Source organism: Oryctolagus cuniculus, chromosome 4 (assembly GCF_051225735.1).
Source record: "Oryctolagus cuniculus isolate XC-2025 breed Fujian yellow rabbit chromosome 4, ASM5122573v1, whole genome shotgun sequence".
NCBI lineage: Eukaryota > Metazoa > Chordata > Mammalia > Lagomorpha > Leporidae > Oryctolagus > Oryctolagus cuniculus.
This window is the reverse complement of record NC_142870.1, coordinates 8,889,318-8,953,182: the sequence shown is the minus strand read 5'-3', so window position 1 is coordinate 8,953,182 and position 63,865 is coordinate 8,889,318. Positions and strand designations below refer to the sequence as shown.

At 49.2% G+C, this 63,865-nt stretch overlaps 2 protein-coding genes and 3 pseudogenes across 4 annotated transcripts; 3 read left to right on the top strand and 2 right to left on the bottom strand.

Moving 5' to 3' along the window:
• Positions 1 to 21,634: 21,634 nt before the first annotated feature.
• Positions 21,635 to 22,674, top strand: LOC149126894 (transmembrane protein 19-like; annotated as a pseudogene).
• A 1,725-nt stretch (positions 22,675 to 24,399) lies between these two features.
• On the bottom strand, positions 24,400 to 27,792 carry LOC100344949 (carbonyl reductase [NADPH] 1). Its single transcript, XM_008274853.5, has 3 exons — positions 27,368 to 27,792; positions 26,720 to 26,827; positions 24,400 to 25,109 (listed from the first exon to the last, which is right to left on the bottom strand). Exons 1-3 carry the CDS (start codon positions 27,654 to 27,656, stop codon positions 24,673 to 24,675), a joined length of 834 nt encoding a protein of 277 aa, XP_008273075.3. The 5' UTR covers positions 27,657 to 27,792; the 3' UTR covers positions 24,400 to 24,672.
• A 6,504-nt stretch (positions 27,793 to 34,296) lies between these two features.
• Positions 34,297 to 37,348, top strand: LOC100345202 (carbonyl reductase [NADPH] 1). Of its 3 annotated transcripts, none has more exons than XM_070071853.2 (3): positions 34,297 to 34,747; positions 35,208 to 35,315; positions 36,632 to 37,348. In XM_070071853.2, exons 1-3 carry the CDS (start codon positions 34,459 to 34,461, stop codon positions 37,066 to 37,068), a joined length of 834 nt encoding a protein of 277 aa, XP_069927954.2. In that variant the 5' UTR covers positions 34,297 to 34,458; the 3' UTR covers positions 37,069 to 37,348. The 3 variants fall into 3 exon arrangements, with proteins under 3 accessions (XP_069927954.2, XP_089187562.1, XP_069927956.2); XM_089331436.1 differs by having other exon boundaries at positions 36,156 to 37,348; XM_070071855.2 differs by having other exon boundaries at positions 35,786 to 37,348.
• A 2,799-nt stretch (positions 37,349 to 40,147) lies between these two features.
• Positions 40,148 to 42,528, bottom strand: LOC127487583 (alcohol dehydrogenase class-3 pseudogene; annotated as a pseudogene).
• A 42-nt stretch (positions 42,529 to 42,570) lies between these two features.
• LOC138849441 (carbonyl reductase [NADPH] 3 pseudogene) lies at positions 42,571 to 43,203 on the top strand (annotated as a pseudogene).
• The last annotated feature ends 20,662 nt before the right edge of the window (positions 43,204 to 63,865 follow it).

Here is a 63,865-nt window from a genome sequence, read left to right as displayed (position 1 = left end):
AGGACTCCAGGTAAAGGACGCCCAAGGTCCCCTCCTTCCAAAATATCTACTGCTTAAAAATGTGACCAAAAGGATTTTTGGCACTGACTCTTGGCTGTCAATAATGTACCCTTGAGTAGGGGACAAAATCAGACCAACAACCAGGACAATTCTGTCCTGACAACAAGGGATAAACAAAACTAGCTACAGGAGGACTGATCAGTTTTGATTAAAGACAGTAAGTGAGCAGAGGGGATAAAGGGTTAAGATGAAGTCACTAGTGTCACCCCTAAAATAAAACACATAAGACTGATGTTACAGGAATTTGGGGTTGATTCTGTATCTCGTGCTGATGAAGAATTAGGATGAGGACACAAATGGGGAAGAGAAAAGCAAGGAAAGTAGATTTTACTGGGAGACAGAGACTCTTGCATACCAGAGGGGTACTCCAGAGGGGGAGCCATCAAGGGCTGGATATTAGGAGCTTATATAGGAAGAGCTTATGAGGTAATCAATTCTTCTACATGCTTCTGATACATCAGGAGTCATTTTGTTTTTTTATGATTTATTTATTGATTTGAATGTAATGAAGAGAGAGCTTCCATCTGGTCACAACAGACTGGGCTGGGCCAGGCCAATGCCAGAAGCTTCATCTGGGTCTCCCACATGGGTGCAGGGGCCCAAGGAACTGGGCCATCTCACTGCTTTCCTGGCACATTAGTTGGGATTGAGATTGGTAGTGGAGCAGCCAGAGCTTGTGAACTCGTGCCCAGATGGGCTTCTGGTGTTGCAGGTGGCAGCTTACCTGACTGTGCCACAATTCTGGAACCTGCTGTGTTATTTCTGTGCCTTTTGTGTAGCAGTGATGGTTCCTGGCCAGCTAACAAACATTACCATGTCCACCCCTTGGAAGATGTGACTAATTAGAAACACTGTTGACCTGAACAGTGAAGGCAGGTTATACCTAGCTCATCAGTTGCTAAGCACTTGAGACATGTTGCTTATTGGTGTGCTCTGTTATGAAGCCAGAGTCCAGTTTCTCATTGGGTTATCTATGAGTGTGGGACCCATCATGTTCCCTATCAGTCTTTCATTTTCAATGGGCAATGTCTTCTGTTTAATCAGTGAATGGCAGCTTTCACACGAACACCTGATTCCTTATTCCCACAGGGGTTCTTCCTAACTGTCTGTTAACCCTTCTAACTCCTGACACCAAGAGGTTGCAAAAAAGGACATTCATGATTGTTTGATAATGCAAATCACAACACTCTGCCAGGGACACAACTCTACAGAAGCCATCATTGGAAAAAAAGAAACAATTAGTAGATATGACATCTATTTCCTAACAGCCTATTCTTCCTGGTGTGTTTATGTTAATGTTTTATCCCAGATGAAAATAAGGATTGATAAAATTCAGAGATAGTCCACCAGGCTCCAACTATCTTTGGAACATCAGAAACCGCTACTCTCAAGGAGAAAAAATGTTTTCCAAATATATTCACCTGAGAAATTTTTTCAAAGGAAATTTGATATATATATATGAACACTTCTAGTAAAGTAGTAAGAATAGATAGGGCTTAAATTCATTATATATTTTTATACATAAACTTATGAACACACAACTCAACCAACAGGTGAACAAATGCCTTTGACCTGCTCTCCTCAAGGGGAAAATGAATTCACACCAAAGCTTTCATTCCTAAAGCCTTCTCTTCAGGTCCACCCTGAACAGGAGTGTACAACAGGAGGGGAACCACATGATTATGACCCACAATGGAAATGCTCTCGCTCCCTTCAAAATGAGGCAGGAAACCATATTTGGCCAAAGGTGCCAGTAGCCAGGGTGTTGCAGTAACATCCTATAGGAAGTTGGAATGCAGAGGGGCAGCCAGCCAGGTATTACTGGAACTAAAGTTGTTCTTCTAACACTCAGAAAATGCTGAGTTGTTTACCATATCTTTCTTTTTTATGATTTTATTTATTTATTTGAAAGTCAGAGTTACACAGAGAGAGAAGGAGAGGCAGGGAGAGAGAGAGAGAGAGAGAGAGAGAGAGAGAGAAAGAGAGAGAGATGTTCCATCCACTGGTTCACTCCCCAATTTGCCACGATGGCTAGAGCCTCACTTATCCAAAGCCAGGAGCCAGGAGCTTCTTCCAAGTCTTCCCATTTGGGTGCAGGGGTCCAACACTTGGGCCATCTTCCACTGCTTTCCCAGGCCATAGCAGAGAGCTGGATCAGAAGAGGAACAGCCAGGTCTTGAACTGGTACCCATATGGGATGCTGGCACTGCAGGAAGAGGTTTTACCTGCTACGCCACAATGCAGGCCCCTATCATATCTTTCAACACATCACTCCACTTGGGCACATACACAGATGGCTCTTGCTACACATTCTGCTTCCTGCTAGTGAGCAAAGGTTTGTTATGGACAGAACAAAAAGAGAGGCACCAACTCCTCAATGATGAGACCCCAGGCCCACTCTCAATCACGCAGCTTCCAGCCCAACCCTACAGCCTGGTTGGGACCCTACTGTAGATGCAGACAGTGGCAGAATCAGTAACCACAGGAGATGCTTCCCGGCTGGCCTTGGACATGGGGATCATTTGTCACCAGCAGGACGATTGGGCAAATGCCAGGCTGTCCCTCAGATAATCTAAAGGTGAAGCTCCAGGCTGTGTCCACTCTGAGTCCTGCCACTCTCCTGCCTATCCATGAAAATGCGTTCATTCATCTGGACTGTCTGCAAATATTCGAGGCTGTTTCTCCAGCAAACTGGACCTGTGGGAGCAGCCCCTGCCAAGATGACCGGGCCCTCTTCCCCCAACGGAGCAGGTGTATTGGTAATGGGCAATGGAGGGCTGGGTGAGAGGCACCCAGGACTGCAGCCCGGACGGCTGAGCTGCTCATTCTGACAAGAGCTCTCCAGCTCCCAAAAGGAAAGAAGGTAAATATTGGCACAGACACCAGACAAGGTAAATATTGGCACAGACACCAGACGTGTCTCCAGTTGCGCAGGCTCCTGGTGCTATCGGGAAGGAAAGGGGGCTCCTGACAGCAGGGATAAGGATGCTAAGTATACAGCTGAGATGCTGACCCTGTGGAGGCAGTGGCAGAGCCAGAACAGGTGGCTACAAGCCATTGTCCTAGTCACCAGTTGGTGGACACTTAACGTTTCTGCAGGAAACCAGGCTGCCCTATTGACTGCCAAAGCCACAACTCAAGGCAAGGCTCTTCCTGGGGGCCTTGATACCTTCGGCTGATTGAGAACACTGGAAACCTCCTCACAGCGAGAAAGATGTGGAAAGAGCAAAGGACTGGGTATTGACACTGGGGTGACACCAGCTGATGAATAGAGAGCTCCCATGGACTCATTCTCGAGTCCCTGGCCCTGGTCCACCCACCACAAAGCACTTGGGTGAGAATCCAGATAAAGGCTCAAGGCCTTCATGAGCTCTGCACAGCTTCATTCATGAGGACCTCCTCTTCATGTAGTTACAGTAATAAATAATGCAGGGTTGTCTTTAATGAGCTTGAGACAACCCCCAAACAGCAAAGGCTTCCAGCAGAAAGGGACATCCAACATGTGGGGGCACCCACCTCTCTGATGACTGAGAAGTAGGCTTTGCTCTGATGCCTAGGACAACCGAGAACTTCAGATATTTACTGGTATGAACGGACTTCCTTCTTCTATGCAAGTAATAGTGAGCACTGCTCCATATGGGAAGTACCTGAGAAATATGTAAATCTCTTAATTTAAAATGAAATCTAAGTGTGTCTTAAGATCTCAATCTACTAAAAAACCCAAAAGAGAAATCACATCTTTAAAAAGGTGATTGCCAAATTATACCAAGAACATAGCCTAACTTGGTATAAAGTACCACCACTTAAAGTCCTCCATATAGGTGTGGCTCCTCGAAGCAGACATAATCGAGCCACTATAAAGTAATACATGGGAGATTCTGCCTGGTGCATGTCACAGATTCTGGTTCTGAGTCATAGTCATGTCTTCTAGAGATCCAGTATTCAATCTACTAGAGTTCCCAAGCATGGGTGCTTTCACTGAGGATGTAGTTTAAGTTGAACAATTATGGTGATTTTGGAAATCTAGGAACTTATTTCTACAGAAATAAGTGTGACCCCAAATCTTCTTTAATTGCTCTTTCACATCAGGACCACCACTTCTGAATCTTTCCCAATCCTTGTGAGGGGTTCTCCTTCCTGGTATGACGTGATGTCCATTGTTTTCCATAACTGGACTTCACAGGGTAGAGGTAGAGCACACATGTGCTACAAGTAGCACACCAATAGCCACTGTAGGTGCAGACCTGTGTGTGACAACTCCTCTTTGTGCTGGGACCCCACACACCTCATCCAGACACCACTGCAGTGGAAACCTAGACATCCTCTTCAATGTTCCGCAGACTGACACTCCTGCACAGGGCGAGTAGTGTTGAAATTTGTCTGCACAGAGACCCTTCTTCTGGAAACGACATGACCTGGTAATTCTGAGTGAGACTGAGCTCCCAATCAATCCATCTTTGATTATTCAGGGCCTGTCCCTGGGGGAAGCACTTACTCAACATTTATGTGAACAATGAGAGCAGTGCCCAAAGTGCCGCAAGCCTCAACTGCCTGGCCCGGCCACTGTCTGTCTCTATCACGACAGAGCCTCTCCCCTTGATCCAATGTTTGTTGAGCTCTTCTGATCCCCTCTGCTCAATCAGGGCCAGCCTGTGGCTTCTCCTGAGCAAGAATGTAATTTTGGACCTAATCTGTGGTCATGGAAACCCTGGCTATTGCCCCTCCTTGGCCCTATAGCTTCCTTCCTCTTGCTGTTTCTCTCTGAACCGTGTGTCTTTTAATACTCTCACCCATTTGGTCTCTAGCAGAGTATCAGCTGTCCAGCTCCAGATGATCATGAGACATGGCATCCAGCCTATCACTTTGGACGATGTGGCCAGTCCTCTGGACCACACAAGACAATCATTCCCAGGCCCCCTCTGAACACTCTCGACAGACAGCAAGAGAAGAATGCCCATCACCACTCTATGCCCATAGGTCAGCTCTAATAAAGCACAGGAGATGGACCTTACTCCATGTTTTCCCCGTAAGATTATGGGTTGTTTCTCTTGGGGGGGGGGGTGTTATGGTAGCTCGGTAGACATGAACCTATGTGTTTGAGGGGCTGAAGAAAAATGGGACTTTCTGGGTGATGGAACCAGGAAGCAGCCAGCATTTACTTATCAAAGTCTGGCCATTGTCCAATAACCTGGTCGAGGGGCCCGAGCCCTCTCCTAGGGGGTGCTCAGGGGACTGTCTTCTATCCTTCACCATGGGGACTATTATGAAGTTCTGGGAGGGATTCCACACCCAGAAAGCCCTCCACCCAGCTGTATTCCAGACAGGGTGTAGGGGCAGGAGGAAGAAGGCCCACAGCAAACAGCCATAAATACTCCAAGTAAAGCAGACTGGGCTCTCCGTTCTTCACTGAGATGCCCACCGACCTCTCGGCTGTGTTCTCCTCATTATTTCCCTTCATCATACCTTGCTAGCCTGCTGACCACCAAAAAAAAAAAAAATCCTCTTAGATCAGGTTTGCAAAGAGTGACCCTGCCCCCGTGACAACCCTCCTCCCTCCAGCCTTCCCCTTGGGTATCAATTCCCTGGGAGGTCTGTTCTGGACCACACAGGCTCCCCCCATAGGCTCTGCCCATCCCAGCTGCAGGAATCTGGGGAGGTCTCTCCCACGGTGCACGAACTCCTTACGCTGGAAGGCGATGCCCGCGTTGTTGACCAGCACGTCCAGGCCCCCGTACTCCCGGCTCAGGAAGTCGCGCAGGGCGCGGATGCTCTGCAGGTCTGTGATGTCCAGCTGGTGGAAGCGCGGGCTCAGGCCCTCGGCCTGCAGCTGCTGCACGGCCACCCGGCCCCGCGCCTCGTCCTGCGCTGTGAGCATCACAACCCCAGAGAAGTGCCAACACAGGCAATGTCGTCGAGATACTCCTTTCTAGCCCCATGGTTAATGAAGAAACAGGTCTCTTCCCAGAGACTTCATCCATGGCCTTGTGGTGGGAAATCAATGTTCCTCACTGCTCACTATTGTGACGAAGTATATTCCTGAGGACGTTATAGGTAAGGGGCTGGTGACTACAGGTTAGGTTTCATTTCTGTGTCATCCAGTAGGTTGCCACTACACACAACTGGCTGCTTCCATGTCGATTTCAAGAAACTAAATGAATGCAAGAGAAAATTCATTTCTCAGCTGCAGTAGCCACAGACCCAGTGTTCAGTCTCTGTGGCCACAGTGTTGGGCTGTGCAGACACAGGGCGTAACTGATGAACCATGATGCTTTATAAGGATTCCATTAGGTTGCCGCAAGGTGGGTTTCCAACCAGTGGCTTAACAGAAGGTTGATCACTGGGAAAGACTCTTGCTGTTTTTGAAGTGAAATTGTTATTGAGATAATTGTAGATTCACAGGCAATTGTTAGAAATAATACAGATTCCGGGCTGGCGCCGCGGCTCACTAGGCTAATCCTCCGCCTAGCGGCGCCGGCACACCGGGTTCTAGTCCCGGTCGGGGTGCTGGATTCTGTCCCGGTTGCCCCTCTTCCAGGCCAGCTCTCTGCTGTGGCCAGGGAGTGCAGTGGAGGATGGCCCAAGTGCTTGGGCCCTGCACCCCATGGGAGACCAGGAGAAGCACCTGGCTCCTGGCTCCTGCCATCGGATCAGCGCGGTGCGCCGGCCGCGGCGGCCATTGGAGGGTGAACCAACGGCAAAAGGAAGACCTTTCTCTCTGTCTCTCTCTCACTGTCCACTCTGCCTGTCAAAAAAAAAAAAAAAAAAAAAAGAAATAATACAGATTCCTTATACTTTGCCCATTTTCCATCATTGGTAACAGTTTGCAAAACTATGGTGCTGGGGCACAGTGGGATAAGCTGTCACCTGTGGTGCTGGCATCCAATATTAAAGCACCTGTTCAGGTACAATGGCTCTGTTTCTGATCCAGTTCCTTGCTAATGAGCCTGGGAAAGCAGTGGAAGACAGTGCAAGTACTTGAGACCCTGCCACTCACTTGGGAAACCTGGATGCCTCCTGGCTCCTGTCTTTGGCTTGACTATTGTGGCCACCTTTGGGGTGAATCAACAATTGGAAGGTCTTACTCTCTCTTGCTCTTCCTATCTCTCTCTCTCTCTCTGTAACTCTACCTTTCAAATAAATATAATAAATTTAAAACAAAGAAAAATCTAGAACCTGTGCACCTGCAAGAAGATCCCAACAGTTGCTCCTGTAGAACCAAACACTCTTGCCCCCAAACTTCATTCTGTCCCTGGAAACCATGAATCTCTTCACCGTCCATCCTTTTGTCCATCAGAAATGTTGTACAGGGACAGGTCTTGTGGTACAGCCAGTTATGTTACCACTTGGGATGCCTGCATCCCATACCACAGTGCCAGTTCCAGAACTGGGTACTCTTCTGCTGATCCAGATTTATGGGCGCTGATCCTACTAGCAGATGGTGGCTGGAGTATTTGCTGCCCTGCCATGCACATAGGAGAGCTGGATGGAGTTCTTGGCTCGTGGCTTCAGCCTGGACAAAGCCCAGCTCTTGTGGACATTTTGGAAGTTAACCAATGGATGGAAGGTCTCTATCTCTTTCCGTTGCTTCTGATTTTAGTAAATAAAAATAAACACTGAAAAAGTTGTATAGATGATCTCAAACAATGTGTGTGTGTGTGTGTGTGTGTGTGAGAGAGAGAGAGAGAGAGAGAGAGAGAGAGAGAGAGAGAGAGAATGAACCACCCAGTGGTCACTCCTCATGCCCAGAAAGAAAGGACACAAGCTAGAGCCAAAATGTCAATCTGTGTTTCCCATGTGGATGTCACAGACACAATTACTTGAGTACTACTTGTTCTATCTCATGTCACCCATTAGCAGGAAGCTGCTATCAGGAGCCAGAGGAGGGAATCTAACCCACCTATTCAGTGTGGGCTACAGGCATTTTAACTGCTAGGCCAAATGCCCATCCCCTTAGAGGACTTTTTTAAGTTACCTCAAATATACAAAGGATGGGAAAAGGGCTGCCACGTGTCCCAGCAGGGCCTGACAAGGCAGGACGAGCAGGTGGTGATGCCCAGTCCTGACACCAGCAGGGTGGCTGCCCTAGGTGTCCTGGAATTAGTTCCTGGCCTCTATGTTCAAAGTAGCCCAGGAAAGAGAGATTCTTATTGTTATGTCTAGTAACTGGAGGAAGCCAGTCTCCCTGCCAACGTGGCTTGTGCTAGGTGGAGCAGGGGCCCCAGGACACTGGGGATCCTTGTCACCCATCAGCCTGGGATGCACCTGAGCTGGGAAATGTGGGTCCATCAGCATTCAGCCCTGAACTTTGAGCCCTCTTCACTGCTTCTTCTAAAGCCTGTTATCAGTTTTTTTTAGAAATAATCTCAATTTGGAAAATACTGCTTAGGTTTAGTAAAAACAGCCATCCGTGCATTCCTGCTGAGAGTACAGTGCTACAGCCCACTTAGGGGCACTTGGCCTTGTGTGTGTCTTCCTCCCGTGGGAATTGCTAGGGCAGCTTTTCCTGCAGACTCCTCCCCCTCTGTGTGAGATGACAGCAGAACAAGGATGTTCTCTAAAGGTGGCTCCTGACAGGCTGTTGTAGAGCTCAGAAATCAATGTGCAAGATGAGAATGGCTGTACATTTAAAGTGAGGTTTATAACTTGTTTGCCATCATTAAAACACTGTTTGTGTGGTTTTCTCTTAGAGCTCAGTGATTCTTTGGCCCCTAGTCTGCATCTGCAGGAGCAGTGTTTGCTGCTCGACACTGCCCTCTTGTGGTCTTGTGGCCACTGCACTGCCTGGCAGGTGCATCAGTGCCCTGGCTTCCACAGCCAAATGCCTCACAGTGGCTGGCCTCAAACAGCAGAGATCTATTCTCTCACAATTCTGAAATAAGATCAAGGCATTGACAGCGTCTGCAAGAATTTGCTTTAAGGCTCTCCCTATCCCAGTTGGCCTCATCTTAGGTAATTATATGTACAAGCAGTTACAGAGCAAGACGGTAGTTCTGTAAGATGGACCAGTGATCCTCCTCCTAGAGACACCCAGTTCATCAGCTATGCACACACCAGGCCACCTTCAAAAGAGCTAAGGAAGCCAGTAAATTTCTGATGGAACAGCATAGACACTTGGTAAGACGTAGAGAGACAGGACAATCTTGCTGCCATTGCTGGTGCGACACCTGCAACTTCTACCTTACCTGCTCCTGGCTCAGGTGTCATCTTATTGGAAAAAGCTAAGAGGACACTGTGGCCCCCACCAGCTATACAGACCACCAACTTGGGCTGTGGGGGATTCCACTGTGCTCACTGGCTTCAGTTCCGGTTTAGAAAGACATGCCTGCATCTTGGCAGGGTGGACTGAGCCCCCTGGGTCCTGTGGGGCCCAACAGGGCAGTAGTGGCCCAGATTCCAGGGCCACACAGCACTGCTCACTGCAGTAGATTGTGGGGACAGTGCAGTCTGGATAGAGACCCCCTGGGATTCTGGAAATAAGAAGGCCGGCCCGGTCAGAATTGGGGACCATACTCTTCCCCGTCGCCTCTCCTCTTCTACCTCGTGGAGAATTTCAGAATACAGCTGGGTCCCCATGCACCTGCTCGTCTGACCTCAGAGGCTCGAGCTCCCCGTACACTGGGGCTGGATCTCACAGTGGGGTTGAGGTCACAATAGGGAGTGAGTCATGTGCAGAGACACTGTGAACTCTGCACACATATGGGTGGGTAAAGGGAGTCTGAACACACACGAGGCAGTGCCAACATCCTCTCCCCACACTGAGAGTGGCCAGGGGCGCTCACCCACCCACCTCAGGGATTACTTGGACTCCTGGCTGCACCACTGAGTGAATGGTGACTGGAACTCCTTGTGCCTACTCAGCACATGCTCCATAGGTGCTCCACCTAGCCCAGGAGCACCTTGCTCACTGGGAATTGTCACGGAGCTCTTTGTGTGGAACCTAACATGGGACAACACCTTAGCTTGCTGGGATCTCTGGCCCACAGGGTCAGTGCTGGCCCAGGCCTAGTATAGGGCTCAGGGCTCTGAGCTCCAGTGTCTCCTGCAGAAACTGCCAGAATTTAGGTTCTGCTGCTCACTGGATGCTGGGGCCTGAGGTAGCTGTGCACAGCCCAAACCACAAACAATGCACAGAGAGGGGCCCACGACAGCTTGTGTTGCTGTTACAGTGCCAGAGTCACTCTCACGTTCCAGCCACTGTCAACACAGCTAGGAGTCTCTAAGTGCTCCCAGGCTAGGAGTCTAAGTCACCCAGCTCCTAGAGCCAGCACGGAGCCTGCAGTGCCAGGGCCTGATTGGATACTGGCTGGTAGTCTAAGTGCCAGGCTACCCGCAACTCCAGCAAGGCCTACTCCCAACACCCAAGAAGCTCACCACACCAGTCCTTCCCCCGAGACACCTGCAGAGCTGTGTGGTGGGAATCGCAGTGAACATATCGAGCACAGGGAGAGCCCAGATCCCTGTGGCAGCTACCACCAACTATACTGAATAAACGGATAGGGAGACTGCACTATAAGATGTAACCAGGACTTAGAGACTCATAACGCACTCTACCACACCAACACCCAAGGCACATCAACAAAAACCATCCTTAGAAATGAAAGAATCAAGAGATCCCCCAGATACACAAAAATCAACATAGAAACACAAGAAATATGAACAAGGAAAGCAACATATGACTTCCCAAAGGGAATATAATAATGCATTAACATTGAGCTGGGGAGAAAGGGAGAATGACAAAACGCTACAAAAAAGAATTCAAGAGAATGAATGTAATTCCTGAAAAATACAGAGGAACAAAAAAAAATGAATAGATTAGGAAAACAGGACATGACATGGATGAGAAATTCAGCAAAAGGATTGAGATGTTGAAAAGAAGAGAAAAGAAACATTAAAATATTATAAATGAATTCTCAAGAAGACAAGTTTAAAGACATCATGGAAAGCCCTTACAGACTAGGTGAAGCAGAAGACAGGATAGCAGCTCTGGAAGACAAGCCCTTTGAAATACCTCAGCTCAAAAGAAGAAAAGGAAGAAGAAAAAAGGAATGCAAACGGTGTTTGAGATCTATGGGGTCCCACAGAACCGGGGCTGTGGGAGCTATGGTGCTTCCTTGATTCTTCATGTTTCCTATGTGCCTATGTTGACGCCCATGCATCTGATGTAACAGTGGCATCTTCTCTCCGGACCAGCACTCATTGGAAAGATTTACGTTTCCTGCAGATGATGGGATGCTGGGTGTCAGTTGAGTAGTGGCTTTGGCTTTGGTCCTAGGTGAGTCTACAAGTGTAATCTCTAGTGATTTTCATAGCTCTAACCAATGCCAGCAGTATCTATGAGTGCCTCCATGGTCTAGCTTGTGGAGAGAGCTAGGTATGACTTTGAAGTGGACATGGGCTTCCTAAGGTTTTTGTCTCCAGATGGTTGATTATCAGTCACCCTGGGGTTTGTGATGGCGGTAGCTATGTTGGTATTGCCCTGGGACACAGAGGGGGACTGTCCCCTCATTTTTCCAGGGGAGTCTGCATGACACCGGGGCTTGTGGCACCACTAGCTGTAGCCCTGGAAATGTGGAATGCGGATGGGACTTTCCTCAGGCCCTTTTGTGTGGGTGTGGGTAATGCCGGGGTTTGTAACAGCGAAAGCTCAGCTTCAGTCCTGGAAGATGTGAAATGGAACTTGTTGGGGGCCCAAGGGCTGAGTGCAGGTCAGTCTGTGGATTGTGTGCCAGCAGGCGTAGGTCTGGAGCTTTGGCATGGAGACGGGCCCCTTCCAGGTCCCAGGGTGTGAACACAGGAGACTGTGGAGTCAACTACAATAGTCGCTGCCGCAGAACTGCAGGCGTACTGTAGCCTTACCCTCAGACTTCCTGTAGGTTAAGCTGGGGACTGTGCAGTAGCAGGTGCGTGCCTGGAGCAGTGGAATGCATAGAAAGCCTTCCCCAGGGCCCACAGGGTGAGCACAGGGGACCCTGGGACCCGTAGAACCAACAGTCAGAATTCTAGATCTTCAGAATGCAGTGGGGTGCTTACCTAGGTCCGTCGGCACAAGTGCCCGTTGTGCGGGTGATTGTGGACTGGTCACTGCGAGCCTGAAGCAGAGGAATCCAGAGGGGGCTTCTGACTCCCATCTGCGAGTGCAGGGTGCCTCAGGGATTACAGCATCAGTTGTCATGGTCCCAGAGCTGCAGGACCCGGCTGTCCCCAGGTCCCAGGGTCATGCATGGGTGATGCTGGGGCTTGTGGCCTGGCTACCCAGCTCCCTGAGCTAAGAGGTGGAAAAGCAGACTTCCGCAGGTCCGGGCTTCAGGGCTGTTATCTGTTGTTGCTGCTGCTGAGCTCCAAGAAGCAGAGCAGAACCTCTCTAGACCTTGGGGGTGGGGGAGGGAGATGGGCCGGGGCTGCGCCCAGTAGTCTCACAGCTGTGGGCAGCAGAGTGGCCTGCTTTCCTCTGTGTAGCTCACTGTCTCCCAGAGCTCCTGGTGGTGAAGGGCTGTCTGCTGGCTCCTGAGACAGGATGGAGTGTACCTGCACCTGGGCTATAACAGCTCGGGTCTGGGGCTTTAGCTGGGGCTGGGGGAGGGAGGCAATGGGGGTTCTTTTTTGGAGCAAAGCAGTCGTTTGGACCTCAGCCAGCTTCTAGACTGCATTGAGAGCCAGTGAGGACTGGGGGATTCTGCTGTAATTAGGGCTGCCAGTGCCAGTGGGGCTGGGGTGACTGGGTCTCCTGCTAACTTGTCCTGGCACGGCTGAGTGCCCTGATGTGGAAGCCAAGTTCAGGCCTGAGTGTGCTTGGTTCCCGTATCTGTCCCGCCTTTTGAGTCTCTGTGCTGTTTAGGGCCCATCCTTTCTTTCCTGAAGTTTTCCCTCAGTCGAGCTCAGGGAAACGTGGTCCTAGCGTTGTCCTGGTTCTCACCCCGTGGGGACAGAGGCCAGGCCAGGGCCGCTCTCTGCTGGTATTTCAGATCTCTGCCCAGGTCTGGTTTCTGGTGAGGGCCCTGTCCCTGCTTCCCAGATGCTGCCTTGCTGCCGTGGCCTCCAGATGGGACGGACGTGGTCTCCTCACACAAAAGGGAAAGAGGCAGCTCCACTGGACAAGCTAGCAGAGGCCATCGATCCCGTCTGTGAGGCAGAGCCCCCTGACCTGAGTACCCACCGCGTCACTGTTTCCAGTGCTATGCGGAGGAGGACTAGAGCTCTGTGTAGCTCAGTTAGAGACGCATGGGCATGGTTCCTGCATCAGCTCAGTTCCGGTGAGGCCACCTCTGCTGTGTCACATCGTGGCAGTTGGCCATGGTAGGCACACGCGTGGGATCAAGCCATCTCCTCCCCAGACAGGAATCCTGAGGGAGAAGAGGGGCCAGGTTTGCTCCTTTTACAATAATCTTCAAGCAAGAACTACTGGGGGCCGGTTCGCTGCTCACTAGGCTAATCCTCCGCCTGCGGCGCTGGCACCCCAGGTTCTAGTCCCGGTCAGGGCGCCGGATTCTGTCCCGGTTGCCCCTCTTCCAGGCCAGCTCTCTGCTGTGGCCCTGGAGTGCAGTGGAGGATGGCCCAAGTCCTTGGGCCCTGCACTCGCATGGGAGACCAGGAGAAGCACCTGGCTCCTGGCTTCAGATCAGCACTGTGCGTCGGCCGCAGCGGGCCGGCCGCAGTGGCCATTGAAGGGTGAACCAACGGCAAAGGAAAACCTTTCTCTCTGTCTCTCTCTCTCACTGTCCACTCTGCCTGTCAAAAAAAAGAACTACTGGGGTTCCAGGGAATCACGTCCATGCCTTCAGGGCCCAGGGTCCTCCAAGTGCCCAGGACCTCCCACAGGTCGTACATCTTAAAGGGCCCACATGTCCACATTTCCACACGGGGCTACTTGGGGGACAACCCACCCCCAGCTGTAGCACTGCTGCACAGCTCTCCCTGTTGACGCCACCACTTCTGTGCCTAGGTTCAGTCCCTGAGTTTACAGGGACAAGCACGTCAAACCACACAAGCATACATAACACTTAGTGGACTTTTGATACAATTTGCATTTATATTCATACATTTCACATTAGTATAAAAGGGGTGATAATGAAGTTCTTATAGAATATGTATTATGGAAATATGGTGGAAGGACTTCAAAACTGTTGTATCAGTATTCAAAAACCTTTTAATTCCATTTTCATAAATTTTTCTAAGTTGTTAAAAGTACGTATTTTTTAGTTGAAAGGCAGAGTTACAGATAGAGAGAAAGAGAGAGAAGGAGAATCAATCTTCCATCCACTGATTCACTCCACAAATGGCTGCAATAGCTGGGGCTGGGCCAGGCCAAAGCCAGAAGCCTGGAACTCCATCCAGGACTCCCACGTGTATGCTGGGACCCAAGGTCTTGGACCATCTTTCACTGCTTTGCAGGTGCATCAGCAGGGGGCTGGATAGTCAGTGGAGCAGCTGGGACTTGAACTGGCACTCGATGGGCACTCATATGGGATGCTGGCATGGCAGGTGGCAGCTTAACCGCTAAAGCTCCCCATTTTTAAAACATTTTTATTCATTTTGTTTGCAGGGGTGGATCTCCCATCTGCTGTGTTCATTTCTGTAACATTGGCAATAGAAAGAGCTAAGCAAGGCTGAATTCAGGAGCCAGAAATCCCATCCAATCCTGGTCTCCCACATGGGTGTCAGGGACCCAACTGATGAGTCATCATTTGCTGCTCCCAGGGTGTGGATTAGCAGGAAGCTGGCATCAGAAGTGTAGCCACGGGGCCCGCGCTGCGGCACAGCAGGTTAAACCCCCAGCCTGCAGCACCAGCATCCGATATGGGCGCTATTTAGGGTGCTGGCTGCTCCTCTTCTGATCCAGCTCTCTATATGGCCTGGGAAAGCAGTGGAAGATGGCCCAAGTACTTGGGCCCCTGCACTCACGTGGGAGACCTCAAGAGGCTCCTGGATCTGGCTTTGGATCGGCTCAGCTCTGGCCATTGCAGTCTCTCTCTCTCTCTTTCTCCCCGTCTCTACTTCTCTCTGTAACTCTTTCAAACAAAAAATAGTTCCTTAAACAAAGAAGTGTAGCCGCCCACTGATTGGTACTGTGGACATCTCAAGCCATGTCTTAACCATGCATCACCCACAATCCTCCCTCAACTCTCTGAAACACCACCTTATCTTCACTGATTTGTTATTTGGTCCCATTACTCCTTCATATCTACAGTTTCAATTTCTGATATCCCAGTTACCCAGTCAGCTATGAACTGAAAATATTAAATGAAAAATCCCAGAAATAAGGAACGTGTAAATTTCAAATTTTCTACTGTTCAGGGCAGCATGAGCAGTATCACATTATCCCCTTCTGTCTGCCAGGGACGTGAGTCATCCCTGAGACCAGTGCATGCATACGCTATATGCCACCTGCCCATATGCCATTTAGCTATCTATTTAAAAAATTATGTATTTCCGGTCTGGTGTTGTGGCATAGCAGGTTAATGCCCTGGCCTGCAGTGCCAGCATCCCACATGGGCGCTGGTTCTAGTCCTGGATGCTCCACTTCCGATCCAGCTCTCTGCTATGGCCTGGGAAGGCAGTAGAAGACGGATCAAGTCCTTGGGCCCCTGCACCTGCGTGGGAAATCTGGAAGAAGCTCCTGGTTCCTGGCTTCAGATAGGCAGAGCTCCAGCCATTGTGGTCATCTAGGGAGTGAACCAGCGGATGGAAGACCTCTCTCTGTCTCTACCCTTCTCTGTAACTGTCTTTCAAATAAATAAAAATAAATCTTAAAAAAAATTTGAAATAAAAATTATTTCTTCATTTGAAAGGCAGAGCAGCAGAGAGGGAGAGGGACCGGGAAGGAGACAGGAAAGGTGAAGGAGGAAGAGGGAGAGGGAGAGAGATATCATCCACCCAATGGTTCACTCCCCAGATGACCGCAACAGCCAGGGCTGGCCAGGCTGAATCACTGAACCATCGTGGTTCTCAGCTCAACTATTTCAGGAGCAGAGTGCTTGTGTTCAAGAGACCTTAGAATGAAAATGTTCTAAAATGAGACGACTGTGATGGTTACCTAGTTCTGCAATATCCAAAGCCACTGAATAATGAGTGGATTGCGCACCATGTGATCAGTATCTCACACATTTAACCACTCATATACCGGTCGTGTAAGTTTGCCACAAAAGTGCCATGTACATTTTCACCATACACCCAATGCGCACAAGTCCTGGGAAACAGGAAGAGAAATTCGAGGAGAGAGATTTTCCAGCCTACCGTAGAGGTCTGCTAAATGAACCAAGGAGGAAACTCACACTGGCATCCTCTGCCTTCAGTAGGAGAAAATTATTTCAGCATCTCAGACACAGAAGATTGGAAACAGATTCTGATTTGGCCATTAAGATTCCAACAGGATCTTACACAAGCCAGCATGCATTCTTAGCTGGTTCGGGCAGTGATGCCCAGAGCTTCCTGGGGGCTCTCTGAGGAACGTCCAGCCCCCTGCCAGGTCTTCAACGTCCAGGAAAGCAGGGTTCCACACTCTGGTGTCACAGAGTGAATGAGGTGCTGGAGATGCAGCACTCTCTCCTCTTTAACACCCCCACACTCCCCCTCCCCCTCCTGCTTGATAAAGGCCTTCCTTGGTGAGAAATCCGAGCTCCCCTGCAGCGCCAGTGCTCTCTGGGTGAAGGGACAGGCTGGAGGAGGGCGGTGCCAGCTGGCCAGCTGCCTAGACTGTTCTGCCAGTTGCTGGACTCACTGCTAACGAGGCCCTCCATGCTGGAGGAGGGACAGAGGCTCGGGTCTGTTGGAACTCCACACCTGCGTAAGAAGGGCAAACAGATAACGCTCTCTCTGTGTGCACAGGCACACCTGATGCACTCTCTACACAGCAGGTTCAGTCCCTGCCCAGATCAAAGACACTTCTTGAGGACAATGCTCACGTCCCTGGGTGATTGGAGACAACACTGGGAGACCCTTAGGCACAGGCTGCATCCTGGGGGCAAAGTATGCCATTAGCTCATTAACAGTCTCAACAGCAGCAGAAGGAGTTGGAAGATGTGCTTTGGGAAGAAAATAAGGAGGGCTGATAAAGGTAGACTCTGATTGCAAGGGCCACTGTGTCCCGGATGGTGATGGCCTGTGGTCCTGGGGGCAGTTAGGGCCAGAGCAGTGTGTAGCGGCTGCTGACTGCTGTTTGCAGGATTTGAGACCCTAACCGTAATCTGGGGGTGCATTATAGCTGAAGGATCCTGCCCAGAGGCCAACATAGCCAGCACCCACATTCTGTCTTTGGTTTCCTCCGTAGCTTCTCTTTGGATTCAGAGACCCTGATCACCAGCAAGTGCTCAGAACTCAAGCCAGTTTGGCATGGAAAGCTGGCTGGGGGGCCCATGATGCCTCTTTTCGGTGGGGCATCAGAGGAGCTGAACCCAGGAGCGTCAGTGCGGGCCAGCCTGTGTATCTTGGTGGATCAGGGGAGCTGGCTTGGAGCAGCACACATCTGTGGTGGGACAGCCCCTCCTGGGAAACCGAAGGTTCCTGGCTCACGCTGAAGCCGGCAGCTGCTGAGCTCTGCTGCAAATCCTTGTATCGTCTCCACAGGAGACACTGTGCTCTTAGCACAGAGCTTTTGTGACGATGGACTGTGGGCGGGGGTGAGTCCCCCCAAAACTGATCTTGACAGCACTGACCTCAAACAACCTCAAGTATTCAGTTCAACTGCACGCATGGATCCATTGAGTAACCGAAGACCTGGTGAACAGACACTCCTGAGCCTGAAGATGAGGTTACCCTGTCTCAACTTCAATATTTTGACCATGGTGTTTGGGGGACAAAAATGACAACATATGAGGCCACAACTCCTATTGGGAGTTAGACATGGGAACTGTGCCACCAACACAAATGAAGTAGGGTGGCCAATCCAGGTCCTGTACCACCAGCCTCACCTCACCTAAGGGACTTTGCTGCCTCTCTGGCATCTCTGCTATGTTTCTTTCTTATGTCACCTCCTCCAGCCCCCCCCCCCCATCCACAAAGCGGTCATAGTACATAGGAGAGAGAGATGAGTGTTGTGACTTCAAGTAGTAAATTTTGAAGTCTTAGGCATGTCTTTAAGACATCGGTTATACTGATGTCTTATCTACTATATATGTGGTTTTGTATAGGTGAATTACAATCCCGTAGTTTCTCCACTATCTCCAGCACTACTATAGAAAGCAACAAACCCCCATCATTGGTACTGGTGTGTTGCAGTTTTCATCTCAGTTCTGGGTTACATAGAAGGATCCTACTGGAGAATGAGGCAGTAAAGGCTTTGTAACCAGAGAAAATGACTTCCTCATTCTCATATACAGCATCTCAAAATCACTAGCTACACACAGCATGAAAGACAGCAGGCTGAAGAGCTAAAACACTGGATTTGATGCTTCTTAAATATTACACAATTAGCTGTCAATGATCCCCTACCATGAGACCACTAGAAAAAATCTGATTAAAAAAATAAACAGTGATGTTCACTACAAACTTGCCGTGCAAGGGTGACACCGGTTGAGTGCATTCTATCCAAGACTCCCCAGGAGTGCCATATTTTGATGGTTAATAGGCAGGTGATTTTAGGGCAGAAGTTAGTAATTGAGATCTACTCTTGGGTTCTTCAGTGTTAGTCATGTAGGAGAGTTGCTGAAACGCTATCCACTTGAACAGTTGATGAGTGAGCTTATCTGTCTAAAACACATGGGTCTACCCAGACAGCAATTGCTCAAGCTGTTGGCCTCTGAACATTCTATCTCTGTACTTGTGTAGCTTCCATGTGGTTCACCTGTCTGACAAGTTATACTCCTATTTACTTCCCTTTTCTCTTTCTCAGACACAAGTTTTGGATCATATTTTCTTTTGCTTGCTAGTTGTTATGGTTTTTTTTTTTTACTTTTTTTCTCATAGAAACCTTTTATTTAATGAATACAAAATGTCATATTACAACGTTAGGAATATAGTTATTCTTCCCACAATACCCACCCTCCCACACCTCCTCCTCCTTCTCCTCTTCCCAGTCCCATTCTCCACTAAGATCCATTTTCAATCAATTTTGTGCACAGAAGACCAACTCTGTACTAAGTAAAGGTTTTGGCAATTTGCACACACAAACTGAGAACAAGGTTTACAGTTAACTCTCATGATACAACTCATTAAGTTAGTGCACAGTGACTCAAGTTGCTAATTTAACAATTAACACTCTTATATATGACATCAGTAACCACCCAAGGTTCTTGACATGAGCTGCCTAGACTATGGAAGCCTTTTCTTTAAAAAAGATTTATTTATTTATTTGAAAGGCTGAGTTACAGAGGTAGAGGCAGAGAAGAAAAGAGAGAGGTCTTCGATCCACTGGTTCACACCCTAGATGGCAACAATGGCCAGTGCTACGCCAATTTGCAGCCAGGAGCCAGGCACTTCTTCTGGGTCTCCCATGTAGGTGCAGGGGCCAAGGACTTGGGCCATCTTCCACTGCTTTCCCAGGCCATAGCAGAGAGCTGGGTCAGAAGTGGAGCAGCCGGGACTCAAACTGGTGCCATATGGGATGCTGGCACTGGAGGAGGCAGCTTTGCCCGCTATGTCACAGTGCCAGCTTGATATGGAAGCCTTGTGGAGCCACAGGCTCCACCAGCATCTAGACAAGGCCATAAGCAAAGTGGAAGTTCTCAGCTGTCTTCAGAGAAAAACACATGCCCCTTGATGGCCACATCTTTGCACCGGGATCTCACTCACAGAGATTGCATTCTATCAACCACACCTTTGAGATTTTGACACCTTTGACCTGCATTGCTGGGGTACATCCTTTGCTCTCTTGCCTGTTCCTCAAGACTGAGGAAGCTAAACAGTAGCAGGGTCCCTTAGTGACAACTGCAGCAAAGCAAAAAAAAAAACATGAAACAGGTGCTTACCTAGCGTAAGAGTTATCGCCTGGACAACCAAGAGCCTCTACCCATCCCAAGAATACATAAAGCATGACCAAAATGCATTCAAATTCGCCACTATTCATCGTCTTAAGTCCATTTGGGAGTGCTCTGAGGGGCTCTGAAGCCTGGACTCCTGTCCAAGTCTCTGCTTTCGTTTTCTCAGCATTTTGTTGGTAGCAGATGAAGCATGAACCAGAAACATCCTCAGCAGCTTTAGTAGAGAAAGTTCCACAGTGCTGGCCAAGAACAGTCACAGTGTGTCCTAACTGGGGCACCGTTTCATGGCAAAATCTTCCAGGCTTCACTTCGTGGACTTCTGTCCTGAGAACACGGGGAAAATTTTCTTATGCATGCAGCCAGATTCTTCCTGAGGTCTCTTTTCCAATAAAAAAATGATTTATTTGAAATGCACAGGCAGAAAGAGAGAGGAAGAGAGAGACAGAGGAAAGAGAGACAGTGATCTTCCGTCCACCGGTTCACAACTCAAATGGCTGCAATGGCCAGGGATGAGTCAGGCCAAAGCCAGGAGCTTGAGACTCCAGCTGGGTGTCCTAGTGGCTGGCAGGGATCCAAGCACTTAGACCACCTCTGCTGCATTACCAGGGAGCTAGATCAGAAGAGGGGCAGGTGGGATTCTAAACACGATGTCTGCATCTCAGGTGGTGGCTTAGCCCCCCTACCCAGGGCCCTCTTTTTCAATTTCGGAGACACTTCCTGACACTGATATGCCAACTCCTCTGATCAGTCCCAGTGCCACGAGTTCAGTGAGGGCCGTCTACCGAGCGGTGTTCGGCCCACCTCTTTTCTTCAGCTTCAAGTTACTCTTGGTGTGCTTGTTTCCATATTTGTAAAAACCACTTCATCAGAAAATCTCGGGCCTGCCGAGTTTCTAAATCTGCTGACCACTGTCCAATTGAATTCCTGCCTCTATAATGAATTTTCACTGCTCTCTGAGCATCCTAGACATGTACTCATCCAAAAGTAGGAGCATTACCCATGTGTGATCACCCCTTTCATTCATAGCCTACTGGTGAGATCCAGTGAGTGCACTGATGGTTCTCTCCAGTAGGAGCTGGTTCTCTGAAGACGAATTTAAACCCGCTGTATTTTCATTCAGCAATCACTGTCACACCTGGAGCTTCCATGGTAGTCTGCAGCAATTGGGGGGGGGGGTATAGAAGGTTCTGGAAACATGTGAAAGAAGGTTAAGCAAACAGGAAGTATGCGTCCTCAGATAAAGGGTAACTGTGATAGGGATCAGGATCTGCCTCTGTGGATATAAATGGGTGAGTCAGACAGTAATAAAATTTCCTGGGAGGTGTGTGCTCTCTGAGCAATGTTGATTATTTTAGTGAGCAGAATGACACAGCAAAAGGACCATTACATTACAGGTCCTGGGAGTAAGTTGGTAGAGGTCTCCAGACCCATGGCTGTGGCTGGGCTGTGGTTGTTGGTATGTGACCTTGCTTGGCCACTCTGCGTCCACCCAGACTCGCCCAGATCTGGACACCAACACATATGGAAGATACAGATACGTACAGATAACAACCAAGACAGTTACATGGAGCTTGCCCATTTGTTTGGCTTTATGGATCATGTCATGACTGCAAGCACCTACTGCTTCTGGATCACAGAGGGGCTCTGGTGGTTGGATTGTCCTAACCATTGGGAATCTCAGTCTCTTCACCTCTGGGCTGATGTTTTCCCTTCTTCTTGCAGCCTCACTAAAAGGAAAGGAGAGACAAAGGAGCAAACAGATTCAGAATCTGAGGAAGGCAGGCAAAGGAAGTATGTTCAGGTGTTTTGTATGAGTTGTGCCCACAGAGCTGGCCCTACTAGTCAGGTGTTCTGTCGTGAGCTGTGCACACAGAGCTGGCCCTACTATGCACGATGGACAAAGGCCCAAGGGAAGTTCCAATTGACTTCTCCAAGCAGTGCACTGGTCCCTGGATGTCTTTGTCTCTCTTGGCTGCACCGGCCTGCTCTGCTGGAGCTACGTGGGCTTCAGAAGCTGGCCCTGTTCTGAGCAAAAGCCTGCCAAAGTTAATGACAACCTGAAGAAAGTTGTGGTCAGGAACAATGGAGGGCATAATACAGTAGGTCTTGTTTCCAGGCTCCTTGGTGGGACCTATGTGAGTAAGTTTTGGGGAGTGCCTTAGACATTTCTATTCCCCAGTGGCTGATTACTGAATTTAGGGGTGTGGTAGGATGACTAGGATCGATTGTGGACTCGTATTTAGGAGCAACACTGCAGTTTCCTGTTTTGGATGAAAGCACCGGCATGGTGGGCAGTGGGCACACAGATGAGGCAGAACACCTATCGGAGAACCCCACTCCTGATAACAGAACAGTGAAGCGATGGCCTCTGTCTTCATTGCCTACTTGCTCCCAATACTGCTGGGGGTTTCTGACCCAGGGAATGAACTGTATTTCATTCCCACTAGTGAGTCCAGCACACTTGTAATTCAAATTTCATCCAAGAATAATAAGGGAAGAGGGGAAATGCCAGCTGCTCCCATATTCCATGACAGAATTCCACTTATTCCTCTCTTCTGCTCCTTTGTCATCGCTAACACCTGTCTGCGGGAAGAGAAGGGTGCATAGGACGTATGCATATCTTCTTTTACTGAACGGAATTTCTTCAGCAATAGGTCTGTACTTACCTTACACACTGCTGTAGGTTGAAATGAAAGATTCTCAATGTAAGCTTAGTTTTGTTTGTTTAAAAGAGTGTATGGACTAGAGTGATGTCATCTTAAAATTATCCTCAGTTGGCCAGCTCGCAGCTCAATAGGCTAATCCTCCACCTAGCGGCGCCGGCACACCGGGTTCTAGTCCCAGTCGGGGCGCCAGATTCTGTCCCAGTTGCCCCTCTTCCAGGCCAGCTCTCTGCTCTGGCCCAGGAGTGCAGTGGGCCCTGCACCCCATGGGAGACGAGGAGAAGCACCTGGCTCCTGCCTTCGGATCAGCGCGGTGCGCCGGCCACAGCGCGCCGGCCGCGGCGGCCATTGGAGGGTGAACCAACAGCTAAAGGAAGACCTTTCTCTCTGTCTCTCTCTCTCACTGTCCACTCTGCCTGTCAAAAAAAAAAATTGTCCTCAGTTTTGACTGAAAAATACTACTTCCCCAGTGTAATACCTGTTGTAAATAACTCAAGCTAACGTGTAAGGAAGCCCAGTAAGTGTAGCATCCTGGACTTTAATATCCTGCCATTCACAATCCTGACAAGTGTGGAGATTGTGAATTGTGTGGCTTATTGCACACTTTTTCCTCGTTCCTTAGGGTTCATGATTTTAAAAACTAAGTGTCTTTCCTATATGACCATTGGAAAGCAAAAAAATTATGTTTGACTAAAAATGAAAAAAAAAAACTTTCAAACTCAAAAACCCAAATTACTAGGAGGAAGGGAAGAGCCCTATTAAGATCAAAACTTGCAACGTAAACCTCACTTTTAAAACATGGGCTGCATGCTTGTTTCCATTCTCTAGGTCTGAAATTCACTGGCAAGGAGAGGATCATGACAGTAGAGTCCTCACACAACAGGTAGTGACTGTGGGAGGGAGGGGACGGGGGACATTTCCTCATGTCAACCAGCTCCGTGGGGTGATGAGCAGAGAACGGGTGCCTGTCGGCACCGGCAGGGGCGGGGTCAGTTCTGACTACAAGTATTAATGAGAGCAGACACTTTGCGTGTAAATCTGCCAGGGCTGTTTCAACACTGCATATCCATACATGTCATCATATGATCCCCATTTGAAAACTAGCAAACTGACGCAGCATAATTGCTTACATATTCTGAGACCACACATTCAGGTGGCAGGGCTGGGATTCCCACCCCACCCCTCCAGGTTTTCTGAGCTTCAAAGAATTCCAAATAGTATGATGAGACGCCCAACTCCATAAATGTGAACATTGCATGTTGGACTGTGTAGATACTTTGCTGAGATGTCAGTGTTGCAGATCTCAGCACACATCCACCCTGCATAAATGTAAATAAAGGAGACTTGATTTTCCCTGGGGTCAGAGTGCATTACAGCAGAGTGCTTCATATAAAGTATGCACTCATGACACACATGGACACTGACTGTTTTCCCCAATGACTTAAGCTTCTTAAAGAAACCAGGCCAGTGCTTTTCCCTTCATGGTTTGGTCATGGTATGGTCCCTGTTCTCTCTGAGCTTGGAAAACTGAAGCCTAAGAGCCACATCCTGCCACGCTCCCCAGTCTCCATGCTGTGTTACCCACTGGTCCATCTGAGTAGTTGTGACTGAGTGTCGGAACAGAGAGCCCGGGATATTGACCCTCAGGCTCTTTCTAGAGAGTTTGCTGAATTCTGAACTGCGTCCTCTCTTCCACTGACCTAACCTTAAGATGCTTTTCCTTGTGGAAAGAGCTGTGTCAGCAAGTAAACAAAATGCACACGATCTCTGTAAAGAATTATTTATTCAACTCTTGAATCGCATTCATTATTTTCAGCAATTACAGTTTTACTCCCCCTATACCTACAGGCAGTCACAAGAGTTCACAGAGGTAGGAGTCAACTCAGGGAGGAGTCCACGCAATAGCAGTACATTAGTACAGATTAGAGATACTTGCATTTTTCCCCTATGGATAGAAAATTTGTTGACAGTCGAAAATCCTTTAGGTTAAATCAGGACAGGCCAGGAAGCAGGATCCACCGGAGGAGCTGGGGGTGAGTTCACCACTGTTCAACCCTTTTTTCCATGACAAACTGTCCATGAGGGCCCTCGGCATCTGGAGGCAAAAGGGCCAAGTACACGGGGGTCTCTGCTCCTTCTTCTGGGCTCTTGGTGGCATTGGGTCCCGCCATGTCGGTTCTCACCCACCCTGGGCAGCAGGCGTTCAGGAGGATCTTGTCCCCTCCCCTCTGCTCACTCAGGTGCCTGGCCTGGATTCTGGACAGGACAGTGACTCCGATCTTCGTCACCCCATATGCGGTACTAGGCCAGCCTTCCTTCTGGTGCACCCCCTTCTTCGTGTCTTCCACGAACTTCTTCATGAGCCCCACCAGCTCCTCCTCTGTGATGGTATCACTGCGAAACTTCTGCTGCAGCTCCGGGCTGCAGGATTTAAGGGCTCTGAGACACATCATGCTGGACACATTCACCACTCTGCCTGAAATGCACCAGAAATCACTGGTTGGAGAGGCGTGTACAAGACGGCTGGAGCCCAAAGGCGCTGGGATTTGAGACCAGAAAACTTCTTGAGAAACAAATGCCAGTGTGCATTTCTTGTTTGTTTGTTTTTGACAGGCAGAGTTAGACAGTGAGAGAGAGAGAGACAGAGACAAAGGTCTTTCTTTTCCGTTGGTTCACCCCCCAAAATGGCCGCCACAGCCAGCACGCTGTGCCAATCCGAAGCCATGAGCCAGGCACTTCCTCCTGGTCTCCCATGCGGGTGTCGGGCCCACGGACCTGGGCCATCCTCCACTGCCTTCCCAGGCCACAGCAGTTAGCTGGACTAGAAGAGGAGCAACCAGGACAGAATCTGGCGCCCTAACTGGGACTAGAACCCGGGGTGCCGGAACCGCAGGCGGAGGATCAGCCCAGTGATCCATGGCGCCGGCCGAAAGCATGCATTTTAAGAGAAAATGATGTAGATGGTGTAGAAACTGCATAAGGAACTCCATTAAAAACTACGCGAGGAAGGTAACATTGGGGAGATCTGTTCTTAGAGGTCCCAGTGAACCAGTCTTGGAGGCAGCAGAATCTTTCAAGAGGACAGAACAGGGAGTAGGACAGGAGTTGAGAGTAAACCCTATATGCAAATCCTCAGCCTCACATTTCCACCCTTTGAGAAGTGGCTGCTGTTCTTTGTGGGTGTAGATGTGCTGAGTGGCGGTTCACCTCCTGTCTCATTACTTGGGATTATTGTTGCAGCACTTCACAACAAAGAAATACGATCATGCGCACATCAAGAACAATGAGTGCACTGAATAGCAGGGAATATGAGCATGGAGTTAGGCAGGGTCAGATTATGGAATGCCTGTGAACCGTGGTGAGATCTGCACTTTGCTCCTGGAGGACTTCTGAGAGGGGTGGCCATCAGAGCCTGTGTAGGAAGCCAAGAAAGGAAAGGACCCAAGAAGAGACGTCTCTTAGGGGGGTTGCAGCTGTGCAGAAGCCCACGGGAAGGCCAGCTCTGCAGCTGGGAGCAATGGGCGGGGAGAGAGTGAGTGGCACAACCTTGGGACCTGTAGTGACTGTGAGGTCTCTGTGCAGGGTGACCTCCAGGACCTGGTGGGTGGCCAGGGTGATGCAGGAGGATGATGAATGTTCTCTGGAAATGTGTCAGCTTGGGAGGGGCATCAGGAGGAGGAGAGGAAGGAGGAACTCCAGGAGTACCCTAGGGAGGTGACAGAGTTTAGGGGGATGATGGATGGCTGTAGGAAGCCTCCGCTAGCCAGAATGCCACTCATGAAGCAGAGGGCACAGAGTTGTATCGAACAGGTCTCTAACAAGAGATGGGCATGGAGGCAATAAAAGCCCTTCTTGGATTTGTGAGCTAAGACTGCAGGGTCAGAAGGCGCCAGGTCTACCAAGAGCAGAGACTGCAGGGGCAGTGCAGGAGCAGGGACGACGTCCTGACCCAGGACAGCCCCTGGCAAGGGCGGCAGCAGGCTGGTGCAGCTGGAGCAGGACAGGCAGCAGGGATGGAGCTGAGAGCCCGGGCAGCAGGGCCAGCTCCCTCCTGAGGGCACAGCGTGGGGTCCCCAGGAGACTCACCTCCGGCCCTCATGAGAGGCAGCAGCTCTGTGCAGACATCTCGGGTGCCATGAAAGTTTGTCTTCATAGTCACTTCCGCTTGAATATGAAAGGGGGTGGTGTCCCGCACTTTTAGGGCAGAGAGAACACGGTCAATTAACAGCAAGCACAGGGGACCACTCCACTTGTGACATGGGTGACTTCTGAGTTGGGTCTGGGTGCAGTCACAGCATCGCGCCAGCGTCTATCCCTGGTTTGACCGCGGCCTCTCTCTGTAAGACGGCAGCACTGGGAGAGGCTGGGCGAAGCCTGCTGGCCTGGGCTCTGGAGTTAAGCAGTTCCAATTTACTTATTTCAGGAGCAGCTTAAAATCTACCCCACGCCCTGACGCCAATCACCCAGACACTGCGAATAGCTCCTAGAAATGACGCCCTGGTGTCCAGCCAAGGAAACACAAAGGTTCCTGTGGCCGGGGATGCCTCCCAGTCTCCGGGCTCTCTCCCTGCCTTCCCTGCAGCCTTCCTTACCCTGCCAGAGTGGGGGAGGGGGGCTGTTCCAAACCCCATAGGCGCAGGGCCCACCCCAGGCTCCCTAGACAGGCGCGGCCCACTCTGGCTGGGGGTTCTGGGCCGTCCCACCCCACACGCCCCCCTCCCGCCCCGCCCTCACTTTTGAAGGCGATGCCCGCGTTGTTGACCAGCACGTCCAGGCCCCCGTACTCCCGGCGCAGGAAGTCGCGCAGGGCGCGGATGCTCTGCAGGTCCGTGATGTCCAGCTGGTGGAAGCGCGGGCTCAGGCCCTCGGCCTGCAGCTGCTGCACGGCGGCCCGGCCCCGCGCCTCGTCCCGCGCCGTGAGCACCACGTCCCCCGAGAAGAGCCGGCACAGGGCGCGCGCGATGGCGAAGCCGATGCCCTTGTTGGCGCCGGTCACCAGCGCCACGCGGCTGCTGGACGACATGGCTCGGCTGTAAGCGTGGGATTCGGGCGCGCAGAGCGACCGCGACGCAGGCGCCAGGGATGCAGTCCCGCGTCTCTGGACTGTGTGCACACCCGTAGTGGAGGCTGGGCCGTGCGGCGAGTGCGCAGGCGCAGGCCAGGCGCAGGCCCCGCCCCGGAGACCCTGGTTTCCAGTTACCGCCCGGCTTCCTAGCCCCGCGACCTTGGTGACCTCGGGAACCCCGCGGGTGAGGACAGGGCTGCTGCTGCAGGTGCATGCCCGCCAGGTAGCAAAGCACCGTTCAGGTGGGCCTTGTTACTGTTCTCATTCACCCGTTACTTCGCTTCTTTAAAGTTTTGTGGTTTTTTTTTTACCCCTATGCCTAAGTATCCTTTATGCTGGAGATGAATTGGCACCGATAGACTCTGCCCTCCCCCGGCGTTCTAAAAAAGAGCGCCTAAATTAAATTCCTCAGACGTGCAGTTGTAAAATAAACAGAAAAATCGCGAGGATCAGGTTTGGTCGGGTCCCTCCCTGGATGCCTGGAAGCCAAGCTCCTGGCGGGTCCCTGCCAGGTTTTCCTCTTGCGGTGGGAAGCATTTAGGGAAGAGCTCCCTGGCTGCGCGCATGGAGCGCCATGGTCTTCCCTGGAAGGGGTCCTGCAGCACAGGTGCGAGGGGGTCTCGCAGCCCTGTTTTATACTCAGTGTGTCGGGGTACACCTTGATGTTCCCATTCCAAGTGAAAAATGGATATATCCTGGGCAGTGGGGGGCTACAAATGGTCAGGCTGGGAAATGGATTTTGCTTGCTACTCACTACTTAGCACACAGGAATGAGGCTCTAAGTTCAAGTTTCATGTCTGTGTCATCTCACAGGTGGCCACTGGACTCAGCGGTTGTTTCCATGTAAATTTAAGCAAACTGAAGGCAATGAAAATTTCGGTTTTTCAATGCAGGAGCCACATTGTAAGTGCTTGTGTTTTAGTGACCACTATTCTTGGCTGTGCTGTCCTAAAGCATCTCCATCCTTGGCAAGTTCAGAAGGAAGCTGCTTTAAATAGATCCTAGTGGTGTTTGCATGTTAAGGTAGGTCTCTAACCAGTGGCTGGACAGAACTGAAACTGGGAAGGCCCTTGCTGTTTTCACTGTTAGTATTGGAAATTGTTTTAACTTCATGTGCAGTTGGAAGATGTAACACAAAGATTCCTTATGCTATAACCATTCTGTGTTAACAGTTTGCAAAACTGCAGTGCAGTCTCACAATTTGCATTTTGCCCACCAAGCAACACACCGTCCTGTTCAGAGTCCCCCAGTTCTGTGTGTGTGGTGTTTGCCCGTGTGTGTGTAGTCCGGCAGAGTTCCATCACGTGCCGTTTGCATTTCCACCACTGCAGTCCAGATCAGAATCTTTGCACCTGCGCCAGGAGCCCCTGTTGCTCTTGTAGAACCAAATACTCCTCTCTTGGTCCCTTTCAAATCTGTCCTCTGACAACCATGAAACACTCCTCTGTTGGTGCCTCACAAATCTGTCCTCTGACAACCATGAATCTGTTCACCATTTAATCATTTAAAAATTGTTATCCTTTAGAAAACATGTACACAGAGACAGGAGTCGTGGACGAGCAGGTTATGCCCCTGCTTACATCACCTGCACCTTATATTGGAGAGCCCCTTTGAGACCCGGCTCTTCCGCTCCCTATCCAGCTTCCTGCTCATGCATCCTGAGAGCCAGCAGATGATAACTCAGTGCTTGGCCCCCTGCTCTGGGACTGGGTGACTGGGATAGAGTTCCTGCCTCCTGTTCCTGCCAGGTGCTGTCCTGGTTCTTGTGGTCATTTTGGGTGCACCAGTGGATGGAAGATCTATTTCTCTTTCCCTCTTTCTCTTTCTCTTTATCTGTTTCCCTTCCTTTCATACTACGAAAAACATACAAATTAACTTCTAAATGGTATATAGATGGAATTATACCACCTGGGATTATTTTTCCCCAGTGAACTGAATTGAGAGCTGCCTGGAATTTCTCCCCTATCTCAGTGTATGTGTGCCATGTTGTTTCTTGGTTCCTTTTTAAAAAAAAAAAGATTTATTTATTTATTTGAAAGTCAAATTTAAAGCCGGCGCCTTGGCTCAATAGGCTAATCCTCCACCTTGCAGCGCCGGCACACCGGGTTCTAGTCCCGGTCGGGGCGCCGGATTCTGTCCCGGTTGCCCCTCTTCCAGGCCAGCTCTCTGCTATGGCCAGGGAGTGCAGTGGAGGATGGCCCAGGTGCTTGGGCCCTGCACCCCATGGGAGACCAGGAAAAGCACCTGGATCCTGGCTCCTGCCATCGGATCAGCGCGGTGCACCGGCTGCAGCGGCGGCCATTGGAGGGTGAACCAACGGCAAAGGAAGACCTTTCTCTCTCTCTCTCTGTCTCTCTCTCTCACTGTCCACTCTGCCTATCAAAAAAAAAAAAAAAAAAAAAAAAAAGAAAGAAAGTCAAATTTACACAGAGGGAAGGAGAGGCAGAGAGGTCTTCCATCTGCTGGTTCACTCCCAATTGGCCACAATTGCTGAATCTGTGCCTATCTGAAGCCAGGAGCCAGGATCTTCTCCTGGGTCTCCCACACAGCTGCAAGGACCCAAGTACTTGGGCCATCTTCTACTGCCTTTCCAGGCCATAGCAGAGAGCAAGATCAGAAGTGGAGCAGCCAGGACTCAAACCAGTGCCCATCTGGGATGCTTTCACTTCAGGTGACGGCTTTATCCGCTATGCCACAGTGCTGACCCTCATCCTGGTTTCTTTATAATTTGTCTGTAGGTAGGGTGAGCCAGTGTTAGACAGCAGTGGGTGGATTAATTACAGTACCACACCTGTCAGTGATAGCACGTGGTATGCGGGGAACTTTGGTAGTGGGGAGCCCCCTGCTGTTTCCAAAGGCAAACCTGGGGGGCCCAAGAATCATGATCTTCAGCCCGATTTTGTTATACTTTAATACTGTTACCCACACAGAACTGACAGGTCAGCTTGGCTGGATGCCTCACTTAACCTAATCCTGGTGAACTTCCAAAAGATCATGGGAAAATTGATTTAAAATATAATGCACATTTTCTATGAACTTTTAAATTTTGTTTATTTCTTTATTAATTCATTCATTTGACAAAAGGGGGTGGGGATGATCTCCCATCCACTGATTCTCTCCTTAATTGCTCAGAACAGAAGGGGGAGGGCAACGCTGAGAACCAGAAACCCGATCTAGGGGCGGGTCAGCTGCATCACCTGCTTCCTCTTGGGGCGCACGCTTTGAATCAGCTGTAATCCAGAGGTGGGGATCCAACTGATATTCCAGTTTGGGATATGAGTACATTGACTGCTAGGCCAAACGCCCGTGACCTTTTTGAACTTACCTTCATTGTACCATGTGCTGGGTCAGATGCTACCACCATCCCAGGAGGGATGGCCGAGGCAGGACAGGCAGGCATGCGCTGGCTATTCTTGAGATACCAAGGAAGCTGCCCTTTTGGAGCCGTGGAATTAGCTCCTGGCCTGTATATCGGAGTAACCAGGGGGAAAGGGAACTGCTTCCTCTCAGGACTGGCGACCTGCAGGAAGCCAGTTCCCTGCCAACGTGCATGAGCCATTTGAGTGTAGTGTCTGCGAGTGGGCTTCATGCTTGAAACAGAAATAGCCTTGCCCATGCAAGGTGGAGGAGGGGCCCCGGACACTGGGGGTCCTCTCCGCCCATCAGGCTGGGGAGCACTTGAGCTGGGACGTGTGGGTCAGTGGCTCTCAGCTCTGTCCTTTGTGCCCTCATCATTGCTAAGGCTTAGACAACACAGCCTTGTCCACATTTCTCCCGAGTGCACAGTTTGCAGCCCACCTGGAGAGCACTTGGCCTGTGTGTGTCTTCCAGGGATGGGAGTATCTGCAGACTCCTCCCCTGTGTGAGCAGTGACAGCAGGACCAGGGTGTTCTTCCAACATGGCTTTTTAGCAGGCTGTTGCACAGCTCAGAAATTATTCCATAAAAAGATAATGGCTGTAAATTTTTAAAGTGAAATTAATACTTGTGTGCCATCATTGAAACACGACTTGTTTGGTTTTCCCCCTAGGCCTCAGTGATTATTTTGGCCCCGAGTTTTCATCTGCAGGATCAGCGCTTGCTGCCCGACACTGCCCTCTTGTGGACTTGTGGCCGCTGCACTCTGTGGCAGGTGCATCAGTGCCCTGGCTGCCATATATAAATGCCGCATGGTGGGGACCTCAAGCAGCAGAGATCCATCCTCTCAGGGTTCTGGAAGCCACAAGCCCGAGGTCCAGGAGTGACAGGGCCCTGCTCTCTCTCCAAGCTCTGACCCAGGATCCTCCCTTGCCTCCCCCAGTGGCTGCTGCCTGCATCTCTCCCTGGTGGGCCTTGAACATGGCAGCAGAAGTCCAAGCTGTGCCTCTACCTCACACAGCCTCTTCTCTACGGAGCATCTATGTGTCCTCTTCCCTTCCTGTAAGGAACCTTGTCTTTGGATTTAGGGCCCTACCATCTCTAACCCAGCATGATGGGTACTGAGGGTGCCCAATGTCCTGTGGCCCCTAATCCAGCTAGCACAAGCAGGGCTTGTGTCTCATGCCATGTTGGCAGGGAGACTGGCGTCCTGCAGTTACTACACATAACAGTAAGAATCTCTCTTTTTCCTGGGCTACTTTGAACATAGAGGCCAGGAACTAATTCCAGGACACCTAGGGCAGCCACCCTGCTGGCGTCTGGACTAGGCATCACCACCTGCTGGTCCTGCCTGGTCAGGCCCTGCTGGGGCACGTGGCAGCCCTTTCCCCATCCTTTGTATATTTGAGGTAACTTCAAAAGGTCTCCTAAGGGGACGGGCATTGGCCTAGCAGTTAAAATGCCTGTAGCCCATGTTGAATAGGTGGGTTAGATTCTCTCTTCTGGTTCCTGATAGCAGCTTCCTGCTGCAGTCACCTGGAAGTAGAGCAAGTAACTACTTAAGTAGTTGGGTCCATGATGTCCACATGGGAAACGCAGATAGAGATGTGGCTCCCAGCTTTGGGTCTCTGGTCATTCTGGGCATTTGAGGAGTTAACCAAGGAATGGAGATCTCTCTCTCCCTCTCTCCCTCTCTCCCTCTCTCTTTCTCCCTCTCTCCCTCTCCCTCCCTCCTTCCATTCTTCTCTCTCTCTCTCTCTCTCTCTCTCTCTCTCTCTCAAACACACACACACACAGTTGAATGAATGAATGAATTTTTAAAGTTCATAGAGATTGTGCACTATCTTTTAAGTCATTTTTCCCCAGGACCTTATAGAAGTTCACTAGTGTTAGTTAATCTGGAGCATCCAGCCCCATTGACCTCTCAGTTCTGTGTTGGTACCAGTACGACATGGTAAAGAAATTGGGCTGAAAATCAATATTCTTGGGCCCTTTTGGGTTTCTCCTTTGAAACAGCAAGAGGCTACCATGGCCAAAGCAGGGAACTGTATCAAATTCAGGGCAGGTGGACTTGAACAGGCGCTTTGATACTGCAGGCAGGCACCAGAGGTGACAGCCTATCCCACTGTGACACAGCACCTATCCAGGTACTGTACATTTGCAAATCATTACCAATGATGGAAAGTGGGCAAAGTATAAGGCATCTCTATATTATTTCTAACAATTGCATGTGAATCTACAATTACCTCAATAACAATTTCACTTCAAAAACAGCAAGGGTCTTTCCCAGTGATCAACCTTCTGTTAAGCCACTGGTTGGAAACCCACCTTGCGGCAACCTAATGGAATCCTTATAAAGCACCACGGTCCATCCGTTACGCCCTGTGTCTGCACAGCCCAACACTGTGGCCACAGAGACTGAACACTGGGTTTGTGGCTACTGCAGCTGAGAAATGAATTTTCTCTTGCATTCATTTAGTTTCTTGAAATCGACATGGAAGCAGCCAGTTGTGTGTAGTGGCAACCTACTGGATGACACAGAAATGAAACCTAACCTGTAGTCACCAGCCCCTTACCTATAACGTCCTCAGGAATATACTATGTCACAATAGTGAGCAGTGAGGAACATTGATTTCCCACCACAAGGCGATGGATGAAGTCTCTGGGAAGAGACCTGTTTCTTCATTAACCATGGGGCTAGAAAGGAGTATCTCGACACCTTGAGGGAACTATAGGGCTGGGAAGGCCCCAGCACCTGTGCCCTGCAGGACTCCCAGCCAGGTAAGATGATGGCCCTGCAAGGGCCCAGGGCGCCCTCTGCTGTTCTACTCAGTGCCTTGCATGCCAGTGGATCAGCGGGACAAGAGGAGCCAGTGGCTGTGCATTTATTTGTCTTGTTATGGGGAAACCAACAGAAGCCTGGTCCCTTGTCATTCTCTTCCAGTTCATCTCACAACACTAATGCCAAAGACACCAGCTCCTGCGATATTTTTCAAAACAACAGAGAGTATGTGCATACAGGATTCTAGGTTTGCAAAGACAGTGAGGAGCAGTTGAACAGTTGGGAGAATCTGGGGGGGGAAAAAGAACTTTAGAGAATGGGGATAAAGGTCAGCTCAGATCCACAGCACGGCCAATCAGAATGGTTCTTTGTGCCTGGCACGCAGGCGCTAGCAGCCACCAACTTGGTCCTCAGCCAATTATTTTGCAACTTAGAGGCAGGTTGCTCCAACCCCAGACCTGCACTATACCCCAGGAACTTACTGGAACACAAGCCCTGCACAGGCTGGGGGCGGGGCAGCGCCTCTCTCTGGACCTGCTCTGCACCTGCACACTTAGGCTCCAGACCCACGCCGACAGCATTGCTCCCCAGCTCAGGCTCTGAGTCGAACTCCCACTCAGCCATGTCATCCTGCAGCCGTGTGGCGCTGGTGACCGGTGCCAACAAAGGCATCGGCTACACCATTGTGCGCGACCTGTGCCGGCTCTTCTCGGGGGACGTGGTGCTCACGGCGCGGGACGAGGCACGGGGCCGGGTGGCCGTGCAGCAGCTGCAGGCCGAGGGCCTGAGCCCGCGCTTCCACCAGCTGGACATCACGGACCTGCAGAGCATCCGTGCCCTGCACGACTTCCTGCGCAAGGAGTATGGGGGACTGGACGTGCTGGTCAACAACGCGGGCATCGCCTTCCAGGGTAAGGAGTCTGTGCACCGTGGGAGAGACCTCCCCAGATTCTTGCAGCTGGGATGGGCAGAGCCTATGGGGGGAGCCTGTGTGGTCCAGAACAGACCTCCCTGCGAAGGAAAAGGAAGTCTCATGTTGGGTGGTACCCTTGGAGCCCCTGGGGACTGGGACCCTTTTCCAGCCAAAGGAGCCTGGGTGTTTCCCAGGCTGGACACCGGGGAGCGTGTCCAGGCTTCCTTCAGTTTCTCTTTGATTGAGATTTAGCCGGTGGGTCAATTTTTTAAGTGTATTTAAAATAAACAATACATTGTATACAATAATAGTAATAGTGATAATGACCAACATGAGATACCAGGGTAGATCCTTCACTCCCTCAAGGGTACCCTCCTGCAGAAATGGATCAGCTGTTTTGTTCCTGTAGCGTTCTGGCCAAGGCTGTGTGTTTATTATCTGTTCTCTGCCCCAAAAAGCTGCGGATATCACGCCCTTTCATATTCAAGCGGAGGTGACTATGAAGACAAACTTTGATGGCACCCGAGATGTCTGCACAGAGCTGCTGCCTCTCATGAGGCCCGGAGGTGAGTCTCCTGGGGACCCCACGCTGTGCCCTCAGGAGGAGCTGGCCCTGCTGCCTGGGCTCTCAGCTCCATCCCTGCTGCCTGTCCTGCTCCAGCTGCACCAGCCTGCTGCTGCCCCTGCCAGGGGCTGTCCTGGGTCAGGACATCGTCCCCGCTCCTGCACTGCCCCTGCAGTCTCTGCCCTGCCCCTGCACTGCCCCTGTGGTCTCTGCCCTTGGCACACCTGGCGCCTTCTGACCCTGCAGTCTTAGCTCACAGGTCTCCTGGGAGAGGCTCCTCATTTCTCCCATGCCCATCTCATGTTGGAGGCCCTGGGGGTGCCACCCTGGGCCCTCTCTGCTCCCTGAGTGACCTGAGTCAGCCTGGCAGGTCCTTCCTAGCGGTCACCCACTGTATCCCCCAGAGGACGTCTCCTCCTTAGACACCCTGAGCTGTCCTGCCTCTCCGTCACCTCCTGATGCCCTCCGCAGGCTAAAACACATTTCCAGAGGCTGCTCCTCCACCCCTGTGTCACCGTGGGCACCTACCTGATCCTGGCGGTCACCCTGCCCTGCCCCGTCCTCCACGGTCACTTCCAGGGCTGGGACTGAGCTCCCTCAGTCTCCCCCTGCGTTGTATCCCAGTTCCACAGCAGGGGCCTTGTGCACGGCAGCTTCACTGTGGTTCTGGAAGAATGCGAATCCCTAGGGACCCCAGTTCTTGAGTCCCCTCCTTCCCAAGCCCCTGTGAACTTGCTGCATGGATTCTCCCTTCTGAAAGATAATTTGGACGCACAGTCTGGGCCCTTGGCATGGTTTGCAGGGAGCTGCATTCTCTGTTGCTGCCTAACTCCTGGCTCAGGTTAACTGCACTTCAACGGGCTCATTGTGCACAACACGACACAGGATCCTATTTGCTGTGGAACGTGGTACAGCACTCATCCCGAGTGATGCAGTGACGTGCATGTACACCAAAAGACAAGCAGCCACTAACAAAACATTGAAACGTGGGATGCAGACTGAGGACTTCACATTCGGTTCCCTCTCAACTCCTGTCCAGTTCCCTGTCCTGTCCTCCTGGCAGGTCCTGCTGCTTACAGGACCCTGCGTTACTGGGACCTCGAAGGCGGCTCGTTGCAATGTCACTGCCTTCTCTGCTCACCCAGAAGGTGAAGGCAGAAGTGGAGTCGTTGGCTGTGTGACCACCATGCTGTGTCTGTCCATTTCACTTGGAAATCACTCTGCCATTTGTTTGTCGGGTTTCTCAAATCCCAGCACCTTTGGGCTCCAGCCGTCCTGTGCAAGCCTCTCCTGATAGTGATTTCTGGTGTATTTTAGGCAGAGTGGTGAACGTGTCCAGCCTGATGTGTCTCAGAGCCCTTAAATCCTGCAGCACGGAACTGCAGCAGAAGTTTCGCAGTGAGACCATCACGGAGGAGGAGCTGGTGGGGCTCATGAAGAAGTTTGTGGGAGACGCGAAGAAGGGGGTGCACCAGAAGGAAGGCTGGCCTGACACTACCTACGGAGTGACCAAGATCGGAGTCACTGTGCTGTCCAGAATCCAGGCCAGGCACCTGAGTGAGCAGAGGGGAGGGGACAAGATCCTCCTGAATGCCTGCTGCCCAGGGTGGGTGAGAACCGACATGGGGGGACCCAACGCAACCAAGAGCCCAGAAGAAGGAGCAGAGACCCCCGTGTACTTGGCCCTTTTGCCTCCAGATGCCGAGGGCCCTCATGGGCAGTTTGTCATGGACAAAAAAGTTGAACAGTGGTGAGCTCACCCCCAGCTCCACCCACAGGTCCTGCTTGCTAGCCTGTCCTAATTAACCTAAAGGACTTTACACTGTCAGCAAATGTCCCAGCCACTGGGGAAATCCAAACATCGCTAGTAACTAAGACCTACAAATGTTCTACACCTTGTGTAGGTAACTCAGTGACCTGACTCTTAATTCTCTGAATTTTCTTGTGATATCCTCTGTGTATGGGGAGAGACTAGTTGTAATGGCTGGAAATAACCCAGGGAAATCAAGAGTCAAATAAATGATTCATTGTAAAGCTGCTTTGCACATTGTTCGAATACTGAGAAAATTCATCCCACAAATCTGATCACAGGAAAAGTGAGAGCCAGGGAATGGATGGGGCAACTCAGGAGATAGCAAGCACTGGAGACAGGACACAGAGGAAACGTCCTTGGCTCTGTAGGCCGCACACCCGGTCACAGACACTCAGATGGGCCATTAGGTAAGTGAAAGCAGATACTACATGGAAAACAATGACTGTGTCTGAAGATGGCCCTCAGACTTCAGGATTTGGACCTGTAGGACTACCTGGACAGTACTGCACAGGGAAAGGCAGTTGACCTCTTTCTGTAAGCAGCCTAAGTCACTGGGAAGGAGAACCAGTGTCCGTGTGTGACATGAGGGCCACTTGTGGGAAGCACTCAGCTATGAAGTCCTCTGAGATCACAGGGAGTCTGCAGGAAAACCTCTCCCATGAATCCCATCCCCGGAAGACTCGCACAGGCCAAGTGCTCTCCAACTGGGCTGCACCACTCTGCACTCAGCAGAAGTGTAGGTAGGCATGGCCGTGTTGACTCAGCCTTGGCAACGCTTTTCCAAGCTACGTGGTAGAAACCAGACTTTAGGAGAAGCAGACTTTAGGGCTTAAAGGACAGAGCTGAGGGCCGATGACCCACTCGTACCAACCTGGGTGCTTCCCAGCCTGATGGGAATGGAGGTCCCAGTGTCCCAGGCCCCCTCTCCACCTGGCAGGGCCTGGCCCTTTCTGTTTCATGCATGAAGCCCACGTTCAGACACCTCACTGGGTTCCTGCCACACTGGCAGGCAGACCGGCTTCCTCCAAGAGTCGGAGCCGAGAAGAAGAAGAGGCCCCCTTTGCCATGAGTTAATCTGAATACAGAGGCCTGGGTCTGATTCCTGGGCACCAAGGGAGCGGCCACCCTGATTCCCTCAAGAATCACCATCACAGGCCTGCCTGTCCCGCCTGCTCAGGCCCTGCAGTAGCCTTGTCCCCACTTCATTAGATACACAAGGTGACTTCAAAACGTTTGTGCAAGTGGTGGGCATTCGGCCTAACCTACACCCCACACCAGAGGACCTGGGTTAGACCCCCAGGCTCTTGCTCCTGATGGCAGTGTCCTGCTCACACTGAGGCAGGAGGCAGCAGGCCACGGCTCAAGTGGCTGGGATCCTGCTAACGGGGGCTTCGATGGAGTCTCTGTCTCCCGGCGTTGGCCTGCAGGCATTTCGGGAATTTGAAGAGTGAACCAGTGAATGAGAGATGTGTGTCTCAAATGAATAAAGACAATTGTTTAAAATTCATAGAAAAAGGTGCATTATCTTTTAACTAGAATTTCCCATGATGAAGTTCACGAGGATTATATTGTCTGGGCCATCCAGCCACATTGACCTGTGGATTCTGTATGGTGCTAACACTAAATGCTAAAGAAATCAGGCTGAACATCATGATTCTTGGGCTTCGGTGGTGAGGCAGCAGGAGGCACCCCACAGACAGATTTCCCCGCACACTGTGTGTTATCCACTCTCATACTGGTGGATTTAATCCAACCCACTTCTGGCTAATACTGGGTCACACTACCTCCATACAAGGTAGCCAGTAGTGTGGAAGGAAGCCGGCCATTGTTGGAGCAACATGCATGGTGGCAAGGAAGCGTATAAACCATCTCCTAGTTAACTGCTGCGGGAGAAATCCCAGGAGGTCACACACTGGATGATCCATCTCTGTAGTATATTTGAACTGACAAAAGGGTGGAAATGGTGAACAGATTCATGGCTGCCAGAGGACAGGGTTGGATTAGGGGACAAGGGAGGAGTGTTTGTTTCTACCAGGGTGACAAGGGGATCCTAATGCAGGTGGACAGGCTCTGATCTTTTTTTTTAAAGATTTATTTATTTACTCAAAAGTCAGAGTTAGTGAGAGAGAGAGAGAGAAAGAGAGAGAGAATCATCTATCTGCTGGTTCACTCCCCAACTAGCTGCAACGATGGAGCTGTGCTAATCTGAAGCCAGGAGCCAGGAGTTTCTTCCGGGTCTCTCATGTGGGTCCAGGGGGCCCAAACACTTGGGCCATCCCCTACTGCTTTCCCAGGCCACAGCAGAGAGCTGGTTCAGAAGTGGAGCAGTGGGACTCAAACCAGCACCAACATGGGATGCTGGCAATGCAGGTGGCAGCTTTTACCAGCTGCGCCACAGCGCCAGCCCCCATGGCTCTGATCTTGACTGCAGTGATGGAAATGCAAAACTGCACGAGATGAACCTGTCCAGAACTCAACACACGGGCAAACACACACACAGAGCTGGGGGACTCTGAGTAGGGCTGCACTGTTCTGCAGTGGTCTGAACTGTGATATTTTACTGTGCATATCGCAAATTGTTACTGGTGAGGGCAATCGGCAAAGTCTATGGAATCTCTGTGTTATTGCTCACAACTGCATGTGGATCTACAATTGTCCCAATAAAAATGTCCCTTGGAATGCAGCAAGGGTCTGTCCCGGGCTGTTGACCTTCTGTTAACCCCTGGTTGGAACCTCCCTTACAGCAACCTATCCGGAATCCGTGTGAAGCCCCATGGTCCGTGAGAAATGTCCTGTGTCTGCACAGCCCAGACAGTGGCCACTGAGACACACGAACACTGAGCACCTGAAACGTGACTATTGCAGCTAAGAACTGACTTTTTCATTGCACTCATTCAGTTTCCTATAACGGACATTGCAGTGGCCACTTGTGTGTGGGGGCAACTACTGGATGACACGGAAATGAAAGCTGACCCTACGGCCTCCGGTCCCCCATCCTAAGCAGACCGCGGTGAGGAACATTCATTTCCCACCACTCAACCAATCGGCCACATCTCCAAGGATGGAACCAACTCTTCATTCTGAAAGAGGTATAGAAAGGTGCATCCTGGGGGCCTGCTCTGTGGTACAGTAGGTTTATCCTCTGCCTGCAGCACTGGCATCCCATATGGCACCAGTTTTAGTCCTGGCTGCTCCATTTCCCATCCAGCTCTCTGCTATGGCCTGCGAAAGCAGTAGAAGATGACCCAATCACTTGGGTATAGGCACCTGTGTGGGAGACCGAAAAGAAGCTCCTGGTTCCTGCCTTCAGATCAGTGCAGCTCCAGCCGTTGCGGACATCTAGGGAGTGAACCAGTGGATGGAAGTCTTTTCTCTCTGTCTCTCCCTCTCGCTGTCTGTAACTCTACCTCTCAAATAAATATATAACATCTTTTTTAAAAAAGAAAAAGGTGCATCCTGACACCCTGTGAACTATTAGGCTGTGAAGGCCCCTTGCACCTGTGCACTGCGGGACCCCCATCCAGGTGAGACGATGGCCCAGCAAGTGCCTGTGCACTATGTTTTTGTTTTTTGCAGAGATCACTTTAATTATGTTAAAATCTTCCTTTATGAGTTAGCAATCATTCATTTGAGGAAGACACTAGTGACCAGATTTATCACTGATGTGGCGTAACTAAGCCCTAGCGTAGTAAGTGAAGGTGCCATAAGCCGTGCGGCAGGAAGAGATTCTTCCGTGTGTCTCAATCTCCCATCAGATAAGAAGACCTAAGTCCAGGACAGACAGACTTCCCATCTGAATTTACATCTTTACAACCCTCCAAATGTTCTTTGCTGAATGCATCAGCTCAATGGCTTTGTTAATGTCGTTAAAAGCAGGTTGTTGGTCACAAATGCATCAACTTTTATCTTCTTCATCATACATTCAGGCACAAACTCCGGGACACTTGTCACACTCTCCCATCCTCCAGAGATGGTGCTTTCCCACATGCGACCTGTCACCAGCTGGAATGGACAGGCACGAGTTCTTCGCCTGGACCGGCTACTCCAGCCACCATGTTGAAGCCCCAGCCTTTGTGGCATGTCCCGGGTGCTGGTGTCATGACCTCACACTGCCATGCACTCGAAGGAACGGGCCGTGTCTCAATCAGCCATCTCAGTGAGCATCGCTGGCTGGGTTTACCGAAGTCTTGGGGGTTAATACAATCAGTGACTCCAAACTCTTTGGCCCTTGAAAATGTCTCTTTATTCAAACCCACACCAATGGTCCGGGATGCACAGTCGCTTTACAGCCTATGAGAGCTGTCAACCCAGCTCCTCCCAGGCCGAAGACACACAATAGAGCCAGCCTCCACCTTGGCAGTGTTTTGTGTTTTTAAGATTTATTTTATTTATTTGAAAGAGTTACAGAGAGAAGTAGAGCCAGAGAGAGAGAGAGGCACGAGAGAGCTTCCATCTGCTGGTTCACTCCCCAAATAAACACATCAGCCAGAGTGGAGCTGATCTGAAGCCAGGAGCCAGGAGCTTCTTCCTGGTCTTCCACATGGGTGCAGGGGCCCAAGCACTTGGGCCATCTTCCATTGCTTTTCCAAGCCATAGCAGAGAGCTAGTTTGGAAATTGGAGCAGCCGGGACTCGAACCGACACTGTAGGCAGCAGCTTTACCTGCCACACAGAGCGTTCACCCCTGACAGTGTTTTAACGCAATGGAGATGTGACAGCCCAGAAGGAAGGCTTTATCCCAAGGTGCTGTAGGGTCTAAATTTTAGCAACAGAGACCTCAGCCACAACTGTGTATTCCAAAAACGTGCTGCAAAGATGGAAACTTCATTCTCATCGCATAAAGGGGGAAATCAAAAAGAAATGTGATCCTCTGTCATTTTCTTCTAATTTATTGAACAATTCTAGCTTCAAAGACTCCAGTTCCAGTTTCAGAATCTCCCCGGAATAGGGGTGGGGGAGAAGATGTCTCAATTCTGGAAGGATGGTGACCAACCCTTGAAAGGATGGGAGAATGGTGGGGGAAGATTTAGAGAACCACAGATAAGCCGGCGCCTCGGCTCAATAGGCTAATCCTCCGCCTTGCGGCGCCGGCACACCCGGTTCTAGTCCCAGTCGGGGCGCCAGATTCTGTCCCGGTTGCCCCTCTTCCAGGCCAGCTCTCTGCTCTGGCCCAGGAGTGCAGTGGGCCCTGCACCGCATGGGAGACCAGGAGAAACACTTGGCTCCTGGCTTCGGATCAGCGCAATGCGCCAGCTGCAGCATGCTGGCCGCGGTGGCCATTGGAGGGTGAACCAACGGCAAAAGGAAGACCTTTCTCTCTGTCTCTCTCTCTGTCCACTCTGTCAAAAAATAAAATAAAATAAAGAGAACCACAGATAAAGCTCAGCCCAAATCAACAGCATGGCTAAGAGGAATGGTTCTTTGATGCCAGGCAAGCAGCGCCCATGCGCCACTGGCCTGGGTCCTCAGTTGGCTGGTTTTGCAATCTTCAGACAGGGGGCTCCTCTGGGATATCTCTGCAACCCATGGCCATTACAGGAAACCACGCCCGACCTGAGAGCAGGGCTGGCGCACCTACACTTCTCCAGGCAGCTCTGAGCGCACCGCCTGCCAGTGCGCAGGCAGCACACGCAGAACACGCGTAGACCGAAGCGCCCAGACACTCATCACGCACGTGTCCTGAGCTCATACTCAGCCATGTCGTCCTGCAGCGCTGGTGACCGGCGCCAACAAGGGCGTCGACTTCACCATCACACGCGACCTGTGCCGGCTCTTCTCGGGGGACGTGGTGCTCACTGCGCGGGACGAGGCACGGGGCCGGGCGGCGGTGCAGCAGCTGCAGGCCGAGGGCCTGAGCCCGCGCTTCCACCGGCTGGATATCACAGCCCTGCAACAGCATCAGCGCACTACGCGACTTCCTGCGCAAGGAGTATGGGGGCCTGGACGTGCTGGTCAACAACGCGGGCATCTACATGGAAAGTAAGGCGGAAGGGCGGGAGACCTCCCCAAAGACAACAGAGGGGTGGGGTGCATCTGTCAGAGGATCCTGGGGTGCAAGCTTTGCCACTGGAGTCTAGAAAAGGACCCCCAAGGAGCAGAAGGAGAGGCAGGGAGGGTGAGAGTGGGAAGCTAGACCCTTGGGGAGTGGTGGGCTTTTCCAGACAAAGGGACCTTGGTGTTTACCAGGCTCCAACACCAGGGGGCATTTCCAGGTCCTCTTCCATCTCTATGATTGAGATTTAGGCTATGGATTGATTTTTCAACTGATTTTGAAACAAGCAAGTTATTTTTTACTGGTGACAAGAGATGGCCCGTGGAGGTTGCCACTTTCAGGAATGGAGGATGTTATCCGATGACAGTGAGGTTGGCACAAAGCAGCAATGAGAGGCAGACTTCTCCCGGGTTGCTGGGTTTCCCGTGCACTGCTTTATGTCTACAGAATTCTAGCCAAGGGACAGGCTCAGTGGCAGATGCTGCTCAGAACAGCCATCCAGTGTGGCAGCGCCAGTTCCAGTCCTGGCTACTCTGCTTCTCATCCAGCTTCCTGCTAACATGGTTGGGAGCTGCAGATAAAAAGTCTCAAGTGTTTGGGGCCCTGCAACCCTCAGGAGAGATTTTGCTTTAAGATTTTGCTTCCAGATCTTGATTGGATTTGTTTGCATTTTTAGAATTGTCCTATGCTTCCTACCATAAAGTAGGAGTGTTAGAATGGACTGAGTAGGGGAGCAGAGAACAGGCTGAGGAAAGCAGAAACAGAAAACACAAAGCAGATTTGTTCTTTCAAAGTGACCTTTCTTGTGCAGACATAAGTGGAGAGGACTTCCAATCATGCCAGCTAACACTGGGCTATTTGGGGATTTGGCTGTTATCTCTGTGTTCCGATTTCTCCCAGTTAACTTGTGTGGCTTACAAATGTGGAACTCTACCACAAGTGTCCCCTATTTTGCTGCCACGACCTGGGACTCACTGGAGTTCAGTCTAAATAAATGGCATCCTCTACATTTTACTTAACATGCCATTCTCAAGGTCACTAGGATACTGCCCATGTCAGTAAGGAACACTCCTTTCTCATATGTAAATCTGTAAATGCTGCAAGAAACATGAGCCACTTAAGAGATTTTGTCAAAGAAAAGAATTGTTTTTAACACTAAGCAACATCAAGGCAGAATGATTCAGGGCCATCCTGATGGGTATTGATAGCCCTGCAGTAAGAGTTTGCAGTAGGGGAGAGATTGGGCTCAACGGGGAATCCAGGAGGAAAATGGGAATTGATACCCAAGGGGAAGGCTGAGGGAGGAGGGTTGTCACAGGGTAGGGTCACTCTTTGCAAACCTGATCTAAGAGGATTTTTTTTTTTTGATGGTCAGCACGATAATAAGGTATGATGAAGGGAAATAATGAAGAGAACACAGCCGAGAGGTCGGTGGGCATCTCAGTGAAGAACGGAGAGCCCAGTCTGCTTTACTTGGAGTATTTATGGCTGTTTGCTGTGGGCCTTCTTCCTCCTGCCCCTACACCCTGTCTGGAATACAGCTGGGTGGAGGGCTTTCTGGGTGTGGAATCCCTCCCAGAACTTCATAATAGTCCCCATGGTGAAGGATAGAAGACAGTCCCCTGAGCACCCCCTAGGAGAGGGCTCGGGCCCCTCGACCAGGTTATTGGACAATGGCCAGACTTTGATAAGTAAATGCTGGCTGCTTCCTGGTTCCATCACCCAGAAAGTCCCATTTTTCTTCAGCCCCTCAAACACAAAGGTTCATGTCTACCGAGCTACCATAACACCCCCCCTCAAGAGAAATAACCCGTAATCTTATGGGGAAAACATGGAGGAAGGTCCATCTCCTGTGCTTTATTAGAGCTGACCTATGGGCATAGAGTGGTGATGGGCATTCTTCTCTTGCTGTCTGTCGAGAGTGTTCAGAGGGGGCCTGGGAATGATTGTCTTGTGTGGTCCAGAGGACTGGCCACATCGTCCAAAGTGATAGGCTGGATGCCATGTCTCATGATCATCTGGAGCTGGACAGCTGATACTCTGCTAGAGACCAAATGGGTGAGAGTATTAAAAGACACATGGTTCAGAGAGAAACAGCAAGAGGAAGGAAGCTATAGGACCAAGGAGGGGCAATAGCCAGGGTTTCCATGACCACAGATTAGGTCCAAAATTACATTCTTGCTCAGCCTGGTCCTGGACAAACAGGATTTTTATAGAAAGCAGAGTGAATGATCAGACGTCAGCTGGGGCGGGGGCAGTGTGGGGTGGTGTGGGTAGAAATGTGGTCAAGTAGCCAGGGCAATGGATTCTGGCTAGAGCGCTACAGAACAGAGGAGAAGCCACAGGCTGGCCCTGATTGAGCAGAGGGGATCAGAAGAGCTCAACAAACATTGGATCAAGGGGAGAGGCTCTGTCGTGATAGAGACAGACAGTGGCCGGGCCAGGCAGTTGAGGCTTGCGGCACTTTGGGCACTGCTCTCATTGTTCACATAAATGTTGAGTAAGTGCTTCCCCCAGGGACAGGCCCTGAATAATCAAAGATGGATTGATTGGGAGCTCAGTCTCACTCAGAATTACCAGGTCATGTCGTTTCCAGAAGAAGGGTCTCTGTGCAGACAAATCTCAACACTACTCGCCCTGTGCAGGAGTGTCAGTCTGCGGAACATTGAAGAGGATGTCTAGGTTTCCACTGCAGTGGTGTCTGGATGAGGTGTGTGGGGTCCCAGCACAAAGAGGAGTTGTCACACACAGGTCTGCACCTACAGCGGCTATTGGTGTGCTACTTGTAGCACATGTGTGTTCTACCTCTACCCTGTGAAGTCCAGTTATGGAAAACAATGGACATCACGTCATACCAGGAAGGAGAACCCCTCACAAGGATTGGGAAAGATTCAGAAGTGGTGGTCCTGATGTGAAAGAGCAATTAAAGAAGATTTGGGGTCACACTTATTTCTGTAGAAATAAGTTCCTAGATTTCCAAAATCACCATAATTGTTCAACTTAAACTACATCCTCAGTGAAAGCACCCATGCTTGGGAACTGTAGTAGATTGAATATTGGATCTCTAGAAGACATGACTATGACTCAGAACCAGAATCTGTGACATGCACCAGGCAGAATCTCCCATGTATTACTTTATAGTGGCTCATTTATGTCTGCTTCTAGGAGCCACAACTATATGGAGGAATTTAAGTGGTGGTACCTTATACCAAGTTAGGCTATATTCTTGGTATAATTTGGCAATCACCTTTTTAAAGATGTGATTTCTCTTTTGGGTTTTTTAGTAGATTGAGATCTTAAGACACACTTAGATTTCATTTTAAATTAAGAGATTTACATATTTCTCAGGTATTTCCCATATGGAGCAGTGCTCACTATTACTTGCATAGAAGAAGGAAGTCCGTTCATACCAGTAAATATCTGAAGTTCTCAATCATCAGAGAGGTGGGTGCCCCCACATGTTGGATGTCCCTTTCTGCTGGAAGCCTTTGCTGTTTGGGGGTTGTCTCAAGCTCATTAAAGACAACCCTGCGTTATTTATTACTGTAACTACATGAAGAGGAGGTCCTCATGAATGAAGCTGTGCAGAGCTCATGAAGGCCTTGAGCCTTTATCTGGATTCTCACCCAAGTGCTTTGTGATGGGTGGACCAGGACCAGGGACACGAGGATGAGTCCATGGGAGCTCTCTATTCATCAGCTGGTGTCACCCCAGTGTCAATACCCAGTCCTTTGCTCTCCCCACATCTTCCTCGGTGTGAGGAGGTTTCCAGTGTTCTCAATCAGCCAAAGGTATCAAGGCCCCCAGGAAAAGCCTTGCCTTGAGCTGTGGCTTTGGCAGTCAATAGGGCAGCCTGGTTTCCTGCAGAAACGTTAAGTGTCCACCAACTGGTGACTAGGACAATGGCTTGTAGCCACCTGTTCCACTGCCTCCACAGGGTCACCATCTCAGCTGCATACTTAGTGTCGCTCCCCCATTTGCGGAGGAACGACACCGAACCCTGCGCTGTTATTTCTGCCCGGCCCTTCCCGGGTTAGCTGCCGTTCGTTCCCTCAATCACGGAGGAACGACACCACCCCGGGTTAGCTGCCAGCCCCTCCACCTCCGTGGAGGGGCAGCACCCCCTGCCACTTTCCCCGCTTCCGCAGAGGAGCGGCACACCGCCGGCCGGCTCTCTCGGGGGCTGCTCAGATGTTCCTCAGGTGTTCCCTCAGATGTTCCTGGTGCATGTTGTCTCTCTCCTCCTTTATAGTCCTCTTCCACCAAACCCAACTCTGCTGCCCACACGCTGAGCAAGCTGCTCTCCTCCAATCAGGAGCAGGATCAGCTCCTGCAGCTCATCAGTCAAATTGGCGAAGGAGCTGCGTAGAAGTTTACTCCTCCCCAGCGCCATATTGTGGGAGAGCAGATGCATAGAATAAGTCTTAATTCCAGTAACTTAGTCTAGTCTCAGTTGCACCCCACACTTAGCATCCTTATCCCTGTTGTCAGGAGCCCCCTTTCCTTCCAAATAGCACCAGGAGCCTGCACAACTGAAGACATGTCTGGTGTCTGTGCCAATCTTTACCTTGTATGGTGTCTGTGCCAATATTGACCTTCTTTCCTTTTGGGAGCTGGAGAGCTCTTGTCAGAGTGAGCAGCTCAGCCGTCCGGGCTGCAGTCCTGGGTGGCTGCTCACCCAGCCCTCCATTGCCCATTACCAATACACCTGCTCCGTTGGGGGAAGAGGGCCTAGTCGTCTTGGCAGGGGCTGCTCCCCCAGGTCCATTTTGCTGGAGAAACAGCCTCGAATATTTGCAGACAGTCCAGATGAATGAACGCATTTTCATGGATGGGCAGGAGAGTGGCAGGACTCAGAGTGGACACAGCCTGGAGCTTCACCTTTAGATTATCTGAGGGACAGCCTGGATTTGCCCAATCGTCCTGCTGGTGACAAATGATCCCCATGTCCAAGGCCAGCCAGGAAGCATCTCCTGTGGTTACTGATTCTGCCACTGTCTGCATCTACAGTAGGGTCCCAACCAGGCTGTAGGGTTGGGCTGGAAGCTGCGTGATTGAGAGTGGGCCTGGGGTCTCATCATTGAGGGGTTGGTGTTTCTTTTTTGACTCTGTCCATAACAAACCTTTGCTCACTAGCAGGAAGCAGAATGTGTAGCAAGAGACTTCTGTGTATATGCCCAAGTGGAGTGATGTGTTGAAAGATATGGTAAACAACTCAGTGATTTTCTGAGGTTTTTCTCTGTACATTAGGTAGAAGAACAACTTTAGGTCCAGTAATAGTGGGCTGGCTGCCCCTCTGCATTCCAACTTCCTATAGGATGTTACTGCACACCCTGGCTACTGGCACCCTTGGCCAAATGTGGTTTCCTGCCTCATTTTGAAGGGAGGGAGAGCATTTCCATCCCTGAGTCATAATCGGGTGGTTCCCCTCCTGTTGTACACTCCTGTTCAGGGTGGACCTGAAGAGAGAGCTTTAGGAATGAAAGCTTTGAAGTGTATTTGTTTTCTCCTTGAGGAGAGCAGGTCAAAGGCATTTGTTTGCCTGTTGGTTGAGTTGTGTGTTCATAAAGTTTGTGTATAAAAATATATAATGAATTTAAGCCCTATCTAGTCTTAACACTTTACTAGAAGTGTTCCTATTCAAATTTCCTTTGAAAACAGCTCTCATTTAAGGTGGCATCCAGGTGAATAAATTTGAAAACCAATTTTTGCTCATTGAGAGTAGTGGTTTTTGATTATCCAAAGATAGTTAAAGTCTGTTGGACTATCTCTGAATTTTATCAATCCCTATTTTTATTGGGATAAAACAATAACATAAACACACCAGGAAGAATAGGCTGTTAGGGCACTAGATATCGTATCTACTAATTGTTCCTTTTTTCCAATGATGGCTTCTGTAGAGTTGTGTCCCTGGCAGAGGTTTGATATTGTCATTATCAGATAATCATGAATGCCTTCTTTTTTTCTATTTTCTTTCTTCTTTGCAACAATTGGTGTCAGGAGTTAGAAGGGTTAACAGGCAGTTAGGAAGAACCCCTGTGGGAATAAGGAATCAGGTGTTCATGTGAAAGCTGCCATTCACTGATTAAACAGAAGACATTGCCCATTGAAAATGAAAGACTGATAGGGAACATGATGGGTCCCACACTCATAGATAACCCGATGAGAAACTGGACTCTGGCTTCATAACAGAGCACACCAATAAGCAACATGTCTCAAGTGTTTAGCAACTGATGAGTGAGGTATAACCTGCCTTCACTGTTCAGGTCAACAGTGTTTCTAATTAGTCACATCTTCCAAGGGGTGGACATGGTAATGTTTGTTAGCTGGCCAGGAACCATCACTGCTACACAAAAGGCACAGAAATAACACAGCAGGTTCCAGAATTGTGGCTCGGTCAGGTAAGCTGCCACCTGCAACACCAGAAGCCCATCTGGGCACGAGTTCACGAGCTCTAGCTGCTCCACTACCAATCTCAATCCCAACTAATGTGCCAGGAAAGCAGTGAGATGGCCCAGTTCCTTGGGCCCCTGCACCCATGTGGGAGATCCATATAAAACTTCTAACTTCATCCTGGCCTATCCCAGGCTATTGTGACCATTTGGGGAATGAAGCAGCATATGGAAATCTCCCTGAAACTATGTTTTTCAAATCAATAAATCTTCAAAAGGCCGACCCCTGATGTATCAAAACCATGTAGAAGAATTGATTAATTGATAAGCTCTCCCTATATAAGCTCCCAATATCCAGACCTTGACAGCTCCCTCCCTGGAGGACCCCTCTGGCATGCAGGAGTCTCTGTTTCCCAGTAAAATCTACTTTACTTGCTTTTCTCTTCCCCATTTGTGTCCTCATCCTAATTCTTCATCAGCATGAGATACAGAACCAACTCCAAATTCCTGTAACATCAGTCTTATGTGTTTTATTTTAGGGGTGACACTAGTGACTTCATCTTAACCCTTTATCTCCTCTGCTCACTTTCTCTCTTTTTAAACAAAACTGATCAGTCATCCTGTAGCTAGTTTTGTTTATCCCTTGTCAGGACAGGAGTGTCCTGGATGTTGGTCTGATTTTGTCCCATAGTGGAGGGTGTGTGATTGACAGCCAAGAGTCAGTGCCAGCAATCCTTTAGGTAACATTTTTAAGCAACAGACATTTTGGAAGGAGGGGACCTTGGGCATCCTCTACCTGGAGTCCATTGGTAAAATTAACCGTTTCAGTTTGTGATAAGAGAGCCATCATCTCTAAGCCAGCATTATCTTGAGGGAATTGTAGTTTTTGACAGGCAATAGACATAAAGTTCATGAGAGAACACAAAGCAGACCACCATGAGCACAACAGACCAGGTTTGTGTCCCCAAAACAATGGACAGAGTTCCATCCAACAGCAGGTGTATTGTAGTTTGTTGATTGCCTGTTTGCACCAAGTACAGTACCAGAAGTCCCTTTGTCATTTAATAACCTCAGATTTAGAAAACTCTCAAAGTTAAACAGTCAATGCAAGACATAGGTTTTTTTTTTTTAAAGTAACATGCCTACACTTTAGAGGTTTTATGGCTTACTGTGAAATTTCAGCTTTCTTTATTCACTGTACTCTGGAAGGCTGGGAACCCAGGAAGTCAGGCATTCCGAGTGTGATATTTGGACATGGCAATGTTTTTAATTATATCCTATTAAGACAAGAACAGATTTTTAGTGGACTCACGTGAACAATGCATTGCCAAGAAAAATCTTACAAAAGTTTTTGGATTTTGGGTAGACTCAGAGGGAAAAGGAATTGTTTTTACCTCTGTTTGCAAAACTGTATTTCACCAAAGCAGTGTATACCATAGGAACCACAAGAAAATCTTTAACCTAGAAGAAGAGGTCTCTACGTGCAGAACCAACAATGGCTTATGGAAGACACAGACACACACAATAAGTTCACGTTGCTGCCTCTCCTGTAACTGCTTCTTGTCCTGCGTGATCTCCATTAGCAGGTCTGTGAATCCATCAGTGTCCTTATCAGTTTTTGGAAAGGTTAGTGTGTTCACTGAGCTTTAGTCAGACAACTGTATTTACAAACATCTGTTTGTAGTCTCCTTTGATTGTGTTTTCAGAGAAGAACCACAACTGTGGATGACTAAAGATGCGAAAGCATCATGATTAAAACTTGGATAGAATTTGGCAAACCGTTCAAAAGCACAGGAGAGTTTTGCGACCTTTCTGTCCTTCAGGTAGGGGCCTGTGGTGGGAGGGGCACTTATGAAAGCGTCCCAGAGCCCCCAGGTCCTTGTTATTACTAAGCTCACAATCATGCCTGATGACATCGAATCAGAACCAGCAGGCCTGTATGAAAGTCCAAGAACACTAGAATAGTGTATCAGCGACGCACCTATAGCAATGCGACTTGGCGTTTGTTTGTTCTATAACTTGAGAGTACTTTCTGTGCAATCCACCTGAGCCTCATCAGCTTGATCTCTGTAGGGTGAGAGCTGCATCCATGAAGACTTCCGGGGGCCCAGCTGCAAATCCCAAGCTCAGAGACCTTAATTTGAAACTTTGATTGAGAAAGCCTGACTACAATATCCAAAGTTTCCAAACGCTTGGTCAAAAACAGGATCCCTGACCCCTGTGAGAAACACTCATCATCCATTCAGCCAGGGTGATTTCACCTGAGTTACAGACCAGAGTAAATTGCAGCAACAAAATACAAAATCTTTTCCCCCTTTTGGTCCCTCACCAACAGAGGCCATGGTAAGACCTGGACTAGAAGCATGAGTGTAAGAAACTGTCTCACTGTTTGGAACAATGTAAAGACATCAGGAAAGACCAGAGGTAAAGAATGAAATGGTCCTGTTCTCCTAGGTTCCAAGACAAACATTTTTAGTGTCCATTCCTAGCAGGGTGAGAACCAGGGAGGAGAAACAGCTCACAGGCGCTGCCCAGAGAGTCAAGGGCGTCCCAAGTACACAGACACTGTGGAAATCAGAAGCTGCAGTTTAGAAGATTAGAGAACAGATTTTACAATTAAAGATCAAGGCATCTTGTAATACGTATTAATATGTCTACATCTTAAGAAAACCTGATTCTTTTAGTGTAGGGGGCCAAATTTTGGTTAGTGTTAGAACACTGTTAACGGCACAATTTTTAGAAACTTTTATATGTGATTTTCTTTTCATCTTAGCCATCTTAATCTCATAGATGCATGTTTTATACATTTTCTACAACATTTCTATAATTGTTCAGCATTTGTCTTTTTTTTTCCTAGTATTACACCAGCCATGTGGTTTCTGGTCAAATGTTTATTTATTTAAAACATATCTCTCATATCTCAAATAATTACCAAACACATAATTTTATGGTTAGAATTTATATTTTTTCTACTTATTAGTTTTTTTCATTTATACTTAGAAACATTTAACTTGTTTATATTTATCTTTTGTTTTTTTGTTTGTTTGTTTGTTTGTTTTACAGGCAGAGTGGACAGTGAGAGAGAGAGACAGAGAGAAAGGTCTTCCTTTTGCCGTTGGTTCACCCTCCAATGGCCGGGGCGCTGTGGTCGGCGCACCGCAGTGATCCAATGGCAGGAGCCAGGTGCTTCTCCTGGTCTCCCATGGGGTGCAGGGCCCAAGGACTTGGGCCATCCTCCACTGTACTCCCTGGCCACAGCAGAGAGCTGGCCTGGAAGAGGGGCAACTGGGACAGAATCCGGCGCCCCAATCGGTACTAGAACCTGGTGTGCCGGCGCCGCAAGGCGGAGGATTAGCCTAGTGAGCCGCGGCGCCGGCCTATCTATTGTTAATAATCATACATGGATTAATTACAAAGACTGAGATATTTAAACAGATACAGGCATCACTTCACATTTCAATGGACAGAACATTTTTTCCTGGTTGTAAGTCGAATCCATACCTTTATGATCTCAGATGTCCAACAACATAAATACAGTCCTGTCAGGGCAGCAGACTCAGGGACAAACAGGTTAACAAGCCAAAACAGTTTTATCTTATTTTACCCAGCTTATTTATTAAGGGTTTGTGTAAGCCACAGAACTAAAACTCACATGGGCTGATTTAGCCGTGTTAATTTACTAATCTGTAAAGCAATTAAAAGGAAATTCTTAAGGGATTTTTTTAACATGCAGATACAACACACCACATGTATATACATGTAACATATGTAACAAAGCTCATGAGACAGAAAAACTGTTAAAGCCACTGCTTGCAACAATACCATCTCATATCAGATTGCTGGTTCCAGTCCCAGATGCACCGTTTCTGATCCAGCTTCTTGTTACTGCACCTGGGAAAGCAGGATGAGGGAACATGTACCTAACTGCTTCCACCCAGGCGGGACACCCGGATAGAATTCTTGGCTCCTGGCTTAGGCCTGGCTCAGCCCTGGCTGTTGCAGGCATTTGGGGAGTGAACCGGAGGATAAAAGTTATCTCTATTTCTGTCTTTCTCAATCTCTCTCTCTCTCTCTCTCTCTCTCTCTCAAATCATCGAATAAGCAAAAAACATGGTTCAATGATTAATCTTTAAATAGTGCTAAAACATTGCTGTGTCTGTCCAATGACCATTTGACAAAAACAGGAGGCTCTCCACACATGGACACCAGTGACTACAATAAACCTTTTCCTTACCCCGGTGTTGGGTGTGTTTTGTGGTGACCTTTCAACCCCTCCATCCTCTAACTTGTACCCAGGCCAGGTGGTGGGGCAGAAAAAGATGAGACATTTTTTTCTGCAAGCTCTGGGGTCTTACAACCAGGAAAAAATGTTCTATCCATTGAAATGTGAAGTGATGACTGTATCTGTTTAAATATCTCAGTCTTTGTAATTAATCCATGTATGATTATTAACAATAGATAGGCCGGCGCTGCGGCTCACTAGGCTAATCCTCTGCCTTGCAGCGCCAGCACATGGGGTTCTAGTCCAGGTCAGGGTGCCGGATTCTGTCCCGGTTGCCCCTCTTCCAGGCCAGCTCTCTGCTGTGGCCAGGGAGTACAGTGGAGGATGGCCCAAGTCCTTGGGCCCTGCACCCCATGGGAGACCAGGAGAAGCACCTGGCTCCTGCCATCGAATCAGCGCAGTGTGCCGGCCGCAGCGCGCCAGCCGTGGCGGCCATTGGAGGGTGAACCAACAGCAAAGGAAGACCTTTCTCTCTGTCTCTCTCTCTCACTGTCCACTCTGCCTGTCAAAAAAAAAAAATTCTCTGGAAACATCTTTATGATGCAATCAAAAATGACCAGATGAGCCGAGTCAAAACTTTTAAAGTAGGGATTCCATTTGTTAGGTAGGAAGTCAGAAATGAGCTTATGTGTGTGTGACAAAGCCCTAAGGAATTGACATCTACAGTGGTCCAGCATCGGCAACTCAAAGCCATCCCGATAACCTTCCAGGTGCAGCCCAGGATCTGCACTTCAAACGTCCTGCCCGGATCCTGATGCCCTTCCAGAGGGTCCTGCCCCTTCTACCTGGCCTGATAACCATCCTTCCTCTAAGGCGGGGCAATGCCAGCCAGGCTTCCCCTGTCTGATAACTTCAGGGGGAAATAATCAGCAAGGAATTTTTCGTGTTTACATCCAACAAGTCCTTTGTTCAGGAGGAGAAGGAGAGGGGGAGGGAAAAGGTGGGAAGGCAAGACCCATCCCCTTAAAAACCCCAGTCTAAATGTGAACCACGCACTCTCTCAGGTTCTGTCTGGAGAGGTGCCCATCTGTTCTTAACAGCTGTCCCTACCCTGATGCACCTGGCTATGTTGCTTTCCACTGCTCTCTGCCTCACACCTGAATTCTTTCTTGCATGAACACAAGGACCCTTTGCTCCCCAGTAACACACTGATATTCTAAAATCCTTACACTGTAGGTAAGTGTGTTTAATTTTGCCCCTTGTATACATTTATTGACCTGGACAAGGAGCTGTTAGGGTTGGGGATGGGGTGGGGTTGCTGTCTCTAGCAAGCACAACAGCAGTGACTTGGGTCCTCACACATCCTCTTTCTGGGGACACAGTCGCCGGCTTCCTGGGGCGCTCAGAGCTGCGGACAGCGCTCTAGGCTTGATCTTAGCCAAAGGATGGAGACGCCATCGCCATCGGACAGCACTCCTGCCCTTTGCTGAGCTCGTCCTGCGGCTCTGTCCTGGGCGGCTTTGAGTGAGCCAGAGAAACAGGCCCTCTGCAGCCTGGGCTTTACCTCCCCCTGAACAGTACCTGAATAGTTTTAGCATTAAAATGGACGCCCTGGGCATTAACTCTGGCTTCACCTGGGCTTTGGAGAAGAAGCATTTCAAATAGACACTGGCACTTTCAGACCTTGCGAGCTAAAGATTCCACAATGCATGCTTTGTGGTGGTAAGCTTTAACCACTCAGGAAAATTTCACACGTAACCAGGGCTAGTTACTTATTCTCTGTCCAAATTTTATTTAGGTTTCAAGGTTCAGCTTTATTAACTCCTTACGCTTGCTTTCTGAAGTTCAGTTCCATGTTTCATGGCATACCCGCCAAGATAGTTAGCTTGTACACAGCAGGCTTTTCATTTCTTTTTTAAATAGCTTCCTATTGGAACAGAGACTTAAGCATAAACCAGTTGAGTAGCAGGCTGGTATGCTGTTGTCTTGTTACATAAAGCTATGGGCAGAATCTTAGTAAATATAATGGAGATAGAGATAGTGATAGAGATGGAGATACACATGAGAGAGAGAGAGAGAGAGGGAGAGAGAGAGAGAGGAGGGGAGGGAGAGGAGGGGAAAGGAAAGGAAGGTGAGACCCCTTTTTGCTGCCTCCTTCCACTCTGGGTTGCCCTTCTCTGAAGCCAATTAGAACAGCTTGGCCCACATTTTAAAAATTCCCTCTTCATCTTCCCCCAACATTTTAATTTCTTGCACAGGAAGAGGAACTGTGGGCTCAAACTGGGGGGTTGTGGTTGGACTCCTCTGTGTTCTCACTGGAGGTACCAGGGGCCTCATGAGTGTCCTTGGGGCCCCGTGGGGGCGCAGTTTTCATCTATGGGGCACCCCACCTACAGTTGGTTTTGCTCCAGTTTTGCTTATACTAATCAACAACTTATATGTTTCAGAATTCAGCCTCTTGGTGTAACTGACCATGCAGAGGACACAGACGTTGACAATGACCGAGGCTGCCCCAGCTCACAAAGCAAATTTGTTAGATAAGATAGGCAGAGACTTCCTGACCATGGATAGGCAGGGCTGCACTACGCCCCTTGTCGCGAGCGCCTACTGTCATGCAGCTCAAGCGTAGCAAGTGCGACGTACGACTTGTCAGTCACAGGGAAGAAAGGAACACCAGGACACAAGACTGTCTTTCCAATGAAAGATTTATTGCTTACACACCAGGGTTGTTTTTTTTTTTTTTCACGCTACTCATCAGCATGCTCATTGAGGTCAACAAACTTATCAGTATCAATATACTTATTAATCTGTACTATTTAATACACTTATCAATAAACTTAACACCACTACTTAATCATGACTTAACTACTTTACTTAGCTACTTAGCTTAATGTAACTACTTAGCTTAACATAACTACTTATCTTCTACTTACTTACTATAATACTGAACTATCAGAGTAACACTATTTCCTTAATGACGAGAGGGCTACTGGAATCAATTCCATTAATATCAATATCAATAATACTACTTGAACTTATTCATTAATCCACAGATCACAGTATACAGTGTTAAAGTAATTTTGAGAGCTATCCAATTATAATAGTATATGTACCTCAAGGTCTCCAGCATTATTTGCAGATACCTTGCATAGGGTCAAAACATAGGGTCGAATAGTTATATTATATTACACATGACTAACATTATTTGTAAAAGCTGCGTTTCCGAGGCTCATATCACAGTCACGAAAAAGAGTGTCAGTGTTCAAGATCCAGAGCTCCATGTCTCAGCAGAGACAGATCTCAGATCAGTCACTCACAGGCAGGAAGTCATGGGAAGGCTGTCACTCTGGGCAGTAGGCTCAAAGTTCCCAGGTGGACGGCAGGCGAGAAGTAGGAGAGGTCCCCTGCTGAGAGGCCTGTTCCAGCTCTGTGGTCAACTCTGGCAGCAGGCTGATAAGGACTCCAGGCCAGGCAGTGAGGTGGCATCTTGGCTGGTCAGACACAGCAGCAGGGCAGCGACACAGCAGCTCCGCTGGCCTCGTGATCCTGCCATCGCCTTGTGCTGTGTAGCAAAAGCTAGCGGGCTTGCTCTTCAGCTCCAAGTGCAAGGAGCTCCAGAGGTTCGCACACACTGAGCCCCCACACACACTCACACACAGACAGTGGGGTTACAACTCAGGGACAGCTCTGCAGGTCAGCTTGTGCCATTATCTGCTCCATGCAGAGTAGCGGGCTGCCCCTTCAGCTCTGGATGTGTGGAGATCCAGAGGTTCACACACACCGGGCAATGATCCCCGAGAGGATGGAGAGTGGTACAAGGGCTCCCCTTTTTTACCTCATTTTCTGGCAGTCCTCCAGCTTGCCACCCTCCAACTTTTTGTCCAATTAATGCTCTTTCCTCCTTGTTTATAGTTAAACAGTCCAATCAATACTGTTCCCGCCTTACTTATGTTTGAACTGTCCAGTCAGTGTGGGTAGGTGGGTACTGCCCATAGCACACTGTCATCTGACTGACCAGAGATGTCTGTTTGGTATGAATAGGAGCGTCTCCATAACAGCTGTTACGTATTGCCTCAGCTCTTGACTTACAACTCCACTTTACTTTTATTTTGTGGCTAGTGGTAACTTTTTAAGTCAATGTTTTACTGTGGAGTTTCCACAGTTCATCTCCTTTTCAGGTAAGCAGTGATCTGTGACTCTTTTTGAGACTCCTGTGGGATTCCCCACAACCCTCATAAGCAGGAAGCAGTTACAGAAGAAATGACTCGACGCCCATCAACTCCCCTTAGGATTAAGGGATGGAGTCTCTGAGGGGGGAATGAAGTGGGCGGACATACAGGTTAAAATCCATTAGGTTTAGCCGGCGCCACGGCCCACTAGGCTAATCCTCCACCTAGCGGCGCCGGCACACCGGGTTCTAGTCCCGGTCAGTGCACTGGATTCTGTCCCGGTTGCCCCTCTTCCAGGCCAGCCCTCTGCTGTGGCCAGGGAGTGCAGTGGAGGATGGCCCAGGTGCTTGGGCCCTGCACCCCATGGGAGACCAGGAAAAGCACCTGGCTCCTGGCTCCTGCCATCGGATCAGCGCGGTGCGCCGGCCGCAGCGCGCCGGCCGCGGCAGCCATTGGAGGGTGAACCAACGGCAAAAGGAAGACCTTTCTCTCTGTCTCTCTCTCTCTCACTGTCCACTCTGCCTGTCAAAAAAAAAAAAATCCATTAGGTTTGTGAGCTGGAAGACCACACCTTCACCACGCCCCTGTGTGACCTCATGCCCCTACCTGGCCACGGCTGGGTGCCCACCAGCCTTTGGAAGTGGGTTAAAAGCCTGGGACACGGTGTGTCCTGGCACTTCTCTTATTCCCTGACCTCTTGCCAGGAGGGGGCTTCCTATAGCCCTGCACCTCCAGGGAGCATAGCCTTCGGACCACCCACCCGAGGCTTCCTGGCCTAGATGCTCCTCCATGTGGCTGGTTCCTGGTGCTTGGTATGAACCCAGATTTACCTCTCTCTCTTAAATAAAGTTCCCACTCTCCTATGCATCTTTGTACGAAATAAAGGCTTAAAATGTACCATGATGCTTCATTTATCTGTGCCAGTATTTAGAATTCTTCTCTAAATATTAGGCAAGAACCCTCTTGGGCTTACTAATAATGGGGATTTATTAATAAGCATAAGGTGATATCATATGGCACCTGTGGGGAGCAATCCGGACTGGACTAAGTTACTGGAATTAAGACTTATTCTATGCATCTGCTCTCCCACAATATGGCGCTGGGAGAGAAGTAAACAGCTTCTGCACAGCTGCCTCCAGTTCAACCAATAAACTGTAGGACTTGCTCCTGATTGGAGAGCAGCGTACTCGGCATGTGGGCAGCCGAGTTGGGATTGGCGGAGGAGGACTATAAAGGAGGAGAGAGACGGCATGCACCAGAAACATCTAAGGGGAACATCTAGCTGAAGGAACACCTGTGCAGCCCCTGAGAAGAGCCAGCCGGCGGTGTGCCGCTCCCCCGCGGAAGTGGGGAAAGCGGCCAGGGGGAACCGCCCTTCCACGGAGGTGGAAGGGATAGTAGCCAACCCGGGAAGAACCAGCAGCAAACCCGGGGAGGGCCGAGCAGACGAAAGAACAGCGCAGGGTCCTGTGTCGTTCCTCCACGAAGACGGGGAGCGACATAATGGTGCCGTGACTCGGATATGAAGCCTAGGCAGGGTTTGGTGTCGTTCCTCCACGAAGACGGGGAGCGACAGGCACCCTAAATTCTGGTAGCATATGAGGCACCCCAGATCCGCTTCTGGGGAACTCTAAAGAGCCACATTTATGGTGTAGATTTTAGGGAGTCATCTCCAATTTAAGTGGCAACTCATGTCCTGGCTCCTTGCCTCCACGTCTGGCGTCTCTGCCCCAAGCCGCTCTTCCCTCCTCCCTGCAACGTGAACAAAGCAGGATGCCAGTCCTTGCAGCCTTGAGACCGTCTCCTAGGAATGCACCTTCTGTGTCAGTCTCCGATCTGCTCGCTGCACACCACGGTGCTGTCCCCACGCTTGGCTTCCGTCCTCACAGATGCGGGGAACTTGGGGGATTCCTCTTCCTTGCAGGAGTCCTTGAGCCCATCTGCTTCTGTGCCTCTCACAATTCCCTGTTACTACCAGCCCTGCCAGAGGCCTGGCCATGTCTCCTGAGTGCTCTCCAAAGAGCCATCAAGACCTCCTGGGGGAATGCCAGAAAATCAGGTCACTACAGGAAACACCAATCACCTCAGTAGGAACTTCCTGTGCGAGGGGGACCAACAGACGCCACGTGGTCGTGAGCATTGACCCCACGCTCACATAATTGGCAGGCAGGTGATTTTAGGACAGAGGTGAGTGACTGAGACCTCCTCTGGGGCTGGACCAGAGTAGTTGTGTGATAGTCGCTGAAATGACCTCATCTTTCTTTTTTTTTTTTTTATCTTTTATTTAATGAATATAAATTTCCAAAGTACGACTCATGGGTTACAATGGCTTCCCCCCCCCATACCGTCCCTCCCACCCACAACCCTCCCCTTTCCCACTCCCTCTCCCCTTCCATTCACATCAAGATTCATTTTCGATTATCTTAATATACAGAAGATCAGCTTAGTATACCTTAAGTAAGGATTTCAACAGTTTGCTCCCACACAGAAACATAAAGTGAAAAATAATAAATGATTTTTTTTTAAATGATGATGAAATCAGATCAGACCTATTGTCATGTTTAATCCCAGTGAGAGTCAAGTTGGGAATTGATAATTTCTTTTTTTTTTTTTTTTTTACAGAAGATCAGTTTAGTGTACATTAAGTAAAGATTTCAATCGTTTGCACCCCCATAGAAACACAAAGTGAAATATACTGTTTGAGTACTCATTAGAGCATTAAGCCTCAGTGTACAGCACATTAAGGACAGAGATCCTACATGAGGAGTAAGTGCACAGTGACTCCTGTTGTTGACTTTACAAATTGACACTCCTGTCTATGGCATCAGTAATCTCCCTATGCACCAGTCATGAGTTTCCAAGGCTATGGAAGCCCCTTGAGTTCTCCGACTCTTACCTTGTTTAGACACGGTCATAGTCAAAGTGGAGGTTCTCTCCTCCCTTCAGAGAAAGGCACCTCCCTCTTTGAAGACCTGTTCTTTCCACTGGGATCTCACTCACAGAGATCTTTTTGCCAGAGTGTCTTGGCTTTCCATGCTTGAAATATTCTCATGGGCTTTTCAGCCGGATCCAAATGGCTTTAGGGCTGATTCTGAGGCCAGAGTGCTGTTTAGGACATCTGCCATTCTATGAGTCTGCTGAGTATCTCACTTCCCATGTTGGATCACTCTCCCCTTTATTTATTCTATCGGTTAGTGTTAGCAGATACTAGACTTGTTTATGTGCTCCCTTTGACTCTTAGTCCTTTCATTATGATCAATTGTGAACTGAAATTGATCACTTGGAATAGTGAGATGGCATTGGCACATGCCACCTTGATGGGATTGAACTGGAATCCCCTGGTATGTTTCCAACTCTACCAATTGGGGCAAATCAGCCCGAGCATGCCCCAAATTATACATCTCTTCCCTCTCTTATTCCCACTCTTATGTTTAACAGGGATCACATTTCAGTTAATTTTCAACACTTAAGAATAACTGTGTGATAATTACAGAATTAAACCAGTCATATTAAGTAGAACAGACAAAAAAAATACTAAGAGGGATAATGTATTAAGTTGTCCATTAGCAGTCAGGGCTATGCTGATCAAGTCACCATTTCTCATAGTGTCCATTTCACTTCAGGAGGTTTCCTTTTTGGTGTTCAGTCAGTTGTCACCGATCAGGGAGAACATATGGTATTTGTCCATTTGGGACTGGCTTACTTCACTCAGCATGATGTGTTCCAGATTCCTCCATTTTGTTGCAAATGACTGGATTTCGTTGTTTCTTACTGCGGTATAGTATTCTAAAGAATACATATCCCATAATTTCTTTATCCAGTCTACCATTGATGGGCATTTAGGTTGGTTCCAGGTCTTGGCTATTGTGAATTGTGCTGCAATAAACATTAGGGTGCAGACCGCTTTTTTGTTTATCAATTTAAACTCCTTTGGGTAAATTCCAAGGAGTGGGATGGCTGGGTCGAACGGTAGGGTTATATTCAGGTTTCTGAGGAATCTCCAGACTGATTTCCATAGTGGCTTGACCAGTTTGCATTCCCACCAACAGTGGGTTAGTGTCCCTTTTCCCCACATCCTCGCCAGCATCTGTTGTTGGTAGATTTCTGAATGTGAGCCATTCTAACCGGGGTGAGGTGAAACCTCATTGTGCTTTTGATTTGCATATCCCTGATTGCTAGTGACCTTGAACATTTTTTCATGTGCCTGTTGGCCATTTGGATTTCCTCTTTTGAAAAATGTCTATTGAGGTCCTTGGCCCATCTCTTAAGTGGGTTGTTGGTTTTGTTTTTGTGGAGTTTCTTGATCTCTTTGTAGATTCTGGTTATTAACCCTTTATCTGTTGCATAGTTTGCAAATATTTTTTCCCATTCTGTCGGTTGTCTCTTCACTCTCCTGTTTCTTTTGCAGTACAGAAACTTCTCAATTTGATGCAATCCCAATAGTTGGTTTTGGCTTTGACTGTCTGTGCCTCCCGGGTCTTTTCCAGAAATTCTTTGCCTGTGCCAATATCTTGAAGGGTTTCTCCAATGTTCTCTAATAACTTAATGGTGTCAGGACGTAGATTTAGGTCTTTAATCCATGTTGAGTGGATTTTTGTGTAAGGTGTAAGGTAGGGGTCTTGCTTCATGCTTCTGCACATGGAAATCCAGTTTTCCCAGCATCATTTATTGAATAGACTGTCCTTGCTCCAGGAATTAGTTTTAGATCCTTGATCAAATATAAGTTGGCTGTAGATGTTTGGATTGATTTCTGGTGTTTCAATTCTGTTCCATTGGTCTATCCATCTGTTTCTGTACCAGTACCATGCTGTTTGGATTACAACTGCCCTGTAGTATGTCCTGAAGTCTGGTATTGTGATGCCTCCAGCTTTGTTTTTGTTGTACAAGATTGCTTTAGCTATTCGAGGTCTCTTGTGCCTCCATATGAATTTCAGCATCATTTTTTCTAGATCTGCGAAGATGTCTTTGGTATCTTGATTGGTATTGCATTGAATCTATAAATTGCTTTTGGGAGAATGGACATTTTGATGATGTTGATTCTTCCAATCCATGAGCATGGAAGATTTTTCCATTTCTTGGTATCCTCTTCTATTTCTTTCTTTAAGGTTTTGTAATTTTCATCGTAGAGATCTTTAACGTCCTTGGTTAAGTTTATTCCAAGGTATTTGATTGTTTTTGTAGCTATTGTGAATGGGATTGATCTTAGCAGTTCTTTCTCAGTCATGGCATTGCTTGTGTATACAAAGGCTGTTGATTTTTGTGCATTGATTTTATATCCTGCCACTTTGCCAAACTCCTCTATGAGTTCCAATAGTCTCTTAGTAGAGTTCTTTGGATCCTCTAAGTACAGAATCATATCGTCTGCAAAGAGGGATAGTTTGACTTCTTCCTTCTTGATTTGTATTCCTTTGATTTCTTTTTCTTGTCTGATGGCTCTGGCTAAAACTTCCAGAACTGTTAAATAGCAGTGGTGAGAGTGGGCATCCCTGCCTGGTGCCAGATTTCAGTGGAAATGCTTCCAACTTTTCCCCATTCAATAGGATGCTGGCTGTGGGTTTTTTATAAATTGCTTTGATTATATTGAGGAATGTTCCTTCTATACCCAATTTGCTTAGAGTTTTCATCATGAAAGGGTGTTGAATTTTATCAAATGCTTTCTCTGCATCAATTGAGATAACCATATGGTTTTTCTTCTGCAGTCTGTTAATGTGGTGAATCACATTGATTGTTTTGCGCACATTAAACCATCCCTGCATACCAGGGATGAATCCCACTTGGTCTGGGTGGATGATTTTCCTGATGTGTTGTTGTATTCTATTGGCGAGAATTTTATTGAGGATTTTTGCGTCTATGTTCATCAGGGATATTGGTCTGTAATTTTCTTTCAGTGCTGCATCTTTCTCTGGCTTAGGGATTAAGGTGATGCTAGCTTCATAGAAAGAATTTGGGAGGATTCCCTCTTTT

Coding starts and splice junctions, on each gene's coding strand:
- LOC100344949 (XM_008274853.5), bottom strand. CDS start 27,656: ATGTCGTCCAGCAGCCGCGTGGCGCTGGTGACCGGCGCCAACAAGGGC. Junction 26,828..27,367: donor CGCGGGCATCGCCTTCAAAA/GTGAGGGCGGGG, acceptor CTGCCCTAAAAG/TGCGGGACACCACCCCCTTT. Junction 25,110..26,719: donor GCCTCTCATGAGGGCCGGAG/GTGAGTCTCCTG, acceptor GGTGCATTTCAG/GCAGAGTGGTGAATGTGTCC.
- LOC100345202 (XM_070071853.2), top strand. CDS start 34,459: ATGTCATCCTGCAGCCGTGTGGCGCTGGTGACCGGTGCCAACAAAGGC. Junction 34,748..35,207: donor CGCGGGCATCGCCTTCCAGG/GTAAGGAGTCTG, acceptor TGCCCCAAAAAG/CTGCGGATATCACGCCCTTT. Junction 35,316..36,631: donor GCCTCTCATGAGGCCCGGAG/GTGAGTCTCCTG, acceptor GGTGTATTTTAG/GCAGAGTGGTGAACGTGTCC.